Raw genomic sequence first — 72089 nt, forward strand, 5'->3', positions numbered from 1 at the left:
CCTTGACTTGAGACTAAACATTACTGAGCAACAACTGAAAACATCAGTGTTATCAACATTCTTTGCATACTGAACTCAAAACAGCACCGTACCAGCTACTAGGAACACAATTAACTCTATCCCAGCTGAAACCAGAACATGGAGATGTAGCGTTGCTTTAGTTTCTTTTTAAAATGACATTCTGCTTCATCAGTACAGAATCCAGGTCATGTTTTCTCAGTCTTATGTGCTTTTAAATAATGAATATGGATAGGATGAAACATGGCTGTAGTTTCATTCTCCTCTTAAGCTTTCAATTTATCATGGAAACAGTCACAATTCCTCTTCCCTCTTGAAGCTGTTGAGCGCATTTAAATATTATTTTATCAGTATGAAATGGTGTTCAACTAACTGGTGCAATCTTTGAAGATTTCTCTCATATTTATTAAAAAAACCTCTAAGGATAACTTTAAATACTCTGCAGATGATACTAATCAAGACAAATACAAATACTTAGCAATAAAATTGACAAGGAAGGACAGTTTGGGAAGAAGGAGGGTCTTCAGCAGAGTGGGGATGGGGTGTGTTCTTGAGGACCCTGAGAGTTGTGTGAGAGAAAGAGAACCAGAGCCAAGTGATGTTACTGTCTGTGTACTGCATGAGGGAGAGTCAAAGGGGGAAAGGATGGTACACTAAAGTAGTAGAATGGCCTACAAAATGCATGGAGTAATCCTTCTACTTTCTCAGTGCTGGTGAAGGACTTACCTCAAGTAGCATGTTCACTTTTGGACACAGAAACTCAAGAACAATGAGAAAGCTCAAAAATATGGTTGAACAACCTAGAGTGAGAGAGACTCCAGAAGAGAAAACTGAGAGTTTAATCAAATGCAAATATGATTACTGCAAAAAGGAAGGAAACAACCTCTTCTTCCTTATGGTTAGGACAAGAAGTAATTGTAGTAAAAAAAGACTGAAGTTGGACATTTAAGAAAAAAAAATTGCAGGAGTAAGCCTAGTGGAATGGTGAAATGAACTGGTAGGAGGGAGACTGAAGTCACAGGCCTTCAGTGTCTTTAGGAACAGGAGATACAAACATCTCCCTGGGAGCATTTATTGATTTTTGTTTTGCAACTGGAGATGAACAGGTGACTTCCAAGTGTATTTCATTCTTTATTTTTCTCTGATTCTATTGAAATATGTTCCTAATGTCCACCACATAAAATACTGCTGGCATGTATTCATGGTAGTCTCCTGGCAAACTACTCAAGAATTCACATATTTGGAAGCTGTACACTTCTTCAAAGTCTTCAAGTCATGTACAGCTAGCTGTATGATGACTTATCCATCAAAATGAAGAGACAGAAGTTGGCAGGGCTGGGTTTTCCTCTCAGTTCCCCTCGGAGCGTGCAAATACAGATTTTGTTCCTGGGTTCCTGCCAAAAACCTCCTCAGGGAAAAATCTATATCATCTTAACCTCCTACCTTTCATTACTTCCATTTCCCCCTCCATTTTCTCTCTTTCTAAAGAAGGTGAAATACTGTTCTGTTAAATCAGTGACAGCTCAGGCAACTTCAAAATATTGGCATGTGTATGGGGGCTTCTTTTCCATACACAGAATTTAGAAGGGCTTATTGTATCTCTGATCCACTATTTTTAGAAATTTTTAAACTTCTTATTTAAACTTGTTACAAAGTTTGGCTTTTCCAGAATCCAAATGGTGCCTGTGAGTTTATGTGCTTTGGTTTGTGTGTCTGCATATAAATGCAGATTTTTATAGGGCATTCTCATAAATAAGTACATGGGGGAAAAAGCTTTACCTCCAGCTCTCAAATCTGTCAAGTCAGAATCGGGCTTGAATGGTACACTTTGCTCTGCGTGTACTGTTCTCTTTCCTCAGGCTCTCCTAAATGAGAATTTTTGAGATTTCTTTATGTGATTTTTCAGCAGTGTTCCCTGTAGGGAAAGTAGTTTTTGTCATGAAAACACTTCCCTGCAAGAGGAGATTACAGTCTGTCCTGTTAAACATTGATCTAAATTTTCAAGCTGTTACAGCGTTTATCAATTCAGTTCCTATTAAAACTACTGGGAGGTGTATAGTTTATCAGCACAAAGCTAGGCAAAGAAGCTGGTCATTACCTTCTTGAGATGTTAGGAACAGATGACTTTTGCCAGTAGAGGAGATTTAGGTGCCTCTTATAAAACACTTTTAGTAGCTGTCTTTCTGTTGAAGAGGTTTTCTCAGTCTGACGGAATGCCAATATGTTGCTATTACCCTGGTATGCAAGGTAGGCAGGGTAATGAAGTGAGGTTTTTTTGTAATCACACCTGGCATTGGTTTGGGGAGAGGTCTGCCCTCAGTAATTTTTGAACCTGGGCTGATTTCAACAACACTTGACAGGAATGTAGAAGTTGCCAAGTTCTACAGATTTTGTGACAATATATGATCAGGTGGAGGAAAGAGGTCCTCCAATTGCTCCACCTGTAGGGAAATTTAAAGCATATTCTGCAGACACTGAAGTTGATCAGAAATGAGATAAAAATGCACAGACACCAGGCTTCTTAAATCCTGAACCTACTTTTTAAAATTCGTTCTCCATCAATAGATGTTTGTCCATAAACGTAGTGCAACTAAGCATTTCCAGATTCATGCCTGTAGTCTCAGATAGCTGATCTGCTATGAAGAGTGTCTGTAGGGAGAGCAGGTGGGTAAGTTCCAAATTATTTTTTTGACATGGTAGTCTGCTTTCTTGGTGTCAAGAGAAGAAGCAATTTCAAATGAATCTTGCTGGAAGCATTAACATGGTATTTGCATTAAAAAATTATATATACCATCCACCTGATGGATGCTAACAGTATAGGCAAATGAGCATGGCCCCTTCACAGCTGTGAACCAAACTTTGAAAAGGCTCACCTACACCCCAATTGAAAATCCTGAACTCATTTCAACATGCAATGTCTGTCGGGAAGCTCTAACTGAGAATAAGATTCCTCTGTGATTTTTCTGACCACTGAAATTGCCAGTTGAGTGAAGAAATGTCAGTTCAAAATAAGAGTGGCTAGAGGGAAACCTTTTTATTAATTCAAGTTCTACAGTCTTTTACAAGAAGTAGTGACAGGAATTTTAACCTTAGTGTTCTGATGAAATTCCAGACCCTTTAATTACATTGGCTCTGAACTCCACCTGCAGTTTTAGTGTAAAAAGCTGTTCTGCTTCAAGCTGTAGCCTGCTGTGCAGCTATGCTACTCAGTGTCAAACAGTGTCTCAGGTTCATCTGAGAGGTAAATGATAATATAATGTATATAATTTATAAAGTGCTTTGTTGCATTTTTCAAAGCCCTTTCAGGATTCCTCAGGATAAAATTCACAGCAGAAATGAGATACTATTTGAAGAGAGACTTTTTTATCAACCTGGTTGATGGGTTAACTTTTTTGGGATGCTAAATTTTTATGGTGAATTGTGTATAAACATACATCAATCTAGTGTCCTGGAACTTAGGTTGACTCTCCTTGTAAAAGTACATCAGCAGAAAGGTCTTACTGATTGAACAGAAAACCTGTGCTACTCATGTAGAAAATTTAGTTGCTGAGTTCTGTGTGCTGATCAGGTGTGCATAAGCTCTGAAAGAATGTGCTTCCATTGCACAATTATGTTGAATAGAAAGGCTTTAATCCTCTATTTTGAGAAAAGGCAGTGAAAAAAGAGGTAATCTGCAGTTGGGTGATGTCAAGCCTGTGCCATGTCTCATTAGTATTTTTGTAAATGCAGGCATTACACAGTACCTATCATTCTGTAAGTCATGGTGTAAGAGGGCTGATCTGCATGGTGGATTGCCGAAAGACTGTTTGGCTTTACCAGATTATTACAGGTTTTTTTGAGGATTTTTCTTCAAGGAGACGGTTTGTAATTTATGGTGCAGCACAGTTAAGAGATTTGCATTTCTTTCTTTTTAAGTAAGTGTTCACTGTTCTGTGGATAGGGATTTACAAATTGAACACTAGTCCTAACACAACAATGCATAGGACTTAGAGCATCTATAGCCTGAGTTTTGGCTTTATACTGGATGTGTGAAACATTACAGACTGCATTAAATTCTTGTGTGTAACTGAAAAAATTTTCTCTTGCCCTGGACTGATAATGGTTTACTCTGTTGGTTCTTCTCCATTAATCCCACCTGCATGATGCTAAGAATGATAATTTGAGTTCCCTACTTATGATTGCCTTTTTAAATACAAGTATTTGTATTTTTAGTCATGAGACTGTCAGATGAGATTAGATCCCACTGCCATAACGCCAGTGTGTATACTCTGAGAGATGACCCTTTTGCCAAAATGAACTGGACAAAGTGCTTTGACTAGACAGTAAAAGAAAAAAGTCTTGGCTGTCTGATCCTCACCAGAACCTCAGCTATTTCCCCTAGTGCCAGCTTGATGCTATGAAGTCTACAGTACAGGAGCATCTTTGGAGTGGTTGTATTTAATTTGCATCTTGCCTCTCTGATTCTTGCACCAGAGCTATCATATCATTAAGCTTCATTTTTACAGTTTATAGACCAAGCCACTCATTCTTAGGCTAGCACTTACACAAGAAAATGCTGAGAAGTTTATTATTTTTTTTTTTTATTAAACCCCCAAATGTAATTGAATGTAGAACTGTTTGAAGTGACTGGAAGGCAGCTGCTGAATTTAATCAGGACTTTAATGTATGTTACATATTAATGTAAATCTCACTCCTTCCTTAAAGTAATTCAGTATTCTGTTAGTGCTTGTGTAAGAAACCACTGTGTGTTGGGATGGAGAGGGGGAGAGTAAATGATTTGTGTAGAACTCCTGACACTGTAAGATGCTACTCAGTGTGAAATGACAGTTTCAGCTTGCAGGTAATGATTTAGTGTTCAAGTAACTTGAGGGAGGGAATATTTTCTAGTTTGCCTTGGGGACTGAGAACCTTTGTGCTTAATGCATATTAGAAATTTTCTCTGCTGACTTCCTAAGGGCTGCAAGGACTTCCTAGGGGCTGCAATGCCTTACCCTTGCTATTCATTCCTGCCTTGAGGTAAACAGTGACTGACCGCTCCTTAACCTGTGAGGAATAATTCCCCTTTGATCAGACATAGCCTGAACAGTGTGCTACTGCTCTGTTCTTCTGCTGACTGTTTCTAAATTGGGCTGCAAACGGAGAGGTGCCTGGAGTTTGATCATTTGTGTTTTATTAAAAACTTGTCATAGCACAGGAGGCTGTGGTTAGAAGCTCTCCAAATGAGAGAAATAAGTTACCAATATCAAATGAAATTCAAAATTCACATCAGTGACCACACTGAGATGTGACTTCTTGTCTTCCTCCTCCCATTCATTGTTGCATCTAATTAAGATACAAATCAGCAGTGTCCAGGTCAGAAACTTCACTGAGAGAGCTGTCCCTCTTTATGTATGCAGCATAGCAGCCAGCCACCCCAGCATGTAAAAATGGAATCCCCTAGGTGTTCGTTCCACAGTATCATATAAGATATCGCTGCCAATGGAAACACGCTGTGTTGGAGGCCAGGCTGCTCATCTGGGAGCCCTGTACTTGTAGAGTTCTTTCATGTTTGAAGGCTACAATCAGTCAGGAACTTACGTTCTGTCATGCTTAGTCCTGGTCACTGGCACCACAAATCCCTGCTCTATTCACCTTCTTTTAAAAGGCCATTCATGCACAGGCAGTGGCATACTGATTTTTAATTTCAGGTTGCCTTTTGCAGGCATCCCTTTAAGATGTTTCACAGCCTTAAATTTTACAAATTTTGCAGTTGACATTCTAAGCAAATATGAATGGATCAGTGAGAATTACCATAATCCATAAAGATATGAAACCATGTCATCCTAAAGAAGTGGGAAGAGGCAATGTCTAGGACTTGGGCTTGTAGCCAGACAAAATGACCCTGTGTTTCAGTCTGAGCTATTTTAATTTTTAACTTTAGGCGCTAGCCACCTGAAGGGTGATATGCTGCCAGGTTCAAAGTGACATATTTTGAAATATAGGGAGTTGGTCAACCAATGTGATCCCTCTTGTGGAAGATCTGAATTAGAGTCAATTCACTTCATGACTGATTTCATCTAGAGATTCTTCTCTTCAACTGTGATTCTAATATAGCCTAACACTGTTAGTTGTTTAAATGTGAATGAGTGATTTTTCTGAAGACTACTGTAACTAACAGTATCTTTGCCCGTTCTGGGAAGAATCTTCTGTATATCAAGGGGAAACATTCCTAGTTATTGTCATCGTATCAAGATTTGTTGTGGCTGTTTGGCGCCAGACCCTAGGAATATCACGTGTTTCCTATTCTTAAACTGATATAGCAGGGAAAGTGTGTCTGTTTCTCCAGAAGAGGGTATCCCATCACTGCGGGCCAGAAAGATCTTGCTCAGGGCTTTACACCTACTTTGGTTTACATTTTCCCATGGTATCTCCCAGCCAAAAACAGCTCAGAGAAGTGCAAAGACAGTAAATCTTAGTGAAAGAATAATGTGTTTGAGAAGGTTGATGGAAAGACTATGTGTATAGCTCTTTCACTTAACTCTCAGGAATATACGTACTGACGAGACCTGTTAATAAGCATAGAACATAGCTTGAATGCACTGGGGGCAATTGTACCTATCACACCTCTTTTCTGTTTATGTAACAATCTATACTATATGGTGTATTTCATTAATTCCTTACTGAAATCTAACACCTGGTTTGTGGGCTATATTTCTGTCCTTGTCTGATTTTGTTTTCAGAAACAAGGTGTGTTCTGTAAAGCAACTACTATATTATACACAGCTACACTGTGAAGTACCTTTATTTGATTTTAGCTTCCTCTTCAACATGAAAGCAAGATGCCTTTTTTACTCTTTTCTGTTTAAACAGTGACTCATTATTCAAATGCATGGCAGCTTTAGTGAAAATTTGCATGAGGCTGTAGAAATCAGCCTAGCTGATGGTTATGGAATGAATGTGTGCAAAATTTATTTGGAACTTCAAGTTCTTTGTTACAATTTCGGTTGTTATTGCTCTTCCAAAATTCTGGCAGCTGAAGAATGAGAAAAAGAATAAGCAGAGAGAGGATCGATAGCAGGAAAATTAACTTCTAATATAAAATGACAGCTTGACAGTGAACATGTTTGGCATGAATTACAAATGCAGCAAAAGCTGGGAACTGTAATCTGATTTTTTTTTCCCCATTCTGTATCATTCTTTTATAGAATGTCTTATAGGTACTAACACCATTTGTGTCATAGGAGCCTTAATGTAATTGATATTATATAGCAAAAGCATTCTCAGTATAGTTAGAAGTGTCATGCCTCCTCAGTGACATTTGCAATTAATTTTTGCAGTAGTAAATGTTAATTTTGGAGGAATCTGCATAAGTTCTAAATCAGGGAAGTGTTCTGTACTTGATTGAGTCACCTCTTAAGAACAGATAATCTCAAGACTTCTTTCGTGCTCAGATGTCACGGAAGTAACTTAAATTGGTATTACTAGAACTGAATCAAAGCACTAGCACTGACTTGGCTCATGAATTGTGGGTGCAATCAAATCCAGACTCGGATCTTCAGTTCGTTTGATTTAAAGGGATAGCTGATGGCAGTGTATGTGTCATGTTCAATTTCTACATTGTGTGCTTGGCAACTGTGTTTCAGTTGTTTCACCAAATGTTGTATTCTGTGTTTGGTTTTTTCTTCAGCTAATTCTAGCTCTGCTAGACCTGATCCTTGCCCTCCCTGTGTCTTGAAATAGCCAACACACCTTGCATCATGTGTGAGCATGAGCATAGCTCCTCATGGACTTTTCTGTTGTGGGTTGTTTTTTTTTTCCCCAGCCTTTGCTGTGTGACCATCTCAGAGGACCACATGCAGAATGTTTCTGCTGAGATTCTTACAAACCAACCACTAATTCTTTCAGATATTTCCCACAACTGCAGAGCATTCATTTGAACCGAATTAACTTGATTGAAAACTAGGGAGATGTTTAGTTTAGAAGCAATAAAAGGGTAATTGTCTAACCTAAAATAAGGATTAGAACAAGATGTGGTTTTGTGGCATGAGCCTGTTTTACATCTGAAACTTAACATTTAATAGAATGCATGGCTGAGAGTCTCACCTTGCTGTGGTATCAAACACATTCCTATGCTTACATGTGTCCAACGGAAAAGATGGCATTTGAGGAAAATGAACACTTGGCTGCGTTCACTGAAATTTCCAAAGGGGGGTTTAGTGCTAGTTTTCTGAGAATTACTTGCAAATCTTGTGTATTACAATGATTCAGATCTTCATTCACAGCTAAAACAGACCCACTATGCTCCCCCGCCCCCGCCGCTTGGCTCTTTGGATATGGACCACAGCTTGTGTACTTGGACTCATTTTAATTTCTTTGGTTGGTGGAACTCAAAGATCATCAGACAACTCATTATGAGAACTGTGATGATGTGTCTTCCAGAGGTTTGTTAGCACTCACTCAGCAAGATTCCCCAGCATGCCTGTACTCTTTGGAAGTAGCAACCAGATTGCATGTAGGTGTGTAATATGTGTCTGTCAGCAACATGAATCAGTCTTTAACGATTGTGATTCTTCTCTGTGAAAAATGAATATGAGATTCCTTTACTGCTTTATGTCACACACACTTTATAGCACTAACAATGCTTGCTGCACATAAGGAGCGTGCATAGGCTCTTCTACTTGCTTAAGCAGCTTGAAATGAGACGGTGTTAGTGTGCTTGCTCATGTCCAGAATTATGCTGGTTATTGTGCCAAGTTAGAGACATGAATGTCAAGACATTCCACAAGCCTAGAAAGGATAATAAAAGTATTTATGAATGTTGCAGTTTTAACTGTTACATTTTTTAAGACCTCCACAGCCTGGACTGATTTAGGGCTGTTCAGCTCTTTTTTTAAAAAGAAAAAAAAGAAAGAAAAAGAAAAAAATCAAAACATATTACATACAAAAGAAATTAAGGAAGCCAGAAACTATGCATTCAAAGAACTATCTAAAAATAAGAAGCACAGCTATAAACTTTAATATCCCACTGAGCAAAGGAGAAGTTTTTTCTTGTCTGGCTACAGGAGTGTGTGCAGTTTTGCTGAAATGTAGTTCTCATTTTGCCTCATACAGTCTCTATGGTGGTGACTGCTATTTTTATTTTAGACGTGGCCTTTTTAATGTCTTTATGTTTTCATTCTCATCATAAGCGATGTATTGTAACTGTTCTCTGCATTCTGCATGTTTAATTCTAAACTCTGACATGCAACAGCACTCGGTTGAGCTGTGGCAGCTGGAAATTCAGTACAACTGACATGCAGTCCCCAGGTCTGTAAAGGAAGTTGAGTGACAAAAATACAACTTTTGCAACAGAACAAATGAAAAAAAATGTTCATAGAGATCAGCTGGTGTTGTATTATACCCACATCATGACTGTTCTCTGTTACTGTCTGCATGCTTAGTATTTTTGTATGATTTTGGCTCTGTATTCTCAGCTGGTGTGGGAAGGATTTGATGTTGCAGCACAGGTGTCCAGATGTGAAAGATTCATGTCTAATCATGGCAGTACAGGGTGGACATACAGTGATCTCTTTCAGAAATAAAAGAAGTATGTGACAGAGGTGAAATGCACCTTTTGGTAGCCTAGAAGAACAGTCACTGTGAGATGGATTCTGGAAGTAAATTAGAAGAGTAAAGCAATAGAGTGAGAAACTACTTGTTCCCCTCAAACAGTCCATGTTTTTGCTGATTCTTCTGAAGGAGTTCCCATCTTGGAGAGAAAATAATAGCTATTCCATTAAGTCTTTACCAACAGTGTGAGGAAAAACTGATGAAAGCTTTGCTTCTTTTCAGAAGTGTACTTTGTTAAATTACTCCTTGTTTTACTTGTCATGCTAATAGTCATGCAAGAGGTGGCCTGTGTGAGGAGAAATGTGAAATTTAGTATTAATGTTCTTGGATGTAGAGTGTAGAAAGTAATGGAAGATATTGGCTTGCCAAGATGTTTTGGCACTTTTGAGAGGTCTGATTTTCAGAGAGAACAAAAAAATGAGTTTGTTAACAAGCACTGAAAATGAGATGTCAGAAATACAGTGAACAGTATGTGTACCACTTCAGGTTAAAATTTAGGATCCCAGTCCAGCAGTTTTAGCCTAATATATGAATTAAATAACATAAGCATTTATTTTAAAATGCTGTATTGACAATTTGTAAGAGACCAAATTCTTTTGATCATCCACAGAAGATGCAGCTCTCAGAAAATACCCATGCTGCTTTTTTTTTTTTTTTTTTTAAACATGCCTTCTTCCCAAGGTGATTTGAGTACCTTCAAACAAATTGTTTGATAAACAAGAGAGCCTGAGATCTGGATAGATTTACATTGCTGATAAGCCTGTTTAGCCATGCAGAGAGATAGCAGTGTGATAGTTTGTTAATTGCCTCCTGGAACCAGTTTCAAGATCCTTTTGTCAATGCCTGATTTCAGCCACTGGTCAGGGTAGATGGTAGGAAAAAGAGGAGTTAAAACATCAGCCTCTAATTAAATCTGTTGGAGTTTTATTTCTAGCATTGCTTTGTATTTGCCATGTGTCCCAAAGCAAGTACCTGCGTCTCTTGGAGAGAGGTGTTGTAAGAAATGCTCTGCAGTGCCCTGATGGTGTTCCAGTGGGAACAATGGAACAGTTGTGGACTTCTCTTCAGAAACACTGGCCAAACTCTGTTTCTAGAACACTTCCATGTCCAAGGTGTGCATGGACAAGTAAAGTGAGGTGTGCCCCAAAAAATGCTGTGGAAATGATGTATTTGAAATGCTTAGGTAATGCAGTGGTAAATCCTAGATAAAAACTGTATGTGTAACTAGGAAAGAACATACGGTAATATATAGACTTGCTGCTTTAAGGTATTTCCAAAGGCTAGCTACGTTTCATGTTCTCCTTATTAGTTGAAATTTCTGTGGCCTCCTTTCATCTCCATTATTCTATCTGTCACATGCAGCAATAGAAATCTGAGACTGGTTTTCAAATACAATTCTAGGAAAGTGTCCCCCCTTTAGCCTCTGCCATGAAATAAAGCACAAAAGAACATTTTTAATTAAACATCAATTATCGAATATGTGCAAAAAATGAAATGCCATAGACCTTATGGATTGGGTTTTCAGACATCTGTTGCTGTTGTAAAGGGAAATGACAAGTCCCCAAGTTGGCAAAAGCTTCGAGAGAAACATGCCAGGACCTTGTCTTATAATCTCCTTTTCCCAAAGAAAAACAAAGGCTTTAAGCTAACTACAAACAAACAAGTTCTATTACAACATAAGCTAGGATACGTAACTTTTTAAATAAACAAAATTCATAATGTCCAAGTCAGCCAGGATGGAAATAAAGGAGTTTATTTAAACAGCCATGTTTCCCAGTCCCCACCCCTTCCCACTTCTACCATGGTGGTGGAAGGTAGGTCCTTGCTTCTATGCTTAGTTTAACTCACTTCAGTTGTTTTGTGGACTGCAAAAAACCTCTATCAGTCCCCCTTCATCTCTCAGAAGGTTTATTAATTATTTCTCCATTTCTTTCAGCGTGCATTTGTTTGCTCCCTGTTTGAGTTTAAGCTTTCCAGCTCTATGCTGTGACTCTCTTAGAAGTCCACAAGGATGTGGCTAAGTGGCTGTTTTGCTGTGTATGTATGTGGTGACTCTGAGCTGGTAGGATGCCCATGGAGAAGTGATTCCCACCCCATGGGCCCTCCTACAGCTTTTGCCTGGCAATGTGGTAGGGAACACCCTACCTGGAGGGATGCATGTGGGTAGCTCGAGTTGTTTTGATCTTTCTTTAGAAACCTGTTCATATCTGTGGTTGTGCCCATCACTGTCTTTGCAATACTTTTATTTCTGTTTATTCCGTAGCATAATCAGAATGTAACTGAGTGTTCCACAGTAAAAGTTAATGGTAACTAATGCAATTTGCAATATTTTTACTGTACATATTGCTACCATCCCTTAGCCAGCCTCAAGTTTGCTTTCTTAAACACTCATGCACATTGAACAGAGGTATCCATTGATACATAGGGTTTTGTGGTTTTTTTGTTTGTTTGTTTGTTTCCCTTCCTGAGTAGTTACAGTTACTTTAAAACCCAGTCATTTCTGTTGTTCAGATGTTGAACTGCATTAGGCAAGTGCAGGCTTCTAAAACATTCAGTCCAGAAAACTACCCCCAGAAATGTAAATGACACTCTTAAACCCCTTCTCCCCAATCTCTTGCAAACTATTGCTAGTCTCCTCTGGAGAAGGCAAGAAGATCAAAACCATATGAATGCTCTGGAGAAGGGAAGGGCACTTGCCCACTCTGAACTGAGTCTAAAACATCATTATGGGCTCATTCAAACTGCTGATTATCAGTGAAAGCTGAGCCTTGTACCAACTTGCTAAAGGTATTTTTAAGCTATTAACACATCATCATAATTCTGCAGGAGTCTGAAAGGGAGAAAATAAACCACAAAAATAGTTTTCCTTGACTGTAACTTGACCTGGTGAATGACAATATGTTCTGAATGCTGTTTGTGTAGCTCTTATTACGATCATGGCCTTAGATAATTAGTTAATTAACAAGGCTATGGCAAAGCCTGTGTCACTGCTTTTATCGTAAGCTGCAAGTATTTCAGAGGTCAAGAATGAACGGCAGAGTCAATGAGGTCTCTTTGAACTCATTTGCCCCTTACTTCTTCCATGATCTTTAGATCTGCATTCCATTACTTCCAAAACATTTGCTCAACATGACTGTATCTCAGTTAAGATGCATATTCCTGGGTTCAAATAACCTCTGCTGCCCTCTCTTCCTCTCCCTGGCCTCCATTGGGTTCCACTTCAATGCATTTCAAGCTCTCCAGGATGTGGTAGCTATTTGTGGAAGCAAAATCATGCTATTTCTTCTTTTGTGATAATGGCTGGCTTCTTGAGTGTTTTCTGTCAGGTCCTTTAGTCTGTTTGTGGTCTTGATTTTCCTCATTCAGTTTTCCTGGTATCCATAAGTTTCTTTTTTCTATTCTTTTTATGAAAGAACCACCTTAATGTCATCCTTCTATCTTGCCAAATTCTGTTCAATTCAGTGAAACTATTGACATGAGTAAAACAGAAGACAGACAGAACTTCTGCATTATGTTATGGTCAGTGTTTGGAGTTTGATCTGCAATGTCCATTCATCATATTCTTTTCTTAACCTGATGATAAGTGATTATGTAGTGTTGACATTATCTCTAGATATGTCTCCTTTTTTTCATGACCACGTGGTATTTTCCATGTATTTTTTTAATAAGAAGTTTTTTGTTTCCTGGTAGTTTGAGGGATTTTCTTCTTTTCTACATTTGGGAATTGGAACCAAATGGGTTCTCAATGTCTTTCTCTTGCATTGTTGCTTGATTGTTCTTCTTAGACTAAGACTGTGTTGTGTTTGTCATCTCTTGGTCCTCCTCCTATGTGTTGTTACTGCTGGGTGTAGGCATTGCATTCTCTTCCTCCTTGGATTTTCATTTGCCATCAGTCCCATTTATGCCTTATTGCCTGATGACTGTCCTTTTTTTGTGCTCCAGCTACATCTCTAGCTGCCTCTTCAAAAGATCTTTCTTACTCCTTTATGTCTGTGGGTGGCACACAGAACTCTCGCTTTTCTTTGCACTTTTCAGTAAATAATCTTGTCCCTGGTTAATTTTATTGCTACACACAGAATTCAGTGACTATCTCTATGCAGGAGACTATTAGATTGGCCCATTTCAGATCAGATTCCTTAGGTCCAAATTAAGTCTTCATCAGGTCTCTTAGATCTCGTGGATGCCTAGTCCATCAATTTCGTTTCAAGAGCTCTTATCTGTGTGTGTATGTGGAGAGAATCTGCTTCACCTTTTCATGCCTTGCCTGACTTCTAACAGAGCAAGGCCACTGCAGATAACTGAAGTTGTTCATGTTGCTTCTGTTTTTTCATTGTTTCCATGGATTCTCATGTTTGTTAAAAGCAGTGTTTCTGCCTGTTAGTTCCATTAGTTAGGGTGCTTGTGTGTGAACCTTGAGAGGGATCTCTGTGGAGTCAGTTGTATTTATACTGGATTCTGTACAAGTTTTAAATGTGTTTTTCTCATGTCTTTTGTACTCAGCAAGACATATTCCATTGTATTACAGTCTCTGGGACTAAATAATGTGAAGGAGTGTTTCTTTATGACACTTCTTCTAAAAGAAAACAATGATCCTCCAATTTTCCAGGGTCTTTCATTCTCCTCAAAAGATCAGTTGCTGGATTTTGACTTATCCAACTTCCTTTTTAGCCCTTTAATACTGATGTTATTGGTAGAAAATATGAGTTCTTTTTCATCTTACTTAAACTAATGTATATTCCCACCTGTATATTCCCACTAGCATTGCTTTAATTTACTGTGAAGTGAATGAAATCAGAATCAGGACCACTGAATGTATAAAACATACTTGGATTTGCAGGTATGATTAGCTGTGAAATGTTTCATGGTAATTTTGAGTGCAAGATGGTATACAATGACACACTGTTTGATACTCTGGGCGAGCCAGGGTTGCAGAGCCCACAGGAGACAGGCAGTAGAGCTCTGTAAAAATGAGAAAGGTGACAGAACAGCAAGTGAGAAGAAGAGAGAGAGAGAGAAGGTGAGGATGGATAGAAGAATGTGTAAATGGACTGGTGAATGATGAGGGAATGTACAGCTGAATTAAAGAATGTGTGAGCTGATAGGTGGGAGATTGGGCAAGCAAACAGCAGAACCAAGTGCTTTTAGGGTATTAATAAATGTTCCAAAGTGCTATAAAGAGGGAAAGAGAGTGGGGGAATATAAAGATTAAAGGGCTCAAAAGACAAAGGCATTCACAACTGGGCTGGTAAACATTACAGTGAGATGACGCTTGCCAGGAGAATGTTACAGAGCAATTAAGGAAAGGAGAAAGACAGCAATGGCTTATATGAAAAGGCTTGAAGGAAACTTCTAAGTGACACCAGTGTGGCAGGGCAGATCTCCTAATAGAGCTTTGAAGTGCCCTCTAGAGAAGCTAGCTTTTCTTCTGGGATTGTCCAGGGTGGGTTTTCAGGCCATATATTTTCTCTCTTCTGTGCATGTTAATTTGGACTGATGTGCATTCTTATGCCTTATAACACTCACCTTGGGGCCTGAGTTGGGAGCCTACCTGTTCTATATAGGTGCAGAATCTCCAGAGCTTATATACTCATGTATTCATGTTCCCTGGAATAACTCTGGAGGCTTAATGAACAGCTTGGGGGCCGTTACGCTCTGAATTCTGGCACTGAAATCAGTTACCTTAGATTAGACATTTTAAACTCCCCAGGTCATGAGATGCAGCATCCTCAGAGCATGGAGCTGGAAGTGATCTCTTCTGTACAGCTTTAGGGAGATTACTTAGATTCAGTGCATGGGACTGAGACCACTGTAATGAACAGTGAGAATCAGCATAGTTTTTTCTCTATTCCTTGTTTACTTCCTTCCCTTAGAAAGCCTTAGCTCATCAGAAATGCTTGTAAGAACCGTCTGTGTCTTCTTCATATGTTTTGGCTAGGAGAAGACCAAGGCTGTCATTTCATATGCACTCTTATCTGGAATTTACTAGTGGAAACTCGTCTGGGTTAAAATTAAGTGCTATTTTTGACTGGTCAGTTTTTATTCTGCATCTGTTACCCAGTCTGTTTTGCCATGGTGTTGGACAAATGCTTTGGCTGGGATGAGAAATGGGGTGGTGAAGGACAGGAAGAAGCAGCTGTCAAATAAGACTACTTTTCATGAGGGCAGTGTTGCCTTTAAAGTGTGTGTGAATCTATAGCCAAAGACTCTCTTTACTTATAGTGATTTAAAAAAAAAAAATTTTTTTAAAGGAGGAGAGTAGACTCTTGTTGGACTGCTTCATGCAGCATGTCCTATGTGACAGTATAAACCAGCAAGGACAAGGGATATTTGGTGGTGAGAGTCTGCTGGCTGGCTTCATTGTCTTTTACTGCATGGTAGGTGCAGGATGTAACTCATTCTTACTATTTGATCTCCAAAGGGAGAATGTTACTGTATTAACTCAACGTGGAGCAAATTCATTGCAACACAATGCATCCAAAATACATTAAGATTTGCAATCAATGCACATTTATTCCTCTTTATAATTCATGACTGTTGTTTTGCCAGAGTAAATCATCTTTTTTGAGTTCTGAAGCCATCCTATCTGATTGCTGAAACTAATCTATATCACTGAAAACATGAACGTGTGACAGTGATCATTCATAAAGGCCCATTTCCTGCAGGTATTATTCTGGTAGGCAGCAGAGCTGTAAAGGTTGTTGCATTTTTAAATCAAGCTTTAGGGTGTGAATATTAAAGCAGCAATAAATTCAAACCCTGCTATAAGTATTCTCTTCTAAGAAAAGGGTTTCGAAATATATTCCTAAAAATTTTGTTCATCCCTGTTACATATACTTACTATCTATATGGTCTGCTAAGAGCTTTGTGAAACAGAACTGTTTCCTCTTCACCTGTGCATAAGTACACGCATCCACATATGCGCTACTAGTGTTGTCCCAAAACGGGGTTCTTCACCTGGTGTGCAAAGAGCCGATAATACACAGAGTCAAGGTATTAATTTCATGTCTGCACAGCGATGGGTCCTAGGTGGTAACTCCACAAAGCTAGCACACCCCTGAAACACAAACAAGGTCTTATATACACAGCAGGATCAAGAAAAAAAGTGGTAACAAAATACATGATTGGTTACAAACAATTTGTATAACAAAAGCACTTCTATGCATGTCTGAATAGTTACCCAACTCATTATATTAAGGTGGTCTTACATTTGCATACTCATTATGCACAAGTGGGTGTCATTTTTAATATTAAAATCAAGCTAAGTTAGCTAAGGACACACTTTTTTCCTGACACTACTCCAGAACTGGGCGCTTATGATATAAATCAGAAGTAAGGCAATAGCACTGACAGAACCTTGTTGTTTCACCTCCTTGCTTCAGTGGATTCAATGCAGGGACCTTCCATTCTTGTTCCTGTGGTTTCAATAACAGATTGTCCTTCTGACATCACTAGGAGACAGACTAAGCTGTTGAATGTCTCTATTGAGGACTCTGTGAAGCTTTCTAGGCTTGATATTTCTATGGAGTGAGATGATATTTTAGTCTATTTTCATTTTCCTGAACTAACAGTCTTCAAAAGAATCCATATAAAAAAGGCACAAATGAAACTCCATGCTATTTCATTAAACTTTGCTCACTGTGAGGATGTTAAATAGGCTTTGATCATTTCACCTAGGAACTGAAGCTGGCGATCAACAAATGTATGATCTTGATTCAGAATAAGCATGGTGAACAAACTGTGCTCCAGGGAGGTGCATGACTTGAATTATGGAAGTGCTTTAGAGGTCACACATGATATGTTAGATACGTTAGTGAAGGTGATTTGTTTTGATACAGTTCTTAATACTAAAGTTCACTTTTAAGTAGAAAGTATAGAATTTTTATTTTAATAAACTCTAAGACTTCTTTTCAACTTAAAAAAAAGACTGGTATTGTCACACCTTCTGTGACTTCTGAAAAATGTCTGTAAAATAGCTGAAATAGATTAGAAGAAAATCAATGCTGAGTAGTTGTCCTTGCTGATCTGATGGGGGGGAGGAAGATGTTGGAGGCACTCTGATTAATAATCTATGCATCTTCACTAGTCACGTAGACCTCTATGGTCATGAAAGATTAAAGGTCCTGGCAAGGTTAATAATGGTCCCAGGTCTTCACTCAGTTTTTATCCAATCTGTTGACTGAGAAGGATTTGTAAGGGGTACACTGACACAATTACAAGTCAATACAGTGCTGAACTTTAGAATTAAGTGATGGGGAAAAAGCAGCATGAACTCAAACACTCCAAACCCTTATCTATTTCTTAAAGAGAGGAAGCTAGTGCTATCTGTTGGACCTAGTTTAGGATTTTATACAAAATAAAATGGCAGAGATAGATGGATATCTTATTGTTTATTTCTGTTAATTCTTTTCTGACTATTTCTTTGTCATGCTTTTACTGGTGCTGGGCTTTTATGCTTAGCGGTGTCAGTTATTGAGAACTTTAGAATGACCTGGTGAGGCTTTCATCCCTTTTCTGATCACTTAAAACTGGGTAAACTGCCCCTTAATCCATAGTTACAAGTTTTAATGGTTGGTGGGTATTTAGTGAAGTGTTCTAGAGAACACCACATTATAATTGTTGTCTGAGAAGCTCCTTCCAGGTTCTGAGCACAAGAAATGCACTGACACTATTTCAGGGAAAAGCTCTGCAGAAATCCTAAGAAACTTTGCAGGTCATAGAATAACCTAAGGAAACCAGTGACTCAAGGCTGATCATGCCACATATTATAACTTCCATGGTATGCTTGTACTGTGCGCTACAAGACAAAGCAGGAAGCAAATGTTAGAAACCACAGAGTCAGAATAGTCCCTGAGAACCAAATGGGCTCAAGGTAAATTGGGACATCACTTAGAGTACTCTGCTGGGAACAGCAAACTTGGCAGACATCCCTTCTTTCAGAAGCTATCTATGGTAGGCTCATCAATAAACTTTACCTCTATGTCTCCCAACTCCACTGGTATCTAGCCTTGCTCACCAGGACTCTATGTTCAGCACTGTACTGCAGTACAGTTCTGTACCTGTACAGTGCCTCTGTCCTTTTTCTCTTCCTCCCTGCAGCCATAAGAACAAGCCAGCCTTGTACCCTGGGGGCAGATATAATTTTCCTATATCCGTTGAGAATCCTTGAGTCAGCTCTAGAGGCAGGTTAGAGTGCAGCACCATGTTGACACAGACTGCTGCTGGGAGCAAAAATGAAATCTATGCGTTGCACTACAGACACATGAGCTCTTGTAGAGCTAGAGTGTGTATCCGTGGAGTAGCATTATGCTGTGTCGTTATTCCCTATCAGGCACTGTACTTTGGGTTAGCACAATTCCAGCCAAGCAACAGTCAAATAAATTCAGTTATCATGAAAACGACCTAATTGTCTGTTAGGAGCTATGTATTTCTCTTCTGAACTCTGTGCAATACTATGTTCATCTTGTTTATGTTAGATTTTGCAGATAAGGCTTCTTTTAAGCTAACACTAAAGACTAGCTATACTGCTCCCCACCGAGATAGATGTAAAACTAGTTCATGTGGTAGGCCTGTGTTTCTTCTACACACCTGCAAAGCAGGGTAGTAGTCAGTAGCTAAAAAAATGATGATGGATAGCAGCAATTATAAACTAATAATATACGGGAAACAGAAAAGATTGCAAAGAATTTCCTGCCATATGCATTTAGGAGGCATCTGGACTACATCTGGGAAAACACATGCTCAGGGAACTGCAGCTTGCTGGAGGTGCATGTCTGTGCTATCAAGAATAATGATAAAATGGTGCTATTCATGTTTACTTCTTTGTGTGTTGAGGGGAGGTAAGGAATACTCAATACAAAGTATTTCTCCAAACAGATGGAGTACAATACAACATTAATTGGCTGAGAAGTAGGGGAGATCACCTTGTGAGCTGTTTTCTCACTTTATTGCTTAATCATATTCAAGATGATTGATAACATTCCTTAAAGAGTAAGGTACTGGGATTGCTATTAGCATAAGTGATGACATGTAAATATGACTGATCTTAACATTTACATTTTGGCTTATTGGCCATAGGGACAGGCTGATGTGTAGGAGTACATATTGCTAATGAGTCATTAAAAAAGAGGAGGAATGGAAGCCATCTGAAAGGTGTGCCTGCTGATACACCAGAGAAGAGCAATTTCTAAAAAAGATTTGGATGTCTGCTGGGAAAATTGCAGAAAGAAGGAAAAAATGATTCCTTACAGAGTTTTTTCTAACGTGTAGAAAGTTTTTAGGTGTTTGTGGTTTTTTTGGGTTTTTTTTTTGGTTTTTTTTTGTTTTTTTTTTTTGTCTCCCCTCTCACCGGATGATATGAAAATTGTTCCTTAAGGTTACTGAGCTGGTTTTCTTGAGGGCTACTGAAAGGTTTGGGTCAAGTAGTCTCTTCAGTTTATATGCACACTCCCATGAAGATTGAAACAACTGGTAGTTGTCTGTTTGGATATTTAAAAAGGAAAAAAAAAGCCACCAGGTTTCCTAATCCTACTGAAATCAATTCAAATAAGCTGTTTTCCACTAGTGGACAACGGTGTTTTATCCTGACCTACTTGTACTGTCTGTCAAAAGAGGAAGCTTGAAAATCACTTGACACTAGACTACCAGTAAGATTTTTCAAAAGCTTCAGTGCGTCTGACTTTGGGTTCCCTTGAGGGTCATGGTAAGGTGCTTCTATTATAGCCTTTAGAGTTCTAACCTTAGCTAACAAACTTGACTTCATGAGTATAGTGGAGGGTGAATCATGACTTGGCTTGTATCATTTACACAGGCCCTAGGCTGATTTTTTTGTTCCATCAAAAGCTTATCTTTTCTGGAGGTTACTATAAAATATATTACTGTTTGATCTTCCAAGGCTTGCTATTACTCTCATATTTTGTTTTGTGTGTATAACTGCACAAAGACTGATGTGTGCAAAAAAGAAAATGCTTGACTGAAAGCAAATTTATTTCATTGCAGATGAGCAGTAATATGTATCTGATGGATGTGTTACATGATGGATTGTTCCAGAGATTCAGACATACCTTGTGGGGGTCTAAAATGCATGTATGAGATAGGGGGCAAATGCAAAATGTAGTGCAGTTAATCCATACCTGCCAAGAAATAACAGTGACTACTCAGCACAGGTCAACTGCTGGATCCTTTAAAAACTGAGGTGTTACGTCAACACTAATTATATTAAATCCTTCTACTCTGTAAGTGTCCATCCCGGGAAGGGATTTAGAATAATTATGGACCCAAGAACTATTTTGAAGCTGAAATTGAAAGACTTTCTACTGTAAGTACGAGCAATTTTTTTACTAGGTCTTCCTTGGGAAAAAATATCTTTTACATCTGAAATCGTTCTTTCATGGTTTAGAAGCCTAAGTTACAATTTTTTTCCTTGCCAAACTAGCCCCTAAACACAACTGATTTTTAGTCAAGGTGTCAGGCTTGATACTGCTTTTCAGTAGTAGCCTGCCTGTGGGGTAACATGGTTGAAGTGGACTGAAAGATCTTCCTTACTACAAACTTCTATGGTTCTTGGGAAAAGGTAATAGGTTTAAAATCTTTTTTTTCCCTTGTTTCTCTATGTGTTGTTCCCATTTGGTAGAGTGTTTGCAGGATTCTGTAGCCAGTTCCTACTGAGTGCTCGACTGCACCTGAGTAAAGGCCAGGAAAGTTGGGCTGTATTCACTTCTCCTGCCTCTGCAAATAGGTAGGTAGCTGGACAAAAATATTGTACTTCTTTCCTGCTCTTCTGCTAGGGGAAAGAGCTTGAAAAGCTGGGTGTAGTACCACAGGCATTGGAGGTGCCTGGAGATTTATGTGAGGAGCATGGGCTAGTTATTCTAGCTCTGCTCCCTACTGACTTGACACTGTTTCTGGAGACTAAACTGGAAGTTGGTGACTGCAGATGTTGCAAGTCTGTCTGATGCATCCCAGTTCCCAGTGGGCTTCCTGCAGTGGCACCTGCAGATTCTAAGGGAAAACAGGATACTCCCACAGATGTAATCAGCTCCTGTTGGCCATAAAAAAAAGAAGGTGGCTGGTCATATCTAAACACAGATCTCAAGGGTACATCATGCCTGGTAACATTTTCCATAAGGTCCAGAGAATTGCACAAAAGAGGAGGAATCATTACTAAAAATAAATGCAAATACTGTTAAAAAACCCCAAACCTTCTCATTAAAATTATCAGCACAATGCATAATCACCTGGAGAGCAGATGACTTATTGTCATCACAAGTGGAAGCACTGCCTCAGTATACAATAGAATTAATTTTTTTCCCTTTCTTATCTTTATGCCTACTGATTCTTGTGTACTGGGGAGATGGACCCCATACAGACTTGCTTTCAAGTGAAATAAAACAATTGAAGAAATGATGTTGATGTTTTGCTATTTCCTTTCAAGCTTTTCCAACTTTTTTGATTGGAGGTGGGGTGTCCCCCCCCTTTTTTTTATGACCACATTCCGGTGTCTTTCAGCTGTTGGCCAGATACAAGAGCAGGTGTAACTGATAAGCAAAGTCTTCTCCCAGTGTCTCAGTTTGTTCTGTGTAAGTTCCATACATTGCTATAGGCAAGACCTAACACAATCATAGTAGGTGGCAGTGCCATCAAGTGGGCTGAAAAACTGGAAATTTACTCATGGATGGCTTGGCTCATCCTAGTCGTTTATTCATTGTATTTTACAGCAGCTTAAGAAATGCTAGTCACACTGAACTTGGCAGACAAAAGAATTGGTTATTCATTTCTAATGATTTTCAATGTAAGAGTTATAGTGAAAGAGTCTTAACTGTGAGACCCAGCAAGAAGCTGTAGTTTTTCCTCTCATGCGTACTAGTGCGCTGATGAGATTTTTTCCCATGCACAATTCCTTAAAGGGAGAACAACTCTTCTCATTAAGTACTAATATCTAAAATGAGGCAATCAATAAGCAGAGAAAATTTTTATTTGCCTGCTTTTTTTGTTAAAAGAGACAATGTTATAAGCTAATCATTTTTACAGGCATGACATTTAAAAAACACAAAGTAAAAGACAGTCTTTGATTACCACGTACCTTTAATTAAAACACAGAATTGGACTGACTTACTTGCTAGTTTGTCTTCCATTTAAAATTGCAGCCACCAACATAAAGCACATCTGCCTCTTCTCTGTGTTGAATGATTTCATTCCCATCACAGCTGTCCATTACATTCAGTGATTACGTTTGTTGAAAAATCACAAATTTCTGTGATGAGGGTACACAGAAGTAATTAATACTGTTTTCTGAGATATTCAAAATAACTATTACAATCTGTATTGGTGAAATGCAGACTGTTGCTTGCAACAGTAACCTCTCTAGAATCAAAGTATATGTTAAGTGTCCTGTGCGCTACATCACTGTAATGGCCTCAGTTTGGCTTTCATGATAGATTGCTGTTCACCATCTCCTAAGAACAGAGGAGTGCATAAGTCAAATACTCGTCCTCTGGCACTCTATCCTTACAGACCAAAGAAGGCAGTGACTATAATAAAGCGGTCTTCATATTTTTGTTACCTTTTAACAGTCTAACTAACAGTAAATCTGAGCAATGTTAGTTGTGGCAGTATACAATACAACAACTTTTTGTGTACACCTAGGTCTTCCAAACTTCTTGATGCTAATGTTTTTTTGGATGACAAATATTTTTCTATGGCAAATTCACTTGCAAGTTCTTTCATTGTATAATTGTTATCCTTATTCCAACTTTGTTAACAAAGGAATATTTGAGACACCATGTTATCTCATTGTCTCCCATTCCTGCTACCAGTATGCTTTTATGTCTTGGTCCTAAACATACCTTAGTAGCTTGCAAGATCAAATGTACTCTATGTTTGAGCTACATAGTAAGAGGTGATGTCTTGATCTTGCTGAGATAAAATAATAATAACAAAAAGAAACCAAACAATAAAACAGAGTAGTATTTTGTATATTTGTGTGCCTGTCTATCAAAGGTTTTCTTCAGCTAGTTATGTCTCTTTATGGGAATGCTATAAATAACTGCCTTAAGGAAGGATTCACAAACAGGTAAGAGTATGTTATGGGTTTCTGTAGTATTGGGAGACTGAATTGTAAGCCTTAAAAATTGCACCTTTTGGAAGAATTCCATCTCTGATTCATGCTGTTGATTAATTACTGTTCTGGGAGTTTCTGATACCTGTAGACAATATTTAATGGAGTTCTTTTGTGAGACTTGTGTGAAAAAGTAGACATTTGGTAGAAGTATCCAGAAAATGAATGTTCCTGAAGAATGTTGGTGAAGGCAATTTCTGTTTGCCTGCTGGATCTCACATACAAAAGTAACTTTATCATAAATTAATATGCATATCTTGTTGGAAAGAAAGGAGCTGAAAAATGTAGTTTGATCCTAGGAGTGAGACTTGAGGGTGATGCACATAATTATTGGGCTTTAAATAAGCTCTAAAGAAGAAGTAAGACTCTTCCATAAGTGAGTTTCTTTTCTTTCTATCTTCTTCAGGCTTGGGGGATGAGGTTCTGAAGGGCAAGATTCGCAGGCCCTGAATATGAAGCCCCTGGATGAGAGGAGTGCAAAAGCAAGTCAGTGTCCTCTGCTGGCCTGCAAGGATGAGTCTCTAAATGATACAGCAAGCACTGAACTCATTCTGGATACTTTTAAACAAACAGAGGAAATGTGTCAGAACAAGGGCAGAAATTTTTTTAGCCCAAGATCAAATTCAGAAACTGATAGGCAAATGAAGTATGGGAAGTGGTAGGAGGGCCTAACTGTAGCTATTGATACCATTTCTTCTAACAAAAAACAAACAAAAAGAAGAAATCTCAAAGCCAAAAGCTGATTACGTGTTGTAAGTGAAATTACCAGATCTGCAGATGACAATCTTGCTTCACCATGGCTAAGAATACCTTTCTCTGTGTTTTCACCTTTTATTCTATTTTGAAGAAAAAGCTGTTTGGTTTTTATCATGAGTTGTGTGTGGCCTGTAAGCATTTTCGTCGTTGTGCAGAGGATTTCTGATAGCTCCATTGCTTGAGCACGTTGTAATCTGGTGATTCTTCCTTTGCAATTTTGAGTTCCTAGTCACTTTCCTCTATCACCCAGAAATGGCTTCAGCTCTCAGCCACAAAAAAGTCAAAAGGAAGGAACAGAAATCACCTCTAAGTGTGTAGGAACCCCCCCTCCCAACAAACCAGGTCAAATGGAGGAGACATCAAATGCTGGGTAGCTATCGCCTTGTAACCACTTTGATGAAACCACACAAGGGAAAAGCTGTCTGCAATAAGCAGTCACGCTTACTGCACGAAGAAAGGTGTCAAGTGAAGAGAAGCAAAGTGTGTGAATGGGCATGTCCTCCAGAAATGCTTGAGGTGCTCTTTCTTCTTTTAGTTTCATCTGTTTTCTTTCTTCTTTTATTTTTGATTTTTTTCTCATGTTCTAGTTTATAGCTATTATAAAAGTTAACATCTACCTTTGCAAAAGTTTAATTAGAATTACAGCTTTGAACACACAAAGTTGATGAGATTCCAAATTCAAATGATCCCCTGAAATGAGGGAGGCAAACAGCATAAACCAGAAAAGGAACATTTGAAAACTGGCAAGACACCCCCACCCAATTCTTTCTTGGAACATAAAGAAAGGCAGTAAGAAATAAATCTTCCATGCTCTTCAATCCTTAATTTAATGTGGCCTCTCACAGAAAGCTGTTAGAATTTGAACAACATAAGTGACATTAAAAATCATGAAATATTTTAGCATTCTGTTTCAAAGGGTGGAGAGGTGGTGTAACAGTATCTGAGAATATTTATTATGTTTTCTTTTTTTGTATATCTTTGAAGGTTCAAAGATGAGAAAATATCAATTACATTTTTTGTTGTTACTAAAAGTTAATTCCACGTATTTTCAGCCATTTTCCCACAGGCAAGTCTGTAGAACACAGAGAATAGGAACAGAAAGGCAACATTATTTTGCTTTTGCTTAGTTCCACAACTTGAAGTAAATGCCATTTCCTTGTCTCTACTTGTATTGGCTTTGTGTGGCAAGGTTTTGGTAGTGGGGGGGTTACTAGGGTGGGTTCTGTAAGAAGCTGCTCTGAAGCTTCCCCTGTGTCCAATGGAGCCAATACCAGCCGGCTCTAAGACGGACCCGCCGCTGGCCAAGGCCGAGCCAATCAGCGATAGTAGTAGCGCCTCTGGGATAACGTATTTAAGAAGGAAAAAAAAGTTGCAGGGCACACAGAAATGGCAGCCAGAGAGAGGAGTGAGAGCATGTGAGAGAAACAACCCTGCAGACACCAAGGTCAGTGAAGAAGGAGGAGGAGGAGATGCTCCAGGTGCTGGAGCAGAGATTCCCCTGCAGCCCCTGGGGAAGACCATGGTGAGGCAGGCTGTCCCCCTGCAGCCCATGGAGGTCCACAGTGGAGCAGATACCCACCTGCAGCCCATGGAGGACCCCACGCCGGAGCAGGTGGGTTCCCGAAGGAGGCTGTGACCCCGTGGGAAGCCCGTGCTGGAGCAGGCTCCTGGCAGGACCTGCGGATCTGTGGAGAGAGGAGCCCATGGAGCAGGTTTTCTGGCAGGACTTGTGGCCCCGTGGGGGACCCACACTGGAGCAGTGTGCTCCTGAAGGACTGCACCCTGTGGAAGGGACCCACGCTGGAGCAGTTTGTGAAGAACTGCAGCCCGTGGGAATGGCCCACGTTGGAGAAATTCATGGAGGACTGTCTCCCATGGGAGGACGCCATGCTGGAGTAGCGGAAGAGTGTGATGAGTCCTCCCCCTGAGGAGGATGAAGCGGCAGAAATAACATGTAATAAACTGACTGTAAACCCCATTCCCCATCCTCCTGCGCTGCTGGGGGGGGGTTGGTAGAGAATCCAGGAGAGAAATTGTGCCTGGGAAGAAGGGAGGGATGGAGGGCAGGTGTTTTGAGATTTGGTTTTATTTCTCATTACCCTACTCTGGTTGATTGGTAATAAATTGAGTTAATTTTCCCCAAGCTGAGTCTGTTTTTGCCCGTGATGGTAATTGGTAAGTGATCTCTCCTGTTCTTATCTCAACCTAGAAGCCCTTTGTTATATTTTCTCTCCCCTGTCCAGCTGAGGAGGGGGGAGTGATAGAATGGCTTTGGTGGGCACCTGGCGTTCAGCCAGGGTCAACCCGCCACACTATTCTAGGCTTTAAGTTTTCTTTTCTCCCCCCACCATAAGTTGTGCAGGGACTCTTTCACCTGGTGTTTGTATTTGTTAGTACATTGACCCAACAGAATGTGTTCCCCATTACTTTGGGGATCTCTAGATGCACTTTCATTCCGGTAATAATATACCAGTTGCATTGATTTCCGCTCTCCCTCTCCCCCCAAGTCAATATTAGGAGGTTCTTAAGGCCTGATTGTCCATAAAAGATTAATGTCAGCCTAGGCACGGCTGGATTTTGTTCTCTCTCAGATTTCACTCTTGCAATAAGACATGCATGCTACACCCCTGTTTTTTTCTAAACCAAACAGGCAAGTTTTGATGTTTAAGTGGGCATTTTGTTACAATTGAATTTCACAAAAGTTTAAAGCATCAAAACATGTCACAACAATGATTTTTTCATCTTCTGGTTAGCACTGTCTTTAGTAACTGTGGTGGTACTAGAAATGCAAACCTGTGTGATAACTGAGCTGCAATGTGTATCTATGAATTATCAAATAAACATTTCCTAATAAGTGGAAGATTGTTTAGTGTTACAATAGAAGTAGCTTGTTTCTTGGTGGTTTCCTAGTTACTGGTACAGTGTTGTGTTACAGGCTGTCCAAGTGCAGAGTCCTTTCTGGTAGAGGCAGGCCTTCAGGTGCTTTTTAAGCAAGGTGTGGCTTTGATCTAGTTTTGTCTTGCTGCAGCTCTCTCTTCCAGCAGTTAGTTTCTAATCAAGTTTTCCCCAGTTCTTCCTTTCTACGTGTTGAGGATGTGATTCCCCCTCCTCACTCTGCTCCCTGTTGGACAAGTGGCTAGATCAAAATGACCCACTGCTCCAACTGGCCTAGTAGAAAGCCTTGATGGCTGTGTAGGATGGGGGACAATGGAAATCCACCAGCCTTTTAGAAACGGCCACTCATCAGAAGAGCAAAAGAGCATGGAGTGAGCTTGTTCCATTCAAGTTCCTCATAGCAGAGTTACTATAGCAGCATAGCTCATAAGCATTCTCAGATACGACTCATTTCTCATTCCTGTTGCTCTTCTGAATGACATTTACTATTGTTTCCCCTCCATGCTGCAGTGGTATTTTTCTGTCACAGTGTTTCTGTGGCATTTTGTTGTTTTGTTTTCATTAAGGGTGAGGAGGCCATTGCTGCTGCCATTAGCCATTCTGAGTTGTGTGACATGCTGTGAGGAGCCCAGCCCTAACCTACAGTATGGTCACTCCAATAAGCAAACTAGCAACATGTTTTCAGACCAGGAAGGATATGATACATTGTTATACTGTATTTTCTACTGCTGTCTTAAATCTCGCATGGTATTGATTTCCTATAGGATATCTTTTTACACTGATGAACTAAAGTTAATGCTGTCCATGAAAGCCTGGCCTTCTTGAAGTCTGTGCAAAACCCTGTACTGATCTCAGTGGATCCAAGCTATCACCCTGTTTTTTATTTGGAATTATATAATATTAGAATAAGCGCTCACAAAACATGAGGGTTTTTTTACAAACCTGTATGATAGTGCCGGTGTTCCAGTCCTGACAGTCCTCTCTGCTAGTATGAGAAAGAGCACTTCAGAGATCTCAGTTGGGTTTCATGGCCTCTGCAGGGTGATACCAGCCACACCTTCAGCAGCACAGCCAGCAGAGCAGACTGGAGCTGTTATGCATTTTTAAAAGAATGTGTAAACAGAACCAGCGGGTAGCTATGCACTGTTTTTTGTGGTCTGTCATGAAATCATGAAGAGCTCTACTGCTTTGCCGTGACCCTGCAAAAGTCTCAGAGTCTGGGCCAAGAAGCTGTCTAAAGCTATGGTTAATGTGGTAACATAAGGGTTCAAAACAAAACAAAACTAAAGATAGAATCAGCGGAGAATGTACAGTGTGGATAGTGGCTTGCAAGGGATGAGATCAGAAGGGCCTGATGTCCCTGTCTTTTTAAAAACTTTTTAGCAAATAATATATCCTTCAAGCAGGTGTTGCCATGCAACAAACATGAGAAATTTAATGGATTTTGTAACTTTAAGACTACTCCTTCTCTTCTTTCTTCAGAAGCACTATTAAAATTATTTATGTTGGCTTCTGAAATAATAGGCTAGAGCAGAACTTGCACCATTCCGTTTTCTTTTGAGGCTCTGGTTTTGATTGTTTTCCCTGAAGCCAAAATATTTAGTGGAGAAGTTGCCAGCTGTTTGGTTTAGCCAATTTCCCTGCATGGAGAGGTGCGGCTTTGCAGGGTTCTCTCTCTATTGCTCTTGCAAGTGGCTGATCAAATTGCTACCCAAGTTTTGAACTGGTGACGGTTGCTTCAGGAAGCACTGTCCTGAAGTCGTACTTGCAAGCTCACAACATTTTCCAAAATGCATTTGAATATGAACATAGTTCAGGAAGTCACCTAATTACTTTATGGGCCAGCGGAGACTTTGTAAAGTGCATGTTAGGAGAAGCCTCTGCTATTTGGTTCAACTGTAGTGTACACCAGCCTGCTTCCCACACTTGGAGTTCTCCTGCACTTTTATTCATTTTGTTGTGAAGTCAAAGAGGTTTTGTTCTGTGGTTAAGCTTTATTTTTGACAAAAGAAAAGAAAAGAAAAGTGTGGACATCTCTGTGGACATCACATTAAGGCCACTCTGACAGAGGTGTTTGTTTTGTTTGTTAAGAAACGTATGGCTTCACCACAGTCATCCATTATGCTACGTTCTTAGTAAGTAGATATCGTATGAAGACTCCTGCTGTTTGCTTCTGCCCACTCTTAGACCTGCTCTACCTCAACCAAAGGAGGATTTTTTGTGTCTGTTTGGTAGCGTTCAAATTGTTGTTGTAGATTATACATTAGAGAAAAGTCAAGCACGTGTGGAGCATGAAAACCCTCTCAGAATCGTAGAATAGAATCATAGAATGATTTGGGTTGGAAGGGACCTTTAAAGGTCATCTTGTCCAACCCCCCTGCAATAAGCAGGGACATCTTCAACTAGATCAGGTTGCTCAGAGCTCCGTCCAACCTGACCTTGAATGTTTCCAGGGATGGGGAATCTACCACCTCTCTGGGCAACCTGTTCCTGTGTTTCACCACCCTCATTGTAAAAAAATTCTTCCTTATATCTAGCCTGGACCTACCCTCTTTTAGTTTAAAACAATTACCCCTTATCCTATTGATACAGGCCCTATTAAAAGGTCTGTCCCCATCTTTCTTGTAGGCCCCCTTTAAGTACTGGAAGGCTGCTATAAGGTGTCCCTGGAGCCTTCTCTTCTCCAGGCTGAACAGCCCTAACTCAGCCTTTCTTCACAGGAGAGATGTTCCATCCCTGTGGTCATTTTTGTGGCCCTCCTCTGGACCAGCTCCAACAGGTCCATGTCTTTCTTGTATTGAGGACTCCAGAGCTGGACACAGTACTCCAGGTGTGCTCTCACCAGAGCATAATAACGGGGCAGAATCACCTTCCTCAACCTCCTGGCCATGCTTCTAGGAGGCCTTGGGAAGCAATGCTGCTGGGATAGCTCATGATTTAGACTGTATTTTCAGGAATGGAGAGTAAGGGCAGACAGAAACTATAATGCATTGGTGGGGTAGAAGGGATGAGTGCTCAATATTTAGGTTCCTGAAATGTGCAGCTAGTTGAGTTTTGTTGCTCTAGGGTGAAATCTGCCACTGCATGGAAGCCCTTGATTTGAAGTATCAGTATTTTGATCTGTAGAAAAGTATTTCGCAGTTCACTCTACTCCTTTCCCACCTAATTCTCTTCTCTTTTTGCACTGCTACGATAGTACATTGAAATTCCTGCAAACACACTGAACTAGTGCAATCCTAGTAGAATTACAGGCTCAGTTCCATCATGGTTTTTCACTGAATTTACAGTAGTTGCTCCTTGTTTAAATTCCCAGATAAAGTTCACACTGTATTGCAGAATTGGCTGCCTGGGAGGAAGCGTAGCCGGGAGACATGCTGAGAGCATAATGTTGTGAAGTGTTTCACAGTGCTGGGTGAGGATAAGAGAGCAAGTGTTGCGTGTGATCTCCTGTGTTGGTCTGATATGCAGGTGACTCCATTCACCTTTCTTGAACCACCCTGATTTACATTCCCGCTACAAGCAGTCAGAATGAAACTGGAGCGCTTTCTGCTTCTCAGTGGGAGTTGCGCCAGGATCTCCTCAGGTGGCGATGACCTCATGTGCTGTGTCTGCAGCTCTTACTGCTTCCACGCATTCCAGACTCTGCATCTGGTGCGTTTGTCAGGTGATGCGGGATTTTTCAGCCACTCATTTGATTAAAATGTACAGGGTTTTTTTGTGTTGTGTATTTTTTTATTGTTGTTCTTGTTTTGGTTTTTTTTTTAGCTTTTTGGCACTAAAAATTTTCACAAATTTGCTAGAGGCAAGGTACACATTACCTCATATCTGAAGCATAGAACTGGAACTGCCTGGGCAGTAAAGGCTTGATTCTGAAATCACTGAAGTGGGTTGTCTCTGGAATTATGGTATCACCAGTCAGCTAGTCAGCAGTGCCTTGGTCTCTACAGGGCAGAGGCTGCTGATCCCAGCAAGTCAGAATAATTACAACAGTGTTTCCAGAAACCTGTAATACCTACAGCAGCTCCAGCACTGCAGAAAAGAGTTCTTTTATCTGAACAGTCTGGTAGGAAAACATCCAAATCCCCAGTGCATTAATAAATACCTGAATAATAAGACTATTTATTAATGTTATACAATTCCACATTTATAATGACTATTGATAGACAAAGCATTATCCAGCCTATTTTGCCAAATTGGCTGTTAAATTTGTGGTTTGTGTGAGACAAGCTCACGGTTTCTGTCTCTTCCTCACTGCAGACTCACTGTGTCTCTTCTAATTCTGTTGGTACTGCCTCTGCAAACCAGCCGTTCCCTCGCTAACGAGTGCAGGGACTGCATTCCTTGCCGTGCTGCTTTCGCTCCCCTGGGATTGATTCTTATCACTCTGCTGGTGTGAAAACACGAGGCTCTTGGTTTCAGTGAAAGTAGGGTCAGGCAAGAAGTCCTCTGAGTAGGACATCCATTAGCAATGTCTTTCTATAGATACTAAAAATGAGAATATTATATGTTATAATGCTAGTTGGTTTCTCCCAAGCTGGAAGATGTCTGCGTCTGTGTCTGAGGTGTCTCTTTGATACTGATGTCCAACATCTCTAACAGTTATTAAAGCTTGAGGAAAAAAACTTGTGATTTGGAAGTTCAGGAGAGTCTTACTTTAGTTTTGTTGCAAAGTTCTGTGTTTAACATTTTGCATTTGAAGCAAGCAGACATTCATTTCTGGAAAGAGCCTTCATTGCATCTGATACCACTGTGCTCCATTTACCAGGCTCCTAGAGTCAACTGGAGTGTGTTAAGTCACAGCTATCGGTTACTGGTCATCTGTGCTCGGAGATTTTCTGTTGATAGATGTGCAATTTACTAAAAGTAACTGCTACTGAAGTAGTGGTTACTGCTTGATTCAGATGCTTGGCTGGTGTTTGCATGCAGCATTCGGGTTCACATGTCTGAGCCTGCAGGCAAGCTTCAGAGCACTGCTGTGCCTGCCTGTGCATGGCTCAGACAGCTGGATCCCAAGTGTTGCCATGGAATAAACTGGCATGCCCAAAGCATGAAAGAGCTGTTAACACAAGCAAGAGGGCAGGCAAAACAGTTCCTGTGAACTGCAGAGCTGATGGAACTTGATTTTCTCAAGATTTATGTCCTGCTTGGGACCACTGGGGTAGAGTACCTGATATCTAGTAGCAGGCTACAATCCCTTTTGCAGTCTTTTGCTCCAAAGAACACTAAATCTATCTCTCCTCATTCCAGCTGGTTTTTTTGGATGTAATTTTAAGAAATTAACATTATTTGGATTCCTACCTTTTTGTCAAATTGTAAACTGGCCAATAAGTTCAGCACTTACTAGTGGAGAGACAGGTAGACAAGTGTATCTAGAATATGATCATAGAAACTTTATTTTTTTTAGGAAATCAGGCTAAGGGTCATTTGCGCTTTGAATGAACCAGAACTGTTAGATGCAGGAAAATTTGCAATGGGATCTGCCTTGGATGTCATTATCAATGAATGTGTCAGGATGAGGTAGAAATGCATAAACTCAAAATAGAGAAGGAAAAGAGCCCCATATATTATGGACTGCAGCTGTCAGTTCCACAAAGTCAGTAATTTTTACTCATGATTGTATATTACATTATTACAAAGAACACAACTATGTGGAAGGTGATTTGAGATTAAACTTGCTTTTCTGAATTGCTGGCAAGTCAGGCATAATGCAGGGCATTTTTTCTGCAGGGAAAATGGGTGCTTGCTTCTGGGTTTGGTTTATGTTTTTGCAGGGTACTGACCTGTGCCAATCAGTTTAAGGATATTATATTTCTGCAAGTAGCTTAGAAGTACATATTCAAACATACTTTTTACCTCTGCGTTCGTCCTGTCTCTTTAGACATGGGAAAATATGTATATATATGTACGTAAAACCCTTTTTTTATGCCATTCACAGCAAATGAAATTCTAATTTTCCTTGGAAAACCTCCTTCATGGCAAAAACCACCTTCAAGTGAACTAATTTTATCAGTGAACAAAGTCTCATGGCAGACCCCAAAGGCACTATGCTAACATGTCAATGCAGCTCTAACATGACCAAATCTTTTGATTTGAGAGTATTGTTTATTTATTGTCTGAAGAAATAGTAATAATGAAAGACTGAACTGATCAGTTTGTTTTGGGGTTTTTTTTTTTGGTGTGTGCATTCAGACATTGCCTGGTGTGTTTCTGAAATTCCCACACAAACAGCAAAATGAAATTGCTAATATTGGCCAAGACCATGTACCTTCTATGCAAGTTAATTCAGTTCTAGGAGGTAGAAAATGTGAGATTTCTTTTTTTCTGTGGTGATTTCTTAGATCTTTTGTGTTGTTTTCAAAGTTGTTTAAAGAAGGTTTCTGCAATAGTAACAGAAACTGTGTATTTCACTGTGTTAGTATTTGCTTTAAGCTGTGTGCTGACCATGCTTTCTGAGAGTGATGATCTTATTCCTAGGGTTTTAATTCCAATCTAATCCTAACATGTGCCTGAGTAGCACTTCTTGGGGTAAAATCTGCTCTCCCCTTCTCCCACCTGATTGTTTTTTTACTTGTGTCTTTTAATTTTCAGTTAAGAATTCTTTAGAGAATAAGGACCTGGACTAAAGCCAGCTTAAAGCCATTGAAAGTTTTTTCATTGACTGCAGTGGGCTTTGGATCACACTGTAAGTGTATTAAGTAATACTTATTAGTAAGTTGGATGTATAGCACAGCCATCTAACACAATAAAACCAGTGGCCACCTAGTCCAAATGAAATTGAAATCTGCATTACTAACCAAAGGGAAGCTCAGCTGCTTGCAGGAAATATTTTTGCTTTTGTGGTATATCCTCAAAGAAAAGAAAGCTTTTCTTGTTAACATCAATGTAGCCTGGTAAATATCGAAACATGATATTGGCAGTTTAATTACCTTGGCCCAACAGAACCTTTATCCACAAGTACCCATTGCAGGAATATACCTATTGAAAGGAGACACTCGTGCCTGCATCAAACTATTTGCTATAATACACTGGTGGGTAACACTTAAATTACTACCTGTCACAAGATGAAACTTGTTAAACCTCTTGTAAATCAAATGGTAAATTACAATAATAGGTTTAGATGTTTAGGGAAAAGATACATTAATCTACAGCATGATGGAACCTCTTATTTGCTGGTTTTATGAAAGAACAAATGTATAGGAGATAAGGATTTTAAAGAAATCACACTGGTTACTAGCTCTTCAGATGTCAAGCCGTTTCGTAAGAAGCTTGTTATTCTGCGCATGATTCACTAGATGGCAGAACAAGATAACCTTGCTCACATAGGGAGTAAGGGAATAGGGTAATTTCTGGGGATTGAAACAAAAAACTGGAGTTACAGTGAAATTGAACAATTTGAGATAAAAGGAATAAGAAACTGAAAAAGAGACAGAAAGTTTGTTTCCCCTTGATAAAAAAAAAAAGAATTAACAAATTTAGATTCTTAAACTGCCATTCCAACAAGTAAAATACAGTAATGGCAAAATTGCAGATGCCGGAGTGTGGAAAAGTGGAGTCTTTATTTCTGAGAGACAATGGAGCACATTATAAAGCAAATAGCTTGACAGTAATTTCTCTTTGTCTGTTTTTAGTGAAGACCCATATGTTTGAATAAGAACTTTCTTCATTGTCTCTAGCAGCTTCTCTTTCAGATAACTGACTATTCATAACCTTAAAGCACTGTTGCAAGAAAACGTATCATGAGAAAGAGAGATGGAAGTGGCCCTTGAGGTCATATTTTTATCTCAGCAACACTAGTGTTAATCCAAAGTAAGTGTGAGCAGAATCTACCCCATTATTTAATACAGTTCATTCCCTTGTCATAGAGGATCATTTCCTGTAGTGAATTTTCTAGTCATTTGTCTAGCATAGCTTTAAATATCACTAAACAACTCATTTTCTGGCAATTCGTCTGGAATACTAGTCTACAGACAAAGAAAATGTCTGTGACTTCACTCCAGGATCAAGTACCAGTAAAATGTGCTTTCTACAAAACATGTTTTTTCCTCTCAGTCCATGAACATACTATTGCATCTGTATCCCACTCTTCACCTTGTTATCAGAACTGCTGAGAGGAATGCAACTGTCTAAACAGCAAATAGTGTAACTGTATCAGTATTGCAAAACATAGCAGAGCACATAACCCCAGACTCCGACGATGTTATCAGACTGTGAGTGTCTTTGGCTTTTTGAAATTGAAAAATTAGCTACTTCACAAGTTTTCCACACAATTCCTGAATAAGTTTTATTCTGCACTCTGACAAAACTGTGATCTGCTGCAGTCCAGTCTAATTCCAGATAAGAAAGGTGGGTACAAAATTAGAGAGGATTTTCTGCCATAAAAAGTCTTAAAGTAGTACAACTGAGATAGATAGAAAAGACATCAGTTAAACAAACAGCAAGACATGAAGCTATACCTGTCAAACTGCTTTTATGTACTGTGAAGCTCTTGGGCCAATAACCCACATTCAGTAGCTTTTGTGTTCCTGGAACATCTGTGTATAAGGTGGAATTTGTGAAGCTGCATAGGTGATCTGAATTCTTGATTCCCGCAAAAATGAAAGGGAAGTCAGGTATCACCATTCTTTACCAAATACTCTTAAAGTTGCCTGTAATGTTGAGTTTCACCCTATTTATGAATGCTTCTATTCCAGCTGGAAGTGTGACATTTATTTGTTTTTTACAGGTAAACAATATGGGAAGAAAGGGGGGAAAAAAAAATTACAATTTCCATGTAGGCTTTATCTACATATAGCTATAGAATTTTCTGTTTGTGAAAATTTCCTTTGTCTTCATACACTAATACTACCACATAATTTACATGGAAAAAGCAGGAGATTTGCATATAAATTGCTATTTTTCATGATACAGTCAATTATTCTGGGCCATATATAGACTAAGATTTAGACCATAGCTAGGAAAGCAAGCAGTTCAAAGAGAAATATTCTACATTCTGAAAGAACAAGATGATTTTAAAATAACAATTGAAGTAAATATTGTTGGAGACATTTTCCTCCAAACTAGCTTGTAACTGTTCTTATAGCTCAAGCTGTCTGGTTCGAATCCCTGAAGAACCAAGCTACCAGCAGGATTGTACTGAGGGCTGACAAATGTGGCTTCATTCTTCCACTGGCTAAAATAGCCTTTTCCATTCTAGTAATTTATGGATGTCCTGAGCTTTGCAATGGCAAATAGTTACATTCAGTAGTTCCGCTTCTGATTAAATGTTCTTAATACCCTGCAAACCTGTTAGGCTACAAGAGGAAGTCTCGGCACTGTGCAGATCTGTTTTGTAGGTTGTAACCTCTGAAAAGATACTTCTGTTTATTAAACTTAAATGTTGGGAAACTCTTTTTTTTCATCATTTTAGAAAAATATGAATAAGTGGAGCTGAATGGCATCCTCGAATAAAGACAAACCACCTGTGCCCCCCCCCCCCCCCCCCCAAGGGTGGCCAAGAGAATTGTCATGGCAGGAAAGTCCTTAGCACTTATGGGTAGCTACAATTTTTATTTGGCTATCAAACACATGTAGAAAACACTGTAAAAGTCATAAATGCCCTGGAATAATCCAGCTCTGTGAGTGAAAAAAATTTTTGTTTGTCATTTGAGAGAATTTGAAGAGGCTATGGCAATCCAGCCCTGAGTTTAGACAGGTAGCTTGCTATTGAGGTGGCAAGAGATTTGTAATCTTCCTAGTAGTCTGTTGTGTTGGGTGTACTAATGGGATGGTGGGATTTTAGCATGCCTGCTCTCCTGCAAAGCAAATGAGTGTAAAATTTGTCGCCAACAGAAGGAATAGACTTGTAGAGGAGTTGAAGCAGAAAAGAAAAACTAGAACACTTCTGAAGTGAAAACTTTGCATGTCCCACTTGAATTTCAAATACCAAGATTGTACTTAAGCCACAGGCTTAATGGCCTAAGAAAAGTGTCACAGATTGAGAGTTTCTCATCTACATGTACTTCATGTTTATTTATAGTCAAATGGTTAGTGGAAGTCAGAATCTGAGTTCAGAATATTGACCCTGTATGACTAGTTATTGTTTCTACAGAAAATCACCAGTTACTTGTCTTACTCTTGTGTATGTGGACCTGAAAACTGTTCTGATAACTTCATCTTTGATGGTAGACTGTGCTGTATGATTTCTAATAGAAAATAATGTTTAACACATCCTTGCTTTAATTTGTGAATAACTATATGGTAACTGTTCTGTCATCCTCTTTTTGCAGTATTTCCATGGATGTTTGTGGTATTACTGTTTATGGATAAATGCAAATGTCAGAATGATGTATATTAATGTTTAGGACTAGGCATGTTTCAGCAAGTTATTCCATTTATTTAGATATGTAGCTTCAAGGCCAATGGGCAATTTTTATCAGAGCTAATGGAAAACAGTCAGAAGTACTAAAAACAGCTCCAGTGCTGTGGTGGGAATGATTTTCCTGTATGATAATTGACAGGAGCTATAGGAGAAACTATATGGAGTATTTGTTAGAAAATGCGCCATTATATGAGACTGTGTGTTAGATTACGTTGACATTCAGAAGTAGTTTATTTTTGTCTGTAGGCCTACAAATGTTTCAGCTTCCTCAGCTTCAAGAGGGGCTACTTTTTAACATACAGGGGAGTTCAGATTTTGTTCCACAGATTTAGCAATGGACTTTTTTGTTGAATCTGGTTTATGGAAATGACAGTAGAGATCTGGCATATTAATATCTGTCATTTTTAAAAGAAAATCTAATTTGGGAAACTCTTGGTCAAATGAAGACCACATTTTTATAATATACTGAAGGCCCAATCCCTGATATGGCATAGCAGTTCTGAAGGTAATAGAATAAAATTTGTGAAATGTTGGTAGTAAGTTGCCTTGTAACTACCAAAAAGTAAAAGCTTTAAAACTCTCTCTCTTTGGAAATTTCTAATCTGATCAATGAATGATGTTAATTTGATGAATTAGTTGTTTTATGATAATAATCAACCAGAAATCCAGCTAATAGCCATTATTTTTACTGCTACACACCTACATGGATTTCAGCATGTTTTGAAACATCAGTTCTAAACTGAGAATCTGCTGTACTTTCAGACAGGCTGTCACTATTCTAATTGCCCAGTACACTGAAATACAAACTCATGTGTACAGTGAACAACAGGAAATTGAAGATTATTGAACACCAAAAACCAGATTTTTTAAATGTTTTTGTCATCTTTCTTCTGTAAGTTCTATCTGCTACCCTATCTGGCAGGGTCTTTGAGTGACAGGACTAATCTAGTTCCAACTCTGCCCTATCTGGGACCAGTCTTAAGATCTATGGAAATGTAATTGCCTTTGAAACTTCCACACCTTTTCTGTATTTAGTTTAAATTAGCTAGCAGATTCAAAGACTATTAGCAGGAATAGACAGCACAGTCACACAAGTTCTATTTCATTAAGAAGTCAGGCTCAAAAAAGCTAGCAAATTGACTTAAGCCAGTTTAAGAATGTAACCAAAAAACCAGTTTATAGTCCTTAAAGTTAGAGGATTTAAAATCTTAATCCTTTTCACTTGCTCTGTTTATCCAGCTTTTTTCCTAATAGAACTTCCGTGTAGCTTGCCCTAGTGATTAACAAAAGGTTATCTCTGCTGGGATGTATTTGGCAACGTGATCTAGCAGGAACATGGAATATCTGACTGTAGTTCCTCTCTGCTATGAGGAAGTCACTTTACCTCATTTTCCCAGTTTGTAAAATGGTGATAATGGTGGTGATGTCCTTTGTAAATATTTTATTTATCACAAGTCCCTTATAAGCATCAAATATTATTGGGTTGTTTGTAGAGCAGGCTATGGAGCTCCATCCAGTGGTGTCTATAGTTTTTGAGAGGTTAAGAGACATGTTGTATGTGGACACTGAGAAAATCCTGAAGCTCATTCTAAACTTTCTGTGCATGATTTTGTGATTTGATGGGGAAAAAAAAAAAAAAGGCCTGAGAGAGCAAATCTGGTAAATGCAGACAGCTGGCCACCTGGGGTTTACAGGTTTCAATTCTCTTGTTCTGGCTGGGTCAGGAATCTACTGCCTTACTTTTTCTGTCTTAAAGTTCCAAAAGGCCACAGTCCGTCACTGATGTCCAAGACCTCTTCTACTAGAAGTCATACAAAAGAAAGAGTACAAGCTGCTGAAATGGCTTTCTTCATCGTGTAATACATTGCAGTTGTTTACAGCTTGGTGATAGATTTGCTGTTTCCCCACCAGGGAAACTTCACAGTCTAAGAGTCCCTTAGACACACTGGCCTCCAGGTGGGGGAGGAAGTGGGACACTGACTATTTCCATCTTTGCAACCCTTCAGTAGTTTCTGATTCCCTTTTTGTTCACTCTCCAGGAGGTCACGTGGTTGGAAAGAGAGTTTGCCTCACAGCTCTATTTAGACCTAAGCCTGGTTAGTAGAAATAGCATTCCTCACAGTTGCAGGATAATGTAACATCATAAATAGAGCTATCAAGATTGTCAGGCAGCCTTTGTGGTTGTCAGAGCAGTGATGTTAAAAGAAAAGGGGTTTTTTTGGTTGTGATTTTTTTTTTTCCTAAATAGCTTTCCTCAAACTGTCAGGAGAGCACCTGGTGAAATGAAGCCTTGCTTTTGCTGTGTAGCTTTTGTTCTCAGAGATGGTTTAAGTAATAAATATGATGAAATAATTACATAGAAAAATAACAACTTCATTTCCATCAGAACACTAAGGGGTGGTGGTGATTCTTCAAAATGTCTTGAATACTTGAGGAAATAATTACAGCTGGGCTACGGCTGAAATACTCTATGCAGTATCCCAATATCTGTGGATAGTAGAGGCTGTGTAGTACCTGAAAAAAGCAGGGGGAGTGAAGGTTAGATGCTCTTGCTAATTACTTTGGAAATGGTTGATTGGGAAAGAATCACCTTTTATCTCATTAGCATTCAGCAGCACAACTGCTGGATAAAAAGGAAACAAACACTTGGAACTGCAAGGAGAGGAAAAAAGGGCCATTTTTTTCTGTTGATGTAAATCAGGGTGGTTTTACAAGGAATTCACTAGAGCTTGGAATGATTTATGCCTGCTGAGGACCTGGCCTTAAGGAAGCAGCTGGAACAAAAGTTTGTTCTTGAGGGGGCTGTGAGGTGTCCCTGGAATCTCTGCAAAACCAAACAGTGGGTTTCTGGCTTCCAGGGGCCTGCCCCCATCTGTGTCTGATTTATCAGTAAATAGATAATTTGGTTATTGTTTTCTACAAATGTGAGGGAAGAGGACCATAAGACTCTTACATCATTTGCCTTACTGTTAAATCCCCAATCCTAGCCCCAGAGCTATTTGTTCTTAATTCTCCCCAGAAGAAACAAAAAGGGTAGAAACATGGTGCTTAATATAATCACTAACTACAGCTATTTTGTGCTTTATTATCTCTACTGCAGGTTTTAAATTTTGTGAGGGTGATTCTTGCCCCCTCCACCCTTCTATGCTACTTCCTTCCTGCTGGCCACAGGATGTCATGGGAATGCAAAGCTAATGGGAATTTCAAGACTGATGTTAGAGCTGCTATAATACCCCTGGAATAAAAGAACAGAAAATATCATGATGAGTTTGTTTCTCTGCAATGCAGTTGCCTGCTGGTAGAGCACATTCCCAATACTAGGTACTTCTTTGCCCTCTCCCCCTTGTATGTGTACAGAGGCCAGAAAAAAGGGTCTTGCTTTGTGGCTGGAGCTTGTGCCTGCTACTGTGAGTAGCAATGAATGAACCTCTCACTGCGACCTGCTGCTCTTAGGCACAGTTTGGTGTGATGCAAGGAATTCGTTGTATGCCAGAAGCGAGAGAAATCTCAACTGTTTCTTTTTAATTTTATTCAGTGGTATTTCTCCATTTTCTTAAACTGACTCAGCAGTGAAACCCTCTGGAAGTGTGTTTTGGGTAACTTGGAGTAGTTTTCTAGTTCCATAACAGCTACTCTCAGCAGGCTAAAGACTAAGAATGTTTGTAGGTATTGTACACCATAGGGTGTTGCTGGTGGCATAAGATACAGCAGTGGCGTAAGTCTGGTTTACAGCATAAAAGGTTGTAGTGAAGGACACAGAAGTATGGCAGGCCTCATTACTGTCATAGGAGAGGTCAAGGTTTTGTTAGCAAAATATGGAATGCTAGGGTAAAATATAGAATACTAGGGTAAGACAATGAATTTTTATGAATGTTTTCTGGCTGAGGAGAGAGGTATGATATGTGTGTATGCTTCTGGAGGAATGGTCTTGTCGTTTCATGAGTTCCAGGTAATTTACCTGTGACTAAACAGAAGAGAGACAGTTCTGCTCTCTTCTGTCAGCCGTGAAAAGGTCGAGAGCTCACACTCTCAGGGCTTAAATATGCCTTGTAGAGCAGCCATTAGCCTCTAAAGAGGGCAATAGCCTGCAAACTGATGACTTACAAGATAGGCGAAGACAGTTTAGTGCCTTGCACATCAGACAGCTTAATGTGGAGCCCAAATGCTTTTTAGTGGGCTTTCTTATTTTCTCTACCATTAAAAATAGTCTTTTGTTTGCTGTCCCAATTCCACAAAGTCAATCCTTCGTTTCTTTAGAAGTTGCCTATAGTACAGCTAAACATTACAGATTTGTAGGGTTAGTAGTATTGTTGGAGACTAACACAAAAACATCACGAACTTAATAGCAGACCTGTAAGTGATATGATGCCTAGGACAAACACTATGACCATTGGAATGCACAGCAGCATCCTAAATAGAAAATATTTAATTGGTAGAAAGATAAATTAAATTAATTCAGGTGTCAGCTGATATTCCTGGTTTCTGCTGTTAAGTTTTTATGAATAGTAACCAGCTGGAATTTAGTATAAGGTACTGGAGTGAAAGTAATAAAATATGAATGCTTCTTTCTATCCTTTCAACATCCTTCGTGCTCAGATCAGTAAAGCTAGTGGGTTTGTAATTATGGCAGGGAGGTATTGGAGTGAAAATAATGCTGTCATATTGATGTTTTGTTACTAATTAGATGAATCAAAGAGCTCTTTCTTAATGAGCAGGAAAACCTTTCATGAGGACATACATTCTTAATAAAGGAGAGGTATTAAGGCATTTTCCTCATTCCTCCCCTTCTTTTCCTTCTCTCCTCTTGTTATTCCCCTGCCAAGTTCTTTCATGCCTTTATTTCATCTGAAAGTGACTTCCCCTTAATTCAAAATACTTCTTTTCTGAATGAATCCTTGATGCTAATATAACCTTGATTTCCACCATTTGAGTTAGTTAACTTTTTAGATGGAAGTGGGAATTCAAAGGTGACGGAAGGATTTGAACTGGTCAGAGAAAGAAGAATCCATTTTAAGGGATTTCAGAAGTGGATTGAGCTGGTTTACAGCTCAAAACACCTCCCACTTGGTGCCTCAATGGCATGAAAAAGACCTGTTTCAGGGGAAAACTACCTACTTGACTACTGTGTAGGTTTTGGTTGCTGCTTGTAGAAACTATGGATTTGGGTTTAGGTGCTGCCCAGACGTAGTCTTTCTTTCAGTTACTGTCATTGCAGCTGTAGAGCATTTATGTTGTTCATCTGTGGCCACAGAACAATGGTTTCTTCTGACATGGGTATGTAAGAAGACGACAATTACCTTACCATCAGGTGTGTCCACCTGTTGTTTGATGCACAAGTGTGTGCTTTCTTCAGAGATGTATCTGCAAATACGTATTTGCATGAGGATCATTTCTTTCCTTGGAGGATATGTTTGTCCCATTTCATTTCTTGTCTGTGGGAATAGATGTGCACAATGTTTGTGGAGAGGTGAAGTAACTAGCATAAATGAAGGAGAATAGGTCTGGCCTATTCATATTGGAAGTGTTCATACAGATGTCTTGCAAACCTGGAGAATAACTTATCTAACCAATTGCATGTCACACGTACTAATAAGCAGTGTATGTGGCAACATGGCAACCCATGCACGAGAATTTAAAAAACTAAAACACTCTTTTAAAATGAAGTGGGTCAATCTGCCTCCAGGAAGAGAGACTGCTCGCACAGAAGTGGCTAAGTATGTGAGATCACATGTTCACTGAAAATGTTTGCCCTGCTCTAGCCTTCTTTCATTGAGCATGTAACTCCCATTAATGAATTTTTTCATAATATGCATTTATAAATGAACATATTGCTTGAACCTGGGGGCTGTATCCTTCAGCAGGATGCAGTTTAAGGCATATCAGTTCTGGCCAGTTAGCTCTGCCCACTTCTCATCATAAGATAAAATTTTTCTCATTCCTTTATTTAATAATCTACGCATTACATGCTAGTACAATACTGTTACTCATTCAACAATGGGAAACAAGGAAAAAAAAAGTTGACTGCAAATGGTGTTATTTCATTGACAGGGAAGCAGCAACTTGGATTCCAAACCCCTGCTATCTTTTTTTTTCTTTTACCTTATGGCTGTATGCAACATCTACTGCTCCTTTAAGCTCCACAGGGGAAATGATGAATGATGGATATGGAATTCACACTGGATACATGCTGGGTCATGAAATAATAGAATGGTGGTTGTATGATGAATAGGACATCAGGGTGAAAATAGGGAGATCGGAAGGGATTGGTCTGCTTTTGAGCTTGCACAGAAGGTGTATGGTGTAATCAGTAAAGGTTTAGTAACTCAGTTTTTTAGGCAGTATTGCCTTATAGAGTAGACAGCTAATATTTTAGATGTGGTATGCAAAGTAGGGGTCTCAGTGCTGAAGCCAGGAATTAGCAAACTGGTGCCTGGTCAATAGTCTGGGTCTGATCTAGTCAGTAGACTCTAAGTTAGTAAGGTAAATATACACATATTCTTTCCCTGTTATGGTTAAATAGTAAGTAGCAGAGGGAATCTCAGTCGCTGTCACCAAGGTGCAATTGCATTACAAGTAAGTTGTGAAGGACATAATCTATTTTTTGTTTGTTTGGGTTTTTTTTGGTAGAACAGTTCAGCATTGTAATTAAAACTGCAAAGATAGAAAGCAAAATATTGTAATTTTGCAAATATGTGGAAAACTAGAAACACTGGAACATTTCACAATTTGAGTCACTTTGAACCAACTCAGTATTCATTGCTCGTGGATTTTGCTGAGCTTGTCAAACAGAAGGAAATGACATTTAAAACCTTAATGGTGAAGCAGCTGGAAAGTGCTAGGCAACACAGTAGTTTCATACATACAGCGTCACATCACTTTAATGGCTTTTTTTTAGCAGAAACATCTTTTGAGAGTTCACCAAACCGATTTTGGAGTTCCAAATACTAACTTAAATCTGGCAAGGTCATCTTTTGTTGCTGTGATTCCAAAGAATGTTTCTTTCTACATTTTAAATTAGTAGTGCATATAATTAGTGAGTATGTTATAGGAAAGAAGGTATCCTTTGCTTTTTTCCACTAAAATGGAGAAATAAGTGACTCTCCTTTTGGTATTTCTTTATTTTCTGTTTTGGTTTGGGATTTTTTTGGGGAGGGTGCTAATAAAATATCAGACTTGATAAATTTGGTATGAGAAAAAGAACTAGGCACTCAATGCAGCAAATTTTATGCTGCGCTTGAAGAAACATTTAATGACTCTTGAGAAGGATGTGAAATGAAGCATGGTTGGGTGGTTAGCTCAAAGGACTGAGTCAGGACTCTTTAGCCTCTATTTCAGAGTGACAGTGACTTTCTCTCTGACCTTGGGCCACTTGGGTGTATGAAATTAGGTACTTGGAGGCTCCTTCAAGTTCATGCATATTGACTGACTCCTGCAGTCACACAGGGCCCCATGGATGTCAGTCCTCACGGCATAAATGTGCAGAAAGGTGTGTATTTTGTAGTGTTTCTTACTATGTGACAAACTGCTATGAGTCAGTGCTACCCATGTCTATATTACACTTTCAGCAGTGGGCAGTCAAATAAGCAGGCAGCATCACAGAGAAGGGGGAGAAAACATTAATACTGAGTTATAATAGGCTTATTGTCCTAAGAGTTGCATAATTAAAAATCTGTTACATATACATACATAAATTGTGTATGTTTTCTAGTTTCTTGGTTGGACTGAAAACCACTGGACTCAATTTGGAAGAAAAAATTTCAGCAAAATTCCTTTTATCAGATTGGAAGGCTTCACATAGACTCTTTCACAGAGAAGACACCCTTTATAGCTGTGTGTCTGTTCTGGGATTTTTGAAAACAGTTCAGTCTTCCCATTACTTTCAGTGAGGAGGGCCGAAGCCCCATATGTGAGCTGGGATAGCTCTTGGTGCAGATGAAACAAATCAAGCTCCTGGATCCTAGTCTTGCTGTTTCACCATTAATTTAAATCTTGTAGACCTGTCTGTCTGGGAGGAAATGGTACAACCACTAAACTGACATCTCTGACTTGATGAGCTCCACATTTTACAGGAGTGGATCCCAAGCTAAAAGTTACATCAGTTATTTCAGAGAAGGAGGTATGAGAAATAGGACAGAGGCAGGTGCTAAGAGGACAAGTTCTGCTGTAGAATGACTACAGGCTACCCTCTGAAAAAGTAGCAAATTGTAGGGCTGAGAGCACCACACTGCCTAATTCCCAATGTGTGTGCTAGGGAGGTAAAATGAAGAAGGTGAGAGAAGAGAGACTGCTGAGAATTGCTGTTTTAGAGGAGGTACTGCACTTTCATCCTCTTCTAGGGCATTTGGAAATTATGTCAAAACCCAGGAAAGATTGACAGGTATTGACAGTAACTTGCAACAGTATCACCACCAAGCTTTCAGTTCTGACTCAAACGTTTTAATAACTGCAGCTTTTCCTGAGTCATAAGAACTGCGTAAAATATATGCACAGAAGGCCAGCATTTGAAAACACATACAGAGAGCACCATAATTATCTGAAGATAAACTGGCAGATATTGTGATGGAGTGTTTTAAGTAGACTGAATTCCTCAGCTGACAAGCCTAGGTTGCTGATCCCATTTACATGAGCATAAAATTTGAATGACTGTCTCCTGTCTAAATGTACACATCCAGAATTTTATTATTTCAGAAATGTGCTGTAAGGTCCCCTGGGAAGGAACATGATTAAACTTTGTCCTGGGACAAAACACAAAAGCATTATCATCTCCTCTTTGAAAGGTTTCACTAATCTCAAGACTTTAGCATGGAGCTAAATTTAGAAAGTCTGGATGCCAGTGAAGGCAGTTCATGTTTTCTATAGACAGTGACAAACAGTATATTCTCAATCACTCAGGTCAGAGTTCAGCTTTCATCCTCGCCTCTGGTCAGAGGCTGGATGACATCCTGAACAACTGGCTCCTTGTGGTTTATGATGCCAACTGACAGTGGAGTAGTTGATTATATGATCTACAGCCTTTAATTGTCTGGAGAGGCATGGAGTTGACGATGTTTGATAAGCCATTCATGATAAAAGAATAACTGCTACAGAAAAATGGAGCTGAAGAGGTGGCAACACAGGATACAAAGAGATGTTATGTTTATTCTGAGTGCTCTAACTGTTTTTTAAGGCTGACCTGGAGGTACGTGGTGAGAAGAATGAGAAAATAGAAACATTGCTGCCACTGTATAGGTCTCTATCAAAAGGAAACCCAGCTTTTCTGGACTCTTAGGGAAAACCACTGTGCTGAAATTGAATACTTAATTATCTTATGAACTAACTTTCCTAGTGTGAGCAAGCATGTATGCGTAGATATAAATCAGTAGAGAGAATCAGCATTTGCATAGTTTATTATAAACATGAACTAAACCTCATAGCTTCATAAAGTGAAAACTAAGGCAAAGATATTAAATGTTTACTCCTCATTTACACTAAGGCCACCTTCCTGTCCCAGGAGTATTGATGTCAAAATTTGTGCCAAACAACTTGTTTTCAGCCTCCTTTAGAGTGTCCTTGACTTGATTGTTATTCAGTTTGCCCCTTTTATAGCAAGAGGCTATGCTGACTGCTCAGGAGACAAACTAAATATCCACAGGCCAGCAAAGAGCTTGCAACAATTGTAACAACAGCCACAGCAGTCCCTGAGACACTTTTGCTGTACTTTACAGAAAATGGACTTCAGCTGTATGAAAGCTGAGACTTTCATCAGTTACTTGATAAGGTCAGGGGGCAGGTGTTTAACCAGAAGGACTTTTACTATCAAAGAAATACTGTGAGAAGATTTCAGACTTTATGGTGTTCTGGGCTAATCTTCACTTTTATAGGGGAATCCCTAAAAATATTATTTAAAAATCAAGTAATACCTGAAAAATTAAAATATCCCTGAAAGTTCACAAATGGATGTGAGGATAGAAAGCCAGGTCTGTGTCCTTCTGTTGATGAAGAGAGGAGTTAGATTTTCACTGGTAAATATATTAGCTCTTAATCGAAAATCCTCCACAGGTGGTTCAGAGATGCCTTTCCCCACTACCAGGCATTCCCCAATGGCCCTGACCCCTCATTGGGAAATCTGGCTACAAAGCAGAGAGACGTGGAATGAGATCTGACTGGTACTGCTTTCTGATTTAGAGCTTGTCCGCATTAACAGTGCTTTGGGCAGACAGGGTCATAACAGAAGAGAAAGAATGCTGCCATTCAGTGTAAGTATTGCTGAAGAATAACTCTGAGACAAAAGGGAGATTTTTAGCAATGATTTTGTGTGTCAGATTAGTAAGATTTAAAGCAATGTCATTACCAAAAGTGATGCTGAATGTGTTTCTTTGAAATGAGGTTTTATCATTACCTTGAGTTGGATGAAAAATATTATACGGAAGAGCTGTTAAGGAGAAAGGAGCATTTGCAACTGAAGCTGTTTAGTGGGAATAAGATTTCTACCCCATTAGCATCTCCTTTAGCAAGACATGGATTTCATTGTGTTGTTTGTGCAATATCGGTGAAGTAGGGTGAAATCCTGCTTTCTTCTACCAACACTCATAAGACATTCAGAACGAACTGTATCCTTTTATCTAGAGTAGAACTACCATTGAGGTCTAGGGACCAAATACACAGAATGATTTGGTGTGGACCAAAATAAGTAAGTGGTGATGAACACATTCTTAAATTCTATGCTTGAATATTTATTGTTTCCTCTAGATCTGAAGGTACGCACATTTGAACACAGATCAGAAGTCACAGATTTTTGTAAGTAGTAAATGGTGTGGAACAAGGAGAATCATCACCCAAATTTTGGCTCTTTTTGTCATAGCTGATGGGAAAGAAGGGCTCTGTATACCTCAGACCTGCTTAAGCTCTCATGCAGATGCTGCATAACATAGCATAGCTATATTACAAGAGCTGCCTTGCCTTGCTCAGTGTGCATGTGCAGGGAGAGAAAGACTGTGCTTTAGAAGATGTAACTTTCACAGTAGTAAATAATGCTGAGATTCTGGGAAATCCTCCTTTCCTGGACATCCAAAAGAGGCTGCTGTAACTCAAGGCTGCAAGAGTCTTTCTAGCTTCTGGATGAACCAACAGCCAATGCTAAAGTATATGTCTGCACAATCTTCTCCAGACAGATGCAAGCTTACTCTGCCAAGAAGTCATTAAACTGCATCAACCGGGGCCTGATATCAAGCTAGTAAGAGACTGCTGAGAGGTAGCTTTATTACTGAGAGATTTAGTGCAATAGCACCGCATAACTTCCGGCAGGCTCAGAGATGGGTGAAACAACTTCACCTTTGTTTTCTAAAGCTACCTTTCCCCACTTACCTTCTGGGCAGTACACTGACCTGTATCACTTAACTTATATATCTGAAAAGTGTGTCGGCTGGAGTGTGCGTCCTGAGTTCCTCTGGCTATTCCTGTTGACCTTTCTTCTCTGTTTGACTAAGTAGTTTTCCTTCTTTGCCCTCCCCCCATTGTTTGCAATCTGAGAACTTTGTTTAAGATAATAGCCATGATCTTTAGATTCTGAATTGTTGCTGTGAACAAACCTCAGGGACAAAGGTTACTCCATGCTTGGAAGGGCTGTTTTTTACATGCTTGTATTTTTGGAAAAATAAGAGAAAAAGTAGAACAAAACTAATGGGATTCAGGGCAAAACAAAAACCAAAGACACCCCCTCTGAGAATATGAACAATAAACTTAAAGCAGTGTGATGTGCACGTCAAGATCATGACAAATTTTTAGTCACTTAGCAAACATTTTTAGCCAATGTTTGAGCCTAGCACTTACTGTGTCACTTGTGCTCCTTCTCCCAGTGAATTTAAAAATATTTCACAAAGGCAGGGAAGTGTTCCTATTTTCTACCCGAGTAAGCAGATGCAGAGAGGTGAAGTCTGAAGTTTTTCAAACTTGGGTGCCCAATGAGAAACCTCCTATGGGAGCTGTAGATACTTAACATTTCAGATGATGTTCAAGCCAATTGCTTGAGCATTAGAGCAGGTCTTTACTTGGGTCCTTCATAAATACACAGTTGAATAATTTGATTGAAGTTTTGCCATTCCAGTTCAACCACTTTCTCAAGTGAGCTTCGTTCCTTTCCTAGCAATGGCAAAGTATTGTCATTATTGATCTACAAAAGGCCCTATATGCCATCAGACTTAAAAAGTCAGTAAAATGGAAGATGCTTACATTAATGAAAATCACCTGGTAGCAATTAAAACAATACTTTCTAAGCAGAATAGCTGAACATGCCATTGATTTAATGATCCTTGGCAGTGACTGTTTAGCTGGATTTACAGGAAGCTTCGCATGACATTTCATTAGTATCACAGTGAATTAACTTTATAGTGGTGTAGTGCTTAATCCAATTTAGGCTTGGTATTATTAATGATACTACTAAGGAAATCGTTTTTAAGGCAATTAAACAGCAGTATGTAATGTTGCCAAGCATCACTACTGATATCCGATGGCATCACAAAATAACACATTTTAAAAGGGAATTGAAAGCGGAAAGATAGCACTTCCTGGTGATTTAATCCTTTGCACTTGGAAGGCTACCAAGCCACATAAAAATCCATTCTAGAAGATCAACTTTTGAGGGAGTGTAAGTAAATACATTCACCCTTCTGCTTGCTAGCAGCTTGAGCCACATGCAGTGCATGTGTTAACTCCAGCAAATGTTGCTTTGTTTAAAAGCGGGGGAGAAGTCCTCTTGACTTGAGTCAAATATAATGGCAGATTAGGACAAATCAAAGCTGTACAAACTGAACATTGTTAAATATAAGAACACCTAGGCTCAAGCGCATGCTGATATAGACTGCTGCAATCTCACAATAGTTGTGTAATGACTGCATACCTGTAGGTATCAGAAGTCCAAAAAGGATTAAATGCAGGGAGGAATAAAGCCTCATCAGCGGAGTGTATGGAGCGAGTAAGGCTCTGACTCACGATTTCTAGAGAGTCACCTTGCAGGAATATAAGAGGTTACTGTTCATGCCTGCACATCCTTCCCCTTTCATGAACTTTGCTCTCCCTACAAAAAAGGTGGTAATAAGGATATGGTCTCTGTTCAGCAGGTACAGTTCACTGCCTGTATTAAGATGAGCTGATCTGATGCTGATTTCAGCTGATGTGCTAAACAGTGAACTTCAGTACATGAGGATGCTGACACATTTTGCCGTCTTTCACTTTTTCAACAATGATGGTACCTGAAAGCAGATGGGTTGGGCAATAGTTAGGACCAAGAGCTTCTTTAAGCACCTCATCTGAATTACGAACTGAAGGCCACAGTTTGATCTCCGTCCCCGCCTTGTTTTCAGCTCTCTCATTCCTTTTTTTCCAACTGATTCAACAATTTGACCGTCTTAAATCAGCCCACTGGACAGCCAAAGCACTGAAGTGTCACCAGCTTCCCACATAAAATGGGTCCATAATTTTTATTTTCCTTGTTCCCCTCCCCCATTTTGTCCATGTAGATAACTCTGTAAATCTCTTTCAAACTTGGAAGTAAGTAGTGACCTCAGATTTCAGGAGAGCTTCTAGGAGAACATCTTTGGAATAAAGAATTGGCTTCCTTATCTATTCATGTTGCTCTGTAGAAGGTGCATGTATAAAGGCTCAGCCCAAAATTCACTGAAACTGATTGAAAACCTTGCTGCTGATGTGAATTCCTTGGGATCAGGAATGGCAACAGGTGTTTAGTTTTTTGGATTTTTCCTTTTAAGTAATTCTAGCATTGATTTATATGAAGTAAAACAGGGCATGAAACTACAGGCTCCCTTTGATCAAAATACCTGCTCACATAAATTGTAATTTTGCCTAATATAGGACAGCACCCATAATTACCCATAACAGCAAGGCACAATGAATTGGACCAAGTGAAGTGACAAGTGCATTTTAAGAGATCGTAAAATTCCCATTTCCAGGCATCGCTGTGTTAATACTCCATGACCAATAACCCATATCATCATATACAAAAGTACTATTAAACTATAATTTACGAGGTGGGCTGCATTGTATGGGCTAGCTGAGAGATCCTGCATTTGTATGTTGTTCTGGTTACGGTGTTTTAATTTTGCTCACTGCCTCAGACTCTTTTATTTAAGTTCTAGGAAAAACACCCTAAAATAAGATGGGTTAATGTGTAAGATACTTTAATGTCACAGTTTTAAGCAACAAGCTGTGGGTTCTCTTGAGACAGTTTCTTTTATCATCTTGCTGGGTTTAGGTTTGATTCAAATTCTGTTCCCTGTTACTGTTTGACATACAGCATGCTATGGATGTGTTTAAGTAAGTGATACATTAGTTCCAAAGATGATTCTTATGCTAATCCTATTGCTTCTTTCTCTCCTTGGTATTTATAGTAACGACAAAGTACCTTTCATTTTGGTTTATCGCATCAAAATGTAGTAGGGAAAGGAAATAACACATTGGCACCCTTTACACTGTAGTGTTTTACTGCCTACACTGATGTGCCAAGGACATGTACTGTACTGTGTCATATCATTTAATTTTATTTCCATAAAGTGATTTTCCATATCACTAGTGGGTTTGCCCTTCTGTCTGTCTCATTTTGTGTAGGCACACTAATTTGTGTGTGTGGTTTTGGTTGGGTTTTTTTTTTGGTTTTGTTTTTTAAATTAAGGAACAGAAGTTGCTTTTATTATTTAACATCAATATGCCCAAATAGATCTCTTCTGTGCTGTGACTTAAATCTCATAGCTGGTACTAACATGAACTTACATAACTGAAGTGACAAGTTCAAAACAAACAGTGTGAGTTATTCCCATAATGTGATGTTAAACTGTGGCACTCCCTACTGAAAGATTCAGTGGCTATGAAAAATTTACATGGTTTAAAAAGGAAGAATCATGAAAGAAAAATCTCTCAAGAACAACCAAATGCAAAGAAAGTGCCTCAGACTGGAGAGTCTTTGCTGCACAAATCACTGTGAGTGTTAGAGGATGTTTCAATGCATGTTTTCCCTTTTTCTGTACTGTTTTGTGGGCATCTATTGCGTTTTGGACTGATTAATGTAGCTAGACTGAAGAGGGAAAATATGTGAAATATATTTAAGCCAAAATGAACCAAACTTACTGCTGGAGACTAATGAAACTGATAGTTATTCCCCTTCCCAGTTCAAAGGCCCTCTAAAATCTGGTACAGGCTTTGCTTATCCTTGTTACATACACCATTGTGTAGGCAAGTATGAAGTACAGTTATTTGAAGATTGTTGTGGTCTGTGCTCACTTGCAATAATGTAGTTGATGACATAAGCTCTAGGCCTTAATAATGAAGGAGGAGATTGAGCAAAGTACTTAGGGATGGAGTTTCTGCTCATGAAGTCATATTAAAAGGAGTGGAGTTATGTACAAACTCCCAAGCAAGGGATTCTGGGAGTACCTACTTCAACTCTGGAACCTATAGAGGCTCTCTTCTGCCCCCAACGTACAGTGTGTGTTAATGTGGAGTTTGTTGTGGAGGGGTTATTTTGGAGGGAGAATAGGGCAAGTAAGGAACCTAACAAACCCCTATAACCAACAGCATCTTCAGAGCTCATAAACTATGTTAAACTACCCCTCTTATGCATTAGGGCTGGGGGTAGCCTTCTGCATAAAGGGGCAGAATTTTACTTTCTAATGCCCCTTCCTTAGATGAGCAGAAGTCTACACAGCAAAGAGTTAACCTTAAGGATGATGACAATTCCATAATGAGTACTGTTAAATGTCTTGCTTTCTTTTGTACCTCTGAAAACACAGCTTTTATTGGCATAAAAGTTGTCATAATACAAGATAAATCCTTGAGTGGGGTTAGATAAGTCTTTCATTAATAATGGTCAATTAATGTATAAGTGGAGCACGGTAACTGTATCTGATTCTAGATCAAAGAAACACCACTTCCCTTTGTAAAATGCGTCCTTTCTTTGAAAGTCAGAACTTGCATGTTGAAGCATTGACCAACATGCTGAACCCAAACTGTGCTGTTACACGGTGCATATATCTGTTGATGTCACTGGAGGTATGTGGGATGTACCTGAGGACTTGGACTCAGCAAATTATCCTCTGGTAAGTTCAGTTCTCAGGTACGCTAAGTCCCCTGTACTTTTCCCAGGGAGGTCTGTGGTGTGTAGTTGATTTAAGGGTGGGAAATTGTTGCAGCCTTTTGCCAATTTGGCCAAGGAATTTATGAATCTGGAATCCCTGAACAGTTACAGAATTGTAGAAATTACAGATGGAAAGAGACTATGAAGTATCATTCGAGTACGCATGCCAAAGCAGGATTGTTTTGTGTAGTTAATTCTCCAGTGTTTGGCCCAGACGTATTTTGAGAAGCTGTTATATGATGATCACAGTCAGTGCTAGGGAGTATTGTATTCCTTGAGACTTAAGTTCTTGAAACTTGTGACAAACCATGTGTTCACATAACACATATATTTATCATACGGATGAGCCATTTTTCATGGCTCTTCAGAAAAAAATAAGTACTTCTCAATACTAACAAACTTCTCCCACAGCCTGCAACTGGTGCCTGGAAGTTAAATGACATTTGAAACTGAGTGCCTTGGAATCTATTAACACCCAAATGATCATTTTCCTAGAGTATTTTAAAGTCTGTATTTCAGAATCTGAGATTGTGAGCAGCTAACCCTTTCTCCTTCGCAATTTAGTGCAGATTTAAAAACTAGGAGCTCACAGAAGATGCACGTGGGGGGGTGGGGGGGATGGGGGGAGAAAGAGAGAGAGAGAGAGAGATCTGGACTACCTCTTCTTCCATAGCCTTTGCCTGGGTGGTAGAAGTGGATGCACTATAGTAGTATTGGATGTTTTTATGAAGGATACTTTTCGGGAATAGGAATAAAATTTGAGGGGAATTCTCTTGCAGCTGTAATTCTGTTTGAACCCCATCTATCTCTGCAAGTTTTGTATGTCTAAATAGTAACTTGGACTTAACATTGTCATTGATGGTTCTGAAGTTGATAGTGTCAAATTCCCTAGTCTTTCTTTTGGTACAAAGACCAAGAACTTCCTTCACCTAGAGAATATTGTTCCTCTACCATCAAAAGAGGGGCTGCAACTTTTTTCTGGAATATATGTGTTCCTTTTCTTGTCTGTTGGGTTATTCACAAAAGTGATAAAAGTCTGATTTTCAATGTTGTGACTGAGTTTCAGACTTCAACCTGTTTTGTTACAATAGAATTCATCTTAGCAGGTGAAATATTTTGCAAAGTAGGAGAAAAATCTTTTTAATTTCTCCTTTTCTAAAACAACTATCAGTGCTCAAATGTTGATCTTTTTCATATGCCAGATTGTTATAAGCTTCTGCTTCACATGAGTTGTCTAGCCTCTCTAGCCTTTCAGTTAACATGGAAAATGCTACAAGATGGAGGTGCTGTACATGAAATGAGTAAATGAATACGGAATTCAGTCTTAACTCATTAAATTCCATTGTCTTCAACTAGATTTTAGTTGGCTAATGGCTAAATAAATACACATAGCTGAACCCAAATATTTCATCAGGTGATATTAGTAAGGTCACACTCCCACAAAATAAGCATCATATTTCTGCATTGGTCCATGGAATACCTGAATTACTGACTTGTGTGGTTTTAACTAGAGTGGCAATATAATAAGCCAGACATATTTTTATTGAATCAGTAGGTATTTCAATGGAAGTGTGGTCTTTCTAAGGAAGCTTCAGTTTGTGAATATCTCAGTGGATGAATTTGGTAGAAAAATTGTCATATATTAAATAGCTGGGATAATACATGTGCATCTTTGTGCTATATAGGGCTGCATAAAAATAAACCCAGGACAATGAGACTTGGCAGACTATTTCAGGTATTTCTTGCAGTCACAGCATGATTTCCTCATGCTACTTTTGACTTTTGCTATTGACTGCTGTACATTCAAAAGCAGACCCCAAAATGACTATGCATGAGCCTGTTCCTTTAAGATTCACAAGACTGGTTATATTGTTCCATGTTTGAGAGAGACAAATTGTCTCAAATATTTCAAAAATTATTTGGTAGAGGAAAGGATGGTTCTAGGGAACAGTTAGTGAATAGGTAAGGAAAGTAGTTTTTTTGAGGACTTTGAGACAGGAAATGTTGCAAAATAGTTACTGTACTCCTTTGATTGACTCGGGCTCTTTTCTGATTTAGGCTGACTTAAGAGGGATTAAGGTAGTGATTAGATTCTTGCATATTGTTCCTAGAAAGAGGTTCGTATCTAGTCCTTTGAGAAAATTCAAGGAGGACAAGCAAACTTGAACTCCTGAGGCAAGTGAACACTTGAGAACAGTGAGTCTGAGGAGAGGAGAACTGGTAGGAGTTTTTATAGTTTAGGGAAGTCCTGAACTGAAGAGACCAGGAGCAGAAAGAAAACATGAAAGCCTTGATGAGCACACTATGTTCCTGACCTAAATGAAGAACACCTACTTCATCAGTTCCAGTGACCTCTAGAAATCCCAGGACATGGAAGAGAGAAAATGTATAATGAAAAGGGCTTGCAATAACTTCCAGGAGAGGTGGAATTTGCTTTGCATTCTCTAGGGTGTCTGTCATGGCTCAGGAGCCAAGGCACAAGCAGACTGTGCGCATGTAGGATCATCCCTGGGCATAATATGGCCTGAGGCAGCATTTACTCCTGTGAAGGCATCCAAATATACCCTTATTGAGTATGGAAGAATGATATAAGTACATCTTGAGCTGCATCCTGTAAAAGAAGTTTGTTGTCTTGACCCTTAGTTACCTGCCAGCCTGTTTGCACTATAGGATGTACAGAAAGTAAATCTCTGAGGCAAAATTCCAACCAATCTCTTTGTAGTATAGGATCACTTTACCCAAGACTCAGACCCTTTGCATGGAGTTAGAAGTAAAAAATGAGTTGTATTTTGTAGACCTGCTAGTCTCCTTGGATTCAGTAAGCTCCAGTTTGGACAGAAGCTCTCAAAAGTGATAACAGCATCCTCTTGCATCTCGTGTATCTACTCTCCTTTCAGGAAACAGAAACTAAACTAAACTGAGCCTAACTGTGAACATATACAGTCTGTACAGGTTCTGAGATCACCCCAAATTGTAAATTTTATGACTTAAGCATCAGGCCTGATGAACAGCATGGAAAGGGAGAGGAGTTTCAGAATCATACAGTTTTATTTTTATGCCTTTTTTTAAATGCTGCATTTTTGCTCCGTGAAAATGCCATTGAATAAGCTAATTGCTTGTAAAGATAAGGGCTTGTGTATTTCTCTTTTCATTAGGGAGAGATCAGTTGTTACAAAAATACTATAATATGAAAGTGTGAATAGATGGTTACTGTGGCTGAGGACTAGGCAAACAAGATTGGAAGATCAGTTTTTGCCTGTTTTTGGAGTGACTAGGTTAAAGGATGACTTCTGATAAAGATGTTTATGGATGATGACACAGTGAGGTACCAGAACTCAACAACAGTCATTGTAGGCTTTTTCACTACCTAAATAAATACCCTTTATTCTGAGAGAAAGCAGAGATTAGTTCCCCCTCAGACCAGTGGGACAAGGAATCTGTCAGGTCTCACGGTCTGACAGATATTTGCCGTGAGATGTGACACAACCATCCTGATGCTTTGGATACTTGGATAGAGCAAGGATTTTCTGCTATGAGTTACCTTTGTGGTAGATCGTAACAACATAAACTTTGTGCCTGGTTAGCTGTGCTGAACAAGTCATGTTTATAACTTAATCCATTTCAATTTCATGCTTTTCTGTTTTCTGGGTTCTACCAGTAAAATAGGCTTTTAGTTAAGAAAACTTGAAGTGGAGGTTAGTTAAAGTGAGGTTGTGCACGTTGAGCCTCCCTGCAAAGGTTGTAGGGCGCAGAAGATGTCACAGGAAGAGAACAAGTTTACTTCATGGTTCGGGATGCCTTGAAGTTAGAGCTAATCTTTTCTCAGCTTGCTGGAGGGCACTGGAGAATATTTCATGGTACATGAGGAATCATGGCAAAGAGATTCTGTATGCTACACTGGGCTAAAAGTGGCCAGTGTGGCTCCATGTGCTCAGCAGTCTCAGATCCTCTGACCCAGGTGCTCCCTTTAAAACCTTTGCCCCTGTGAAAGAGAAAGAGTAGCTGGTCATGGGTGGAAAGGGGATTGCCTTTATTTTTCAGGCAGCTTTGAAAAAAGGTTGTTTCCATGTTGGTGTGGCTCTTGGAAGAACCCAAAGGTTTGGGTAGTGCTAGTTTAAGGCATATCTTCCTTTTCACTGCAAGTTCGTAAGAGTTGCCTGCACACTGTATCAGTTCGTTATCTATTATGGTCTTCACACAGCTTAAAGAGAAAGAAACAAAGCAGAAACATTTCTAGTTTCTATACTTCTGGGAAGTGAATGATTTAGAGAAAGAGAGAAGTACAGTTAATGACTGTTTGCAGGCTAACTTGCACGCACCCCACAGAAGCTTCCAAGAGACTGGAAAGGAAGTGCTGGCCTTGCTGAAACAAATGGTAGTGCTCCCACTGAGTTCACTGGGGCCGGTGTTTTACCCAAAGAAAGCATAAAATAAGCAAGAGTATTGCCCAGGACTGAAAGAGAGTCAGGAAAATCAGAGTTCAAACACTTCCTATTCAGGTTCCCAAACTAATTCTTAATTTATCAAAAAGAAAGGAACAATACAAAATGCTGTTTCTAGTTATTCAAAGAACCTTCCTATTCAGGGGATTTGCTAGTTTCACAATACTTACTCCCAAACATAGTTCTCCTGGGCTTACAAAGACAAATGTCTGACAAAAAAAAAAAAAAGTAATGGCAATAGAGATCTGGTCTTGCCAAAGACTGGAGAATACCCCATATGCAGACATGCAAATCTGAGAAACACTCAACATACTTCTGTAATGTTCATGAGAGGGGAAATTTTGAGAGTTCCTGAAGAGATGTTAATTAACTAATTCCTAGGACCCTGGCTTGCTCTCAAAAAATTCAATGTCAAAACTCCCACTGACTTGAACAATACAGTTCTAAATCCTTTGAGATTACTGTTATTTAAGAGAGAACTGAAAATTTCTTACCTTGCAAGACCTAAGTTCAGGGCATCACACTCCTCTGATTTCCGTGGAATAGCTGGTGACATAAATAACACCTGAAACAGCCTGAGCTGCATTCCTCTGCCTGCTTTAGGTGTTAGGGAAGTCATCAAATACAATAGGCAACACAAAGTCCCTATAGTTCAGCTCTGACAGGTACGCAAAGGAGGCAAAGGATTTTTCAGGCTAAGTATGTCAGTCTTCCTCCCCCCCCGCTCTCTTTTGTTTTGAACAATACATGTTTTCTGTTAAAGATGTGAGATCTTGACAGCCTATTTAGCATTAGTTATTCCTTATTACATTGTAGACAACCCAGAAGTGTGCATGGTGGTATAAAGGCAAACAAAAATGAGGGAACCCCACTGCAAGGGTTTTAATTCTTGAAGTAGGATTTAGGTATCTAATTTTTGGAATTTAATCCATTTCATTTTTAAGGCCAAATTTGTAACAGAAAGATGTGCAGAGTGTAAGTACCCAGGAGTGTTTTGGCAGAAGTGCTTTTGGGAGCAAACTGAGAGTGTAGGTGGAAAGGGTGAAAGACTGGCAAGAGCTAGTGTCACCAGAATGGGCATGGTAACCCTTTCTTTTCATGGGAATGCTGTTGGGTCCCTTCTACCTCAGATCTTCTGGCTGCCCAAGTGCTGCAGATGCCATAGACCCTTATTCACCCCTGGTTTTGGTACGTGTGCTGTTGGTAGTTGTGCTGTACTCATTTTGGCTTTTGACGATTTATATCGCTATTACAACAGTATCCAGTTATGGCTGGTTTGCTGTAGGGATGCGAGCGAGCTCTTTCTTCTCATACATACCTTTTTATGTGAACACAAAGACAGACAGGGTGGGGGAAAAAAATGGGGGGAAGGGGGAGGAAAAAAATAAAGAAAAAGAGGAGTGAGAAAAAGATGGGTATAGACAGGACCATGGAACCTGCAGGTTCCTAGAAAACAAAATGATGCTTTTATTTATTTTTACAGAAAATTCATTTTGGTTCACATCTAATCTTTCTACCTGATATGGACTAACACAGGGAACACATAAAACATACTTCGGTTCCTTCATGTGAAAAGCTTGAATCAGAATGATATTGGAAAGGGAGGACAGCTCATTAGCTGTCACCTCCCTCTGCAAATAAAATACCAAATATATAGAAGCTAAATCCTTCTTTCAGCACGTAAATTCTAGGAACAGCCTGTGCATTCCACTGGTCTAGCCACAAAGACTGGGGAGACCATATCCAGTCACTGACTTTCCATTGGCAGAGCCTCTAGTTTCATTGCAGATGGGTATAGGAAATGGAAAACAGTTTGTCTCTAACAGAGGCATTTTTTAATATGCAACTGGTGGCAAAACTAACCTCTAGTAATAGTAAGTTCCTTTTGGAAGACAGATCTACAATGGATTCTGGTAGAAAAAATGTGTTAGTTTATGGTATTTTGCTAAGGTTTTAGAAGTCCAGCATGAGGGTCAAGCACCTGGATTATCTAATCTGTTTCTATGACTGGTTGAAGATTTTTAATTATCAAGAAATGGCTGATTTTGCAAAATACCTTCTGGCCAAGAGGTGAAATCACAAAAACAGCTGCATCATGTATTTCATTTGGATTGTTCTACTGTAAAGCCCTATTTTTTTCCTGCACTGCTTTTAGACTAATATGCAATTGTCTTGCAGGGAAATAAAAGACACCTCGTGTCTTCTTTTTGGAAAAGACTAATATCTCACCCTGGTAATTTCTCTGGCTGCCGTCCAGTGTGAATTTTGCTGTGTCTTCATTGCTGTAGGTATTATTTCTGTTCTGATCAGTGCTCTCTGTACTTGGCATTTCCAAGAATATGGTGCATCCCAGGCCCTTTGTTTTGGCTTGCACAGTTAAAGTATGAATGCTGTCAGGACTGAAATGATAGCCAGACTAACGGAAACTGATTCTTTGTGGCCAACTGATCTTTCTGGGTGCTTTTTAGGCAGAATCATGTCTGAGAGCTGGCAGTCAGGAGAGGATCCTGGCTGCAGACCTTAGTTCCAAATATGACTGATTCCTTGTCTTCCAACATTAAAACCCAGAACATTGCTTCACGAGGACCCTGAAAATACAGACCTGTAAGGAATAGAGAGTAAAAGAAGAGAGGAAAAATTTGTCAGTATTTAAACCTTTTCTGCCTGAACAACATGACCAAAAGAATTGAGAGCAGTGTGATTAGTCTAAATGGGTTATAGATGGATGGCCAGCAGTCTTAATTATTGGGAGCCTTTTTTGAAGCATGTGATTCCCTTTCAGCCAACCTCTGTTTCACCATCAAAGTTAAAATACTGTGTCAGTAAATTTTTGTACCTTCAGCTTTACAAATAAGCTCAGTTTCATTTTATGTTTCTATTCTTCCATTACTCGCTGCCAAAGTGGTAAGGGAATATGCCTGTCTATTGTGTCTGAGGTGAAAGGGTGTGTTGATACCTTGTGTCTTCCATTTGTTGTAGACTGTGACTTGTGGTCTAAGTTCTCCCTCCCTGGATCCTGTTTTCTTTCATTAATGAAACTCCTAGGTTGAGCTGCAATTCTGTACTAAAGTCTAAAAAATACACGTAATACTTGCATGTTAGCAACTCTTCTCAAATTGCTGCCTACAATAAACAAGCAATAATTAGTAATAATTAGTGATAACATTTTGTATTTTATCTCTATTACTGATTTCAAAGCATGTCTGCAAAAGATAGGCAAATGTTACACCACACGAGGCTTGGCAAAAACTGCAGTAGAGAGAGGTAAATATGGGTATTTTTCAAGCCTTTGCTCATTTCAGTGAGTTACTTTTCAATATCCCAGTATCTGAAGCCCATATGAGGCTCATTAGAGTACTTGAAAGTGGCAACGTGATTGGTGCTGGCCAGTCAGTTATTTTTCTTTCTTCAGGAGACTTACAATAAAGAGTAGAGGGCAGGTGCTAGTTACTCCTTACACACGTAAGTTGTAAGAATAGGCTCTCAGTATACTGAACAAAGCAACGGAAGAACCTCCAGAATGCACTTCAGAGATAGGAGGATAATTTAATTGTTCTGCCTTGACCTCCAGAAAAACCTGCCTTTTTCCCTTGAGTGCACAGTGAAGCAGGCTGCCTAAGCTGGATTCCTAAAATCATATGCCTGAAAGCATATAGACGAATACCACTATCCCAGATAGTGGTAGGGTTGGCATAAAGTTCAGCCTACATCCTATCTCCCAACTTTTACCAATAAAAAGATCTTTTTGAAGTGAGAGTTCAATCTTTTTCATTGTTTAAAGAAAAAAGAAAAGAAAAAAAACAACCAATCTCTTTCAGATTCAGCCCCTCAAAATGCCAGATTTGCTTTTTACTACCTTCTTATTGAAAGATAGTCCTGACAGTCATCTGTGAGCAACATAACTGTCTGTGGTGATGTACTGTTTGGTGAAAGTTTTTAGAGTTATAGATCTTCTAGAGGGTAAAATATGCAGTTAATGGAATTACCTCAGTTCATACCAGCCGAGGATGTGACTCTGTTGCATGTTCTCTTTTTTTTTTTAATAATTTAAGTCATTTTTTCCACATGTGGATTGTTCCATGATTTCCTCCACATCTAGTAATATGGGGAAGGCAGGATGATCTGGTCACAGTTGCTGATCATAAACCCTGTGAGACTGGAGATGTTGGCTGGTAAGTCCAAGCCATGGTCTGCTCCTGTGTAGAAGTGTTCAGAGCAAGCCAGAAGAGTCAGAGGCTAAGGAGACCACGCTAAGCAGGTCATTGTTGTGTGTTCTGTGAGTCTAGCCAAGTGATTCCAACCCTGCTGCTTAGAAAGCCATGTGGCATTTGTGGAAGAGTATCATGGTTTAATCCCAGCAGGCAACTAAGCTCCACACAGCTGCTTACTCACTCCCCCTCTGGTGGGGTGGGGGAGAGAATCGGAAGAGTAAAAGTGAGAAAACTTGTGGGTTGAGATAAAGACAGTTTAGTAGGTAAAGCAAAAGCTGCATGTGCAAGCAAAGCAAACCGAGGAATTCATTCACCACTCCCCATCGGCAGGCAGGTGTTCAGCCATCTCCAGGAAAGCAGGGCTCCATCACACGTAACAGTTACTTGGGAAGGCAAACACCATCACGCTGAACGCCCCCTCCTTCTCCTCCTTCCCCCAGCTTTATATGCTAAGCATAACATCATATGGTCTGGAATATTCTTTTGGTCAGTTGGGTTCAGCTGTCCCAGCTGTGTCCCCTCCCAACTCCTTGTGCCCCCCCCCAGCCTGCCCGCTGGTGGGGTGGGGTGAGAAGCAGAAAAGGCCTTGGCTCTGTGTGAGCACTGCTCAGCAGTAATGAAAATACCCCTGTCTTATCAACACTGTTTTCAGCACAAATTCAAAGCATAGCCCCATACTAACTACTATGAAGAAATTTAACTCTATCCCAGCCAAAACCATGGCAAAGAGAAACAGTGAAGTCTGAGCACAGATTTCAGTAAGCAATCATACAGTAAAGAGAGCTGCCCTGAGGTCCACTTTACTGTAATTCAGGGGTACCAAAGTTTCAGCAAATATATTTTCTGGTTCCTTGGCCATCCCTTTTGCTATTGTGGGTGGAATAGGCTGGATGGGTAGATCTGTGACTGCCTAAAATTTGTTTTGCATGCTGCCAATCCTATAAAAAATATTTTTGGCGAATTTCCTATGCATCATAACTGGTCACTAACCATAAACACGCATACATGCATAAACACAGAGCAAGTTGCTATGTATGACTCTATAGTCAAGAGTTTTTTAAAAGTAAGGCAGAAAACACTTCTATAGTTTTCACCAAGTTAGCTCTTTTTAAAACGACAGCTGTTTTGGAACATCTGCAGCCATATCATGTCAGCTGATTGAGTCACTGAAGAGGAGAATAGCTTTGGCTTGACTGGCAGCAGCAGGCTTCCAGATAACATTAATAACATCTGGAGTAGAGTACAATCAGTGTTTCCACTGTGATGAGGTTTGGTGACTTTTTGCTAATCACAGTTTGATGCTTGTTAAGCCTAAATATGGTGCTTGGAGAGCTTTCATGTTTGTAGCATTGCCATTTGATAAACTGTGCTAATTTAGTCAACTTAAGCACTTTCATTAGAAGAATCCTGATAATTCTGAGGAGAGACATGGATGCTTTGTTCTTAAATATTCATCTTTTTTCCTAATTGTTATATGCTACCTACTGTTGCACACCCTTTGAACAATTCAGTAGCTGGAGAGTTTTCAGGTATGTTTTTGTCCAACTTTGTCAGCAGGAAAAGTGTGTCTTCAGACAGCAATGCCATACAAAAAGAATGGTCTTATGAGTCTTGCACTTTGACTCTCTAAAGACAGTACATTTACCATAATCCAGCTGAAGAAATTAGAAGAATTAAACAAGTGTAAATTCAAGAAAGAGGAAAATAAACTGCTGCAGGCCTCCCTAAAGTGAAAAAATTGATTTCTTATTAAGATGGGAAGTTGGGAAGTGTCAGATTTCCATGGTTTGTGTGGCGTAAGTGAAGCAGTTTACATAGGTTAGAGCTACTGTTTTTGCCTGAGTACAAATTCAGGCAAGCTTTGTTGTGCTGTTTTATCCTAACTTCCAAGAAGCAGATGGGAGAATTTAATTTTCCTTGAAACCTACTCCTCACACTTTACCTGTGTAACTATATCTGCCTGTTTTAGAATGTCTTGTGGCAAATGGACTGAAATCACTAATTAGAGGAAGGGGGTTTGTTCAATGCTAACTATTTACATAAAGTGAAAATAAGCCTCTTGAGCAAAAAAGAAAGTAATGATATCTTGCTTATATTTATTTCTCGTGTGACTGAATTTATTCACTGAGTGTTCGTATATTACTGTCCTCTGGACTCAGTGAATCTGGCTTCAGGACTTTCCCTCTGTTCTTCAAATATACTTGGCTTCTGGCAGAAACACTTAAGGGGGGTGTAGATGTTGTTAGAAATGTGTCTTCACAGGGCTTTTTTGCCAGGATGGGTTTAGCCTCTCCTTTGCTTCTCATAGATGCAGTGAGGTTTTATTTTTTTAAAAGCTAAGCTGTTACAGGCCTAGATGATAGCTTTTGCATATGGACAGAGGATCCTTGATAGCTAATTCATTATCCCAGATTGGGAACCTTGCCCTCAACAAACATATTTAATACATATAACATTGTCTCTTGGCTGTGCGCACTCCTGGCCCATCTGCTTGAATGGCATGGTGCCTACTCCTTCGGGCACAGGTTCTAAGTGATGATGGGTTTAATTTGGCATGGTCTGTGACAGCATAAATACCATCACCTCTTCAAGAGGTGCATCCTGTGAACTATACAATCTCATCAGGTCATTGAAGCCACTTTAGAAGTTATTATACCTGTTGATACCTCATTCAGACTCTCTTGTAATAGGACTGGAAAAGGAAAGACAGAATTCAAAGCCATTTATATAGGTTGGTGGCAATTTAGTTTATTTTTGTAGATGTCAGTTAAATAAATTCCTCACAGAATATGAAAACACCAGGCACTCAGTGTAACAAGAATGTCGATATGTGATAATGACCTCAGGGGATAGAACTGCCCTGGAGAAATCCAACAATCTTCTTCATCATAAAATATGTTAGCTACTTGTTGGTTATAGCCACTACTTAGTGACTGAATTTGTCTCTTTTGACTTGTCAGCACCAGGGCATACATTATACTTGTCTGTGTTTTGAAAGTACATAGAATATGCTTGATTTGACTAAGTATCATTTCTGAAGGCTGGATTGAGGAACAGTAGTCAACTGCATGTATTTATTCAATTCAAAATTCTAATCAGCACTTTGCTGATGAAGAGGCCACTATTTCAGTAGATATGTCCTTTCTTGGTAATTTCATGATAGGAATGAGATTTCAAGATGTTGGGAAAAGCGCAAGTAATGTCCCACACAGCTGGTGATGGTGTTTAGGAGACATTAGAAACAGATTCAGAACTGGGCTGGAACTCCCTGGTGCAAGTACCAGCACTGATTCTGTTTCAGACTGTTTGTTTTATGACTTCAAATGTCACTGGTGAGCTTTAGGCACATGAAACACGTAGGGTCTCTGATTTAGCTCTTTACATTGGATTGTCCTCTATAATAAAGGGACAACACCACTTCCTTCCTTTATGGCAGTGAGATACTCTGTCCTGCACTCGTGACCACACAGTATCTCAGAGTGTGCCCGATGTCCTAAGTAAAGTAGGCAGGGTTACACAGTTCCCTATACCCAAGTAACAAGCAGAGCTGCTATGAACTAGGTGTCCAGATTCCCTTGTCAAATTTGCACATTCCATCTGTGACATATATTGATAAAAGTGACAGGGGGTACATGTGGTTTGGTTGCTTGTGGCTTATTTTCTGTGGATACTATATGTCTGTTCCTCTGGCTGGGCCAGAAGGAGAAAGGTTGCCTGTCTGGTGATGTGCTTTGGGTTTACGTGGAGCTGCTGGGGGAGAGAGGAGGAAAGACTGTGCTGTCCTGGTGAGCAGCTGGTATGCTTAGCAAAGGAACCTGCTGGAGCAGGGGCCCATTAATGGGAATGGAACATGCAGGATCAAGAGAAGAGCAGGGGACAGATGCAGAGACTCAGAGGTGAGTGAGGCAGAGGGGATAGTGCAGAGTTAGTGCATCTTGGGAATTGCTGGCCTGCTATGAGAGGCAACAGCGGACATTTATTTGCAAACCTTTCATCTGACTATCATCCAGCAGAACAGAATTTTCAGTTTTAAAAATGTCTTTTCCTTAATTTGCATGTGAGTAAAACAGAACTTTCAATACTGGAAAAACTGTAGGACATTTCTGATGTAGCTGCTTCAATAGAAAAGTGCAAGCAAATCTTCAAACATCTAGTCAACTCAAACTCCCCTTATACTTCTGGTAACTTCACAGAGTCACATGCACACTCTACCTTTTGTCCCATTTAATCATCCTGGTACATTAGTTTAGGCATTAGTTGCTTTTCTCCCCCACACAAATGCTTTGTGATGCTAATAGTTTTACTGGTTTTCTCAGTACGAAGTGTGTGAAATATTTAAAAATCTATGGTATCTTTTAAAGTGATAAAATTTAATTTGAAAAAACTTAAATTTATTTGGCCCGTGCATTCTCATGTTGCATAGAAAATTGTGAACCCACTGTTTCTTGGGTGCTTTGTCCTTTTTTTTTGAGTTAAGCCTTTTTAAAAAGTTAACAAAAATCTTCAGAGAGAAAAACAGATCTGAAGGTAAGGAAATCATGGGTGAGATATAAAACCTTAGATAATAAATTGGTTGTCAGTGATTTAGCAACAGGTTAGTGTTTCTACCTTCTCAGTGTTCCATAATTAGTCTTTGAAAATTGATAACATTTTAATGTAATTTTGATTGCCTTATTCTGGAGGTCAATCAAATATTGTATTGCATGATGCCAAATTACTCTTCTCACAGTTAGGGCATATAATTAAAAGCACAAGCACGCTGTTTTTGATTAAGGGAGCTGAAAAGAGTTTATTTTCTTAGTAACTAAGAAAAATTGAGTTTCATGGAAATAATTTTGTGGTTTTAGTTATGCTGTTTCTTAACCTCTTCTTTGCTATTAAACTACTTGTGTGTGACTGCTAGGAACAAAAAAAGATATCAGCAGACCAGATGCCCCCAGCCAAAACAGCATGTGTCTTTTTAATGTCTTTCCCAGGAAATATATTGTGGTCCAAAGTAGATTGCATTTTATAGGACTCAACTGGTAGCACCAATCATTTGGGGACTCTACAAAATGTCTGCTTCTGTCTCAGGCAGAGTTAAGTGATAAGTTCATAATTTCTATCCATAGTAATGCAGTAATTTTACACAATTAAAGCTTGTGCTGAAATACACTGACAGGCCAGAGGAACAAGAAGCTTGATTATTCCTGTAAGGATATACTCCCCCAACACTCATGTCTTGTTCCATTCATTATTTTGTTTTTTCAAACAGCAGAGATGAGCACTGAGTCAAAGCATAAGCAGAGCTCTCCTCTCCTAAGCCTTCAGTTTTTGAACATTGGCAATTAGCATCTGTGCCGTGGTCCTAGCTCTTGGAGTGTGCGATTGCATGAGAATCTCAACTTTCAGTGAAAAAGTAAAATAAAGGAAAAATCTTTTCAGCTTATATTGCCATAGGGGAAATGTAGCTTGAAATGTGATCCAAGTGGCTTAAGTACATATAGGGAAATAACAGGAAATCCATACTATTTTAATTTTGTAAAATTCATGGTTCTTAAGCCATATTTAGAATTCCTGGGGATCTGGCTCATGATTTGTGAATGCGTCAAGCTGGCAGTACAATGCTGTTTTAAGTAACCCAGATCTCACTTATTCACACAAAGTAGTTGCGTGTCACAGAGGGTTGTTTTCCTGCTCTGTTTTCTCTTCTTCTGAGTTCTGATGTGGAGCTGGATTAATCTCATATTTTCCAGCAAAATAAGCACTCCACATCTTGGGGTGGAAAACTTACTAGTAAGGCACATTTTAAATGTAAAAAAATGAGCTAAAATTTCTATCTGTATATATTTATATGAGCACTGTAGTAAATATTATTACAATGCCATGACATATGATATCCTATAAGTCACAAGTAGGTGTACAATGAATTTTCTAGTTAGAATAACATTTGTAATTACAGGAGATATGTGAACTGTTTCATGTCAACTCCTTTGTAGCAGTGGAAAAGAGCTCATTTGATTCAGGAGCCATTGGATGAGGCTATCGGGCTCAATATATTTTCCTCTCACTGATACTCATTTTCATATGCAACTGAGATATACCTTACTGTTAAGCAGGAATTTTTTGAGATCAGTGTGGAGGTGGTCCAGTTTCTTCCTCTGCCCATACAAGGGGGTGCTGCTTCTGCCAAGAAGGAGGGTGGATGGATGTATGCCATAGACACAGCAGCTCTGAGTGTTTGTTGGTCTTGTCACGTGGGGCATTTCAAACTTGCCAAGCTGTAGGAAATGAGGTCAGCCAACATCTCTGAACTGTGGTTTGAGGGTTAAAAAAGACTTTAAAATGCTTTCCTGGGTGCAGATATAGTATAGTCTGTTTTGCTGCTGAAGTAGGTTTGGAGGGGAGCCAAAAAAAAAATCCCTGTGGCTATAGACTGTATATGAATTGAGTTCAAAAGAGAGATCACTTGTTCTTGTGGACTGACAGGTATTTTCAATTTTTTGCAGCATGATTTCATTACTCATAGTTACCCAGATTTATTTTGTCCTGCTGGAGGCACTTACTGGGCACAGGGGTAGATTAAATTTTAATAGAGGTTTGGACCTGGCTGTAGTTATAGTACTATTAGTCTGGGGTGGAGAAGGGAAATTAAACTTGGATTGTTGATTTGCCTTTTGGCTGAGAGCTTATCAAGAGGGAAATAAATTTGCAGTAATAAAAGCTGTTCTTGACATTCCCTTATGCAGAGGAGGCAAAGGTGATGATTAAATGGAGGTTTCACATTAAAACTTCATAGCCAGAGGAGAGGAGGAAGGACAGAGCAGGTTGCCTATCCGTCCCATTGGATGCTGCAAGCTTCTGGTATTTGGCTTTATTATGTACTCCAAAGAGTTCGAAGATCATCTTTCTACTTCTAATGGGTAGGATATGTGGTGCCAATTTAAATTATTTATTTTTTTGATGATTAGTTCAGTTGTGAGATTATGAAGACATCCACGGTTGGCCTTTACGCTCTGATTTGGATTTCCTTCCAGTCACTCAGGTTAAACAAGACAGTAAGGTCAAATAAAGATGTGAGCTGGAACTGACTGGATTTTCCACCCATTCTTGTGCTGAAGAGAAGAAAGTTTTCTTAGAAACCTTTTAATTTGCATCCAGACTCTTCTTCTTTTTTTTGTTTGTTTTGTTTTTCCTTCCTTCTCAAATGAAGTTTTTTACGATAATGAATGCAAACCTAGACTGATTAAAAAGGGAAATAAGGACTGTGGTTATGCACATGTAACTAATGGTTTTGTTCTCATAAAGACTACAACAAATACTTTAAAGAAAAATGAACCTTACTATCACCATCCTATACAGTGTCATGTTTTGGGTATCAGTAAAGTAACACTAAAGGTCCTTTGACTGCATGGTGTCTACTGCCTGAATCAGGCCATGATAAGCCAGTGTAGAAGCTGGTGATAAATGTGTGACAAACATGTGAGATAAAACAGTCCTGAAAAAGAAGTGTCTGGAATTCCTGTTTTAGTAATGGCTCAGAGCACAAGGGGAGAACAAAATTACAATCTTTCACATTGAAAAGTGCATTTGTGTACACAGAAATGCAGCTCCTGAACTTTTTGCTTGCACAGAGGAGTTCTGTATCTTTTGTTTTATAAGGCTTCATTTCTGTGCTTTTTCCATTTCCAAGTTCTTTGTGCTATGTAATCCATTAAATGTAAATTGATTAGGGATACTTCTTGCTGTATCTGACAAAGTTGTATGAATTTTACAGGAATATTCAGTTGTTTGTCTACTCTATCTTTGGAGATTACCCATGATGGAGACTCCATAAACTTCTGAAGCACGTGCTGTTTTGTCCCTCTGTTTTTTTTTGCCTTATATCTAATCCTTTTACTTATGGTTTTATACACAAAACACATGGGAAGTAGCATATTCCTTTCTGTTCAACAGCCCTTTTGTATACTCGGAGGTTATCGTCACAAAGCCCCTTCACCCTCTCCCCTAGAATAAACAACTCTGGTCTTTCAATCATTCCTTGCAAGTCATGTTTTCTAGAAGTTAAAAGATAATGTACTATCTTGATGGGCCACATGGGAGGAGGAGGCTGCCGAGTGAAATTCTGTGAGAAATTATTCATACTCCAAGATGTGCTAATGAAATATTTCATAACTTCATTAATATGAACACCAGCATGGTATCTTTTAGGCTCATGAAAATTTGCATTCCTTCAGTGTGGTTGTGAATGAAGTTGTTAAGTTTGTTTTACTGAGAATGAGTGTTGTAGCATAAATTAAATGAAATAGACTGAAAGTGTATGTACTAGATGTAGTTGTAACTGTGCCAGCAAACAGCAGTGCATGTGGCAATGGCTCAGTGTTCAGCTCACCAGGGCACCTGGGTCTGCAAGCTGTAGAACATCCAGGTTCTACTGATATTAGAAATACCAGTCTCTCCTTTTATCATAATCTCCATCCCAAGCCTGTCTTTCTCCTTACAACCCTGTTGATGCCATTGGTGATGCTAGGTTTTAAGTGTTAACTGTTTGTTTAGAAGGCAAATGAGGCCACTTGAAATGTTCTGTAGAGGCAACTAGTTGCTTCTAATATTTTTGCATTCGCAGCTTGACTCGGACATATTGGTCTCCAGTCCTCTCCCTCCTCACAAGCTTTTTTCCAGTGTTATCAGTTATGTTAATGATGCAACATATGTGCATCATTTTTTTGTTCTTACCTTGGGACAGTAGAGTAAGATTGAGATTTTTCAGCATAGCATGAAAATAAGTAGTATTATCTTTGTTCCCTTCTACTCCTTTGTCTCCTCAGTGCTTCCTTTCCCTCATCTTCCTGTCCTTCTTTCTTTTTTTGATTTCTTTTCTTAACTACTTGTAATTGCTACTGTACAGCCTTCTGGGAATGCCCTGAATTTAAGAGGGGTTTGACAGAGCCTTTTCAACGTGAAGTCTGCCAGAGATGTACGTGGCCTATTTTTCACTCTTTGAGATAGACAGAAGGACCAACAGGAATAAAATTTGATCTCTTTAGAGAAATGGAAGTGTTGGTGTATGAAACTTTTCCCTTTACTTCTGTCGTGGTTTAACCCCAACCAGCAACTTAAGCACCACGCAGCCGCTCACTCACTCCCCCCTCCCCCTCCCCCCCCCCGTGGGATGGGGGCGAAAATTGGGAAAAGAAGTAAAACTCGTGGGTTGAGATAAGAACGGTTTAACAGAACAGAAAAGAAGAAACTAATAATGATAATGATAACACTAATAAAATGATAGCAGTAATAGTAAAAGGATTGGAATATACAAATGATGCACAGTGCAATTACTCACCACCCACTGATCGACGCCCAGTTAGTCCCCGAGTGGTGATCTCCCCACCCACACTCCCTCCCAGTTATATACTAGATGGGACGTCCCATGGTATGGAATACCCCTTTGGCCAGTTTGGGTCAGGTGCCCTGGCTCTGTCCTGTGCCAACTTCTTGTGCCCCTCCAGCTTTCTTGCTGGCTGGGCATGAGAAGCTGAAAAATCCTTGACATTAGACTAAACACTACTTAGCAACAACTGAAAACATCAGTGTTACCAACACCCTTCTCATA

The sequence above is a fragment of the Haliaeetus leucocephalus genome, unplaced genomic scaffold (genome assembly GCF_000737465.1).
Source record: "Haliaeetus leucocephalus isolate CR32 unplaced genomic scaffold, Haliaeetus_leucocephalus-4.0 Scaffold240, whole genome shotgun sequence".
NCBI lineage: Eukaryota > Metazoa > Chordata > Aves > Accipitriformes > Accipitridae > Haliaeetus > Haliaeetus leucocephalus.